Here is a 72,089-nt window from a genome sequence, read left to right as displayed (position 1 = left end):
CAAAAGCCTATTTAGCGGGGAATTTGGCACTGTGAAAAAATATAACAGACTGGGGAACATAGGACCCTTTCTGTGACAAGCGGGGAATATCTGACTTCTTTTTTTAAAAAAGGTCCTATGTTCCCCGGTCACATACAAAGCAGGGAACATAGGACCCGGGGGAACATAGGTACACTCCCGTAGTAAGTACAGCGGATGCTGATGGGAAAGTCATTAGCTTTCTAGGTATTTGGACATAAACCAAAATAATGGACAAAATTAAAATCATATTAAACATTATCTCCAAAGATTGCGTTGTCTTCTGTGACCAGTAAATTGGCTTTGACACAATCAGTGGAGAGCCTCTTTAACTAGTGTACTCCATTATAATCACACACACACAAAACCTCAATAAAGCTATACATGCTGAACACCTGCGATGTACCTAAGAACATAATTGCAGTAGTCACCCTCACACATATGGGTAAATACAAGAGGTTAAAATGCCTGGTGTTGTAAAGAGTTAATGTGTTATCACCTTAATTGAGACAGATGCATTTTTAATGATCAGTCCTTGCTCAAAGCTAGAGAGGCATCAAATTATGCTAAGTAAGTGAAAAATGCTAATGGATATGGCTGTTGGATCACCGCTGAAAGACAAACTTTGCAGTTTCTTAATGTCCTTTGCCCTCGGCAAAATCTTTTAACCTGCATTCCTGAAAAGTGGAATGGGTTCATCGTTAATTTAGAGGATCCTGGTGTCATTTAACATTCGATTCACTCCTATACAAAAATTCAATACTAGAATATTTAATTATTCTCAAAAGATCTGTTGAATGCTGTTTGATAAAGATTGTCCATGACTTCACAATCCATAATAATATTCACAAACACCAAACAAAACATCTGTTTTCCTCCACAGTTCAGTGGTGTTTATCTCCAAGCTTCAGCTCTGACTGCCCTCCTGGGGTGGCACTTTAACTCTGTTAGCACTTGGACAGGATCAGGCAGATATCAAAGCGGAGACATTTCAGCAACTTGTCAAATGCACAACACAGGGATGCAAACACAAGTGCACAATGTGTTAGCACTTATGCATAAAAAAATGTGCATGTACACCTACGGGCACATAAATAGACACACGCACACGCACACGCACACGCACACGCACACACACACACACACACACACACACACACACACACACACACACACACACACACACACACAAATAGACTTTCTTTGCTGGCATCTGGCAGTTGTAAAAGCCTCAGGGGGATTACAGTAGGCTGCAGACTGTGCCACAGTTGGGTGTTCAAATGAACAGCACAGCAGATGCTTGGGTTGCTTTTTAGTATACGTTCCTATGCCAACCTTCAAGAGAGGACTGCCAGTTTTACTCCACAGGAGGATGCTTAATGTGCGCCTGTCGTTCAATAATGTCACTTATTTAATGAGACCCCTGCAAACTTGTTGTAGAAACATCTATGGTCTGTTTAGGCTACTTTAACTCATGTTTAGCAGGAGTGTCTGCACTGATAAAATGTTTTTCTTACACTCACAAACACTTTTTTTTTTGCCATAACATACACATCTAGAATGATCCCACTGATTAGACTTGGGCTATTCAACATATGTATTCTTACATTTTAATAAAACAACTATTCACAGTATAAAAAAAAACAACTTATTCAATGCAAAAAAAAAAAAAATCAATAAAAATGTGACAGTCATTGACAGTCACAGTCAGTCTGCGCAGTGGTGATCGGGTGGTGAAGTCATGGAATTGAAGTCCTGCCCATCATTCTGCCCAATCAATTGGGGTCAATCACTTCTGTCAATCAGGACGTTACAGCACGCTTTTATAGCAGCAAAAAACTAATTAAAACCACACATATCAGAAAAAATACAAACTTCAACATACATAAGCATGGTAAGGACTACCTAATTATTTTATTTGATGTGTACTTTGATTTATCAAAGAAAGCTGCTAACATGGATCAAAGTGTGTTGGCTTCACTTTTGTGGAGCTATCAAGCCATCCTTATATACAGTCTATGGACTCCACCAACTCCTGTGGAAATGATCTGGCTCTAAATGCTCCCCTATGTTCATCATCTAGCTGCTAACTTTGTCTGTTTGGTGCTTGACAAGCAGAGTAAAGGGGGTTGCATCTGGAAACGAGGTTGATGAGATCAGTGAGAGTGTACCAAAACAGTAAAGTTGCAGACAGTACAGGGTAACTGCATAGTTGGTCGACAGATCTACAAGCTACCCTTTTCCCATAATACAGTACATACTATAGTTGTTAAACCCACTTTGGATGTAGAAATATTAACTAGAGCAGCTTTAACTTTTCTAAATAAATTTAAAATGCACAAATTCTACCTAGAACCTGTTAGTTGTCCAGTTCTCCATTACTAAAAAAGGAGGATGGGAGATAAGGATGCAGGGAGGAAAAGGTTTGACGTTTATGCACCCAGTATGACATCACCACATCATTGTAAAGAACGCCCCTCAGACAATGGGAACCATGTCCTATCAATTCCCAGGAGAAACGATTCCACAGCGTTGCATTAGTCATTGACGATGACACAGTGAAGCTCTCTTTCCATTGTTCCTTAACATTACCCAAATTAGCTAAGCCAGGCTCACTCCCTGCTGATGCCACCAGAGCTCCTCTGTGAGCAGATTAGTTGCTAATATCATCTGTTTGAAGGTGTAAGCCTTTAAATACGCTTGGTGGTCTCTTTTCTTTTTAGATCTGGAATTTAGCTGTCACCCTGATTTTGACTGAAGAAGTGGGAGCAAGTGAGGATTTAATGTCTTACTCAAGGACATTTCACAAGAACACATTTTTAGCGTTATTTTACCCTGGAAAAAAATTGAAAATGAAGAGTTTGAGGTAATGCAGGTGTAAGTTTGTCAATGATGATTGGCGTTAACAGTCGTAGTTATAGATATAGATGTCAGATCAATATTCAGAGTATGCATTTTGCACATGTTCTATTTTTGTCAAACAAGAGCATCATGGTACATGTCCACAGAATCTGTCATTCCAATGCTTCCCATTCTATGGAAGGAGCTGTGCAATGCATTCTGGTATTGCCGCAATGTGTATTGAGAGATGGGGCATCATGTTGGCCCCTCCTACTTTTTGCAAATCAGGGGCGCAACTCCCCACATCTGGAAACTCCTGGAAAACCTTTAAACTCACCATTATTGTTCTACAGATTCAAAAACTGAATGGTCTATTCTCATCTCAAATTTTTGCTCATTTTGATGTCCAATGATGGGAAGTGGTGTGACCCCTCCTGTCCAAAACACCCCTGTGAACACATTCTACAAGTTCACCCGACCATCATTTAACCATAAGTTGTCTCAGTTACTTTTGTGAGGAGTAGTTCTACTAAAATATCTTGTTTTGGAACAAATCTCTTAAAAAAAAATAGACCACTCATGGGTCATCTCACAAAGGCACATGCTGTGTGATGTCCTTCAAACTTTTGATTGGGTTCGTGACACCATGTTTTTGCCTCACCACTCATGATTCTCCCGCTCCAACAAAGTAAATCCTAAAAAGCTGACACAATCCTTTCTCCCCAAACCATTAACAGTGAGGCCTCACTCATCGATTCCAGACTACCTTTTGTCAGGTTTGATTTCTGAACCCATTTCTCACACTCCTTCAAAATGTACTGGGTGTGCTTTGTGGATCAGCTGACAAGGGCGCCTCACTGTGCAGTTGAAGTCATGGGTGGATGACCACATAAAGAAAAGAAAAATAATGAGATAAAAACACTCAGTCGCTCATAATAACTTTAAACCCTAACAAGACAAGCTAAAAAAAATGAAGGCTAACAAGTGGGGATTGTCAACCTCTTGTGACCAAAAGGTAAGAGAAGTGCCAATTGTGGACAGAGGGCATGACCCCCAATGTGTGTAGGAACAGGATGAGGTTAAAGGTCAGAGGGCAGGGGCTTTGGGGTAATAGGGTCAGGCAGTGATACATTACTGTAGCCGTAATGCGACCGGCTCTTCAAGAACGGATAGAAAACAAAGATGAGCAGAGGGGACAAATATTATTGTAAGAGATAAAGGTCAATAATACATCATCAAAACATGTGATCTTCTTGGGTTTTTTTCTCACGTATGACTGATAATCATTTACTTCACAGATACACTTTGGATCCCCATTACAGTAGCTTCCACTCCTGTGATTTGGGGTTTTTACTATTACCAAAAATATTGTCATTGTTGCTCAATCAGTCAAACTTCTATTTGAATACATGAAAGTCAATGAGTATATAAACATATGACAGATGTTTCATGCAGTCATGCGATCACGCTTCAGAGGAGTTATTTAAAGTTGCATTCTTCACTCATGGTTTCTCCCTGACTAAAGATACGTTTCTGGTGTGAAAAGGATGCAGAAATACCAGCGGAGCATGGAGATTATTTAGTGACCTCTCAACCTTTCGAATGACCCCAATCACATCTGAGTCTGAGGAACAATAATGGGTAATTATGGTTATTTTGGCTATTAGTGACAAGAGAGAGAGAGAGACCTGGACACTGATCTATCTTACCTTAACATATTTGAAAGTTTAAAAAGCTTTAAAGCATGGTAAAATCCACAAATTCATTATTTATTACCAAATTTCAGAATAGCAAACACAATGTGACACACTTCACAGATTGCTTTATCTTGTTGCTTATGCCTAACACACTGTCACACATAATTTTGAGATTTTTGTTTGCAGATAATGAGGTAATCTGCCAAACTCTGCATGTAGAGCTTGTCACTGAAAATCTAACATGGCACATGGCTGATCAAATTTTGGCTGCTGATAGGTACAAAGCTGTTGCAGGGCGTCTGGGGCTTTTTGAAACAGTTCTTAATTAGCGGTAGCATCTGGACTAACCAGCCCGGAAAAAATGAAACGTCAGGAAGCTATGACATTTTCTAAAAAAGGCTTTACTTACAAGACAGGGTTTAGACGGATGATTTGTTTTGGGTGCACTGATGTTGAACAAGAACTTTCTGTCAAGTCGAGTCAATTTCATTTATGTGATCGATTGTCAGAAATGACAATTGCCTCACATTTGCCTTTACAATCTACACAACACATGACACCCCCTATCTTCTGGCTGTGGCTGGAAATCTGTCTTGATGGAAGAGGGTCAGATCTACATGCTAGTGCATGTAAACATGTTCTGGTAGAAACCCAACCTGAAAACGAGCACAAAGGATAAGCAATTAATTGAAAGGCCCTGCATCCAGGGAGCCTTGTATTCTGAGAGTGGAGAGCGCTGGATAGTAAGTATGAGGTTTAAGGAGATCTGACAGGTATAAAGAGGCACGCCCATTCAGAATTTTGCATCATCAACACATAGCGAGGCTGCGTTAGAGCTGTCGGTGACAACAGGCAAAAGCCAGTAGACTAGGCTCAAAGCTAAGCTAACAGAATGCCAAAAAAAATGTTGGTAGGGGTTGTCAATAACAGAGTTAAAGCAGCCTGCAGACAGTCAGTTTTTATGAGAAACACTGTCTAACCTTTCATTCTATAATGACTGTTATTTTTGAAAGCCTTGCCTCAACTAAAGATAGAACATATTATTCAGAGGAGTATATTTGCATGTGCAGTGAAGAATAAAACTGTGACCTGAAGACCCTGAGAAGGATGAAAGTACTCGGCTCTGGCGTGGGCAGCCAGACGGACAAGCCTACGTATGAGAACCAGTTCCTCAGACAACACTGGCAATTATCTTTACCGCAGGCCAATCAGACACACTGTGCTGAAGCAAGAAGACCGCAATCAATCTCCAATGCTTGTAATGAGAAACATATTTTTTTCTCTGCCAGTGAAAAGATAATCAGCAGCTGAATGGAAGGGTCAACAGGTCCTCTCTGCAAGGATGTGGCGAAACAAATAACACAAATCTCTATCAGCTTCCACAGCTACAAAGCTGAAACAAGGTTACCTTCAAACCTGCAGAGCCTTAACACAGCTGCCTGCTGTGGTATCGATCAGTGAGTGTGGGTGTGTGTGCACCAGCAGTTTTTCCTTTTTGGCCTATGTAAAGCATCGATTTGAATATGCAATGTAAGACTGTATACAAAAACACATTCCAGGGCCAGAGGAACATTTGTTTCTGTTGTGCCTCTACATTGTATTCTAATGTCCATCCAACCCTCCATCTTCAACCACTTGTCCCTATCGGGGGGCTAGAGCTGATCTCAGTTAACATCGGCTGTGAGGCGGGATACACCCTGGACAGGACACCCTGTTTGTTTATTTATATGTAAATTCTACCCTTCGTTCCTTTTCAAGAAAATGATCTGTGACCTTGTCATACCAACTAGGTGTCTTTTCCAGGGACTTGACCAGTGTCCTCTCAATGGCCAGCAGAGCTAGGCTGCTTAAACGGCCTTGGCCCAGCTGGAGCTGCTGCGCCAGGCTACTGTGAAGTGTGATCGTCTGTGAGTGTGAGTGACGGGGGTAGAAGCTCTGCAGCTGCTGCTGTTCATTAGGGAAAGAAACCACAGAGTGACAGAACATAGTCGCCAAACACAATGCTAGTCGTTTTTAAAAAAGACAAAGTCGCTGGGGATCGGTAAAGTCTCCAGATCAGTTCACAACAATGGAAGAAAAATATTCCGCTGTCCCATAGACCCCAAGAGACGCTGAGTGTCCGATGGGCGGAAAAAAGCCCAGCATTTATCCAATGACCGTCTAGTGTCGCTGCAGTGGAACAACCCGCTCTACAATTCCCCGTTGAAGTCAGTAGAAGCTGAACGACCGACTGTGTAAAGCGCTGCAGATGAATGAAAAGGAAGTTGTGGGGGTTACCTGTGAAAAGTAGCTGATTCTGAACAAAAGATGAAGGCTTTCTAGCGCGTATTTAGTCAATGAAATGTACATACAGCAGTACATATTTCACCACTTTCTTTTTTTTTTGGTGACATTTTAGGGCAGCTTCCCTTGCAGTCTAAAACAGACAACCATCCACACTCACATCCACGGGCAATTGAGAGTAATCAATTACCGTAACGTGCATGTCTTTGGACTGTGGGAGGAAGCCGGAGAACCTGAAGAGACATGCAAACTCCACACAGAAGGAACCCTCTTGCTGAGGCGACAGTGCTAACCACCACACCATGGAAGAAAATAATGAAGGTTACTAAGTGCTGTCTTGGGGGCAGTAACACATTTTCCAGTAATTACTATACAACTATAAATTGACTGAATTTCAAACAAAATCTTTTGGTGCAAAAAGCTTTTAAGTTCAACCTGAGAGAAAAATATTGAAAAATTATTCAAGAGAATACATTAGGGCAACATTTTGTTAAAAAGCATTGCTTTAGTTCACTCATTATTAATTTCAGTGCTCTTTGAAGTATGTGTGTGCACTGTACTTGGCTACATAATTTAATACTTTGGGTCATTATTCAGAGGGAATGTATATCCAATACAATCAGAAATGCTTGCATCTTTCAGTGGGGCCTTAAATTTGAGTCAAGTGAAGCCAGCTTTATTGTCAATTTCTGCAATATGTGCCAGACATACAGGGGAATAGAAATATACGTTTCTCTCTGACTAACGGTGCAATAAGTCCAAAGTATTAGATACAATAAATACATTCTAAATAGTGCAAAAGAAATGGAAAACAAAAGAGATTGAAAATGAGCAACGTAAAGCCCACTGTACAATACAGGCGGGTTCAAAGTCCAGAGTTCTTGGGGGCAGAGGGGAGGGGAGGGAGAGAGGGAAGGGTGTTGAGCTTCCTGTCAGCCTGGTGGAACAGGTTCAGAGGCTCTGGTGCCTTCTTCTAGAGCAGGGGTGTCAAACTGATCCAGTAAAGGGCCGTGTGGCTGCAGGTTTTCATTCTAACCAAGCAAGAACACACCTGACTTGACTTACTCAATCACCTGAACTGTCTTCACACAGTTGATTTGTTTGACCAGGTGTGTTTTTGATTGGTTGGAATGAAAACCTGCAGCCACACGGCCCTTTACTGGATCACTTTGACACCCATGTTCTAGAGGCTTTGTGAGGGGTGGCTGGGCTAACCCATCTTGCTCTCTTCGGCTTGCGGAGGAAGTAACGGCATCGCTGGGACTTTTTGGCCAGTGATGCAGTGTTTGTTGCCCAGGAGAGGTCCTCACTGATGTGCAACCCAAGGAATTTGGTACTGCTCACTCTCTCTACAGCAGCACCATTGATGGTAAGTTTAGGGGTGTGGCCTCTCTGAAAAATCAATAACAACCTCTTCCTGAACATCAACAAGATGAGGAGGCCACACCCCTAAACTTCCACTGACCATCAATATCCCACCACCACATGGCCAGTTGGCTGACCTCCTTCCTGTAGTTTAGAGGTGCTGGTCTAGGAATTTTGTTACCTTTGGAAAGGGACACGCTACTGTTTCCTCGTTCATAGCCTTTGTACCAAAATAATCAAAAGGACTTCTCATCCATGATTGGCAAGAAAACAAATGATTGTATTTACCAGAATGTCAAGCTATTTATTAAATTTTTTAAAATTTATTTTACTCCCCAGTTATCAGAAAAGTGAGTGAAATGAGCTGACGCATCTCCGCTAACATCCATTATACAAAAGTGAAGCCAAAATTTTCAAGATACTGGCAGTGAGCGCCTGACCAGTCATGAGTTGATCACGGCTCTAAGTCATGACATCATCAAATAACTAAGTAAAACCAAATGTATCAGAAAAATGAACTCTTGAACAAAAAGCAGTGTGATCATAACTACTACTGAAATAACAGAAACCATCGTTGGTTTTTTAGTTTGGCCCATCCCCCATCCACTAACACAGAGGGGCTGGGATTTATGATCTAAACTGCAGCCACCAGGGGGGAGAGCCAGATATTTTGGATTCACATTTGCCAAGCTGTGAAGCTTTTGTGATAAACTAAGCTAACCAGCTACAGGCTATAATCACCAAATTAGAATGCTATCTTCTCAACTAACTTCACAAGAAAGTGAATAAGAAAATTTCCCAAAATGTTGAACTATTTCTTCAGCACATTTATCCATTAAGTCCTCTAATGCAATCTAAATGGCAGCTTTTCAGTTGTGTTTGTGTAGGTTTCCTTCTCCTCAGACCCTCTAACTCCAACTGTGTTGCTTAATTGACAAAAGCATCTCATGATTGCACACAAATTGCTTTGTATTATTTAATATTTGTAATAATTACATTATTTTAATAAGATTATATCAATTGTGTGGCTTGTCTGTGCATGCAAGTGCGTGTATATGCAATGTGTACGTCTGTGTGTGTTTGCCAAATGAAATGGAGCTTGTTTAATTTTGTCATTGTTTGTGAGATGGAGGGGAAACCAATTTCAGATAATTGGAATCAGTAATTTAAATTTATGTTGGCACTTAAATCACCCTCTCAAACTTTTATTTGGCCATCAAGAGGAATATATGGGTGGTGTAAGTTTGAAAGTGAAAAACAGTAAATCCTATAATGTGAAACAGAAAAACATGTTAAATATCGCAACAAATCCATTATTAATGCTTTTCGGTTTGCTTGTTTTTTGGTGGGGGAAATTCACTATATCATATCTTGCCGTGTGGCCTAAAAAGCTTTTGTAATTGTAGAAACAGTCTCATTCTTTCACTGCTCTGAAGCCTTTTGAACTCAGCTACAGTATCAGAGAGAATCTCTGCAATTGTTTATTCAAAGAAGAAAACATTCACTTTTCATTAGTGATAACTAAGTTTGTATTTTTCTGTAATATTCCCAAATATATGTCTATTTTTTATATAAATATATATTTTCTTTTCACTTTTTGTGGGGTAACACATTAGTATCGCACAAACATGCATACAAAGATAATAACAAATACAAAGAGTGGACAGGATGTGTTTCCAGGTGACCTCAGTGTTCATCTGACCTCTTGTGACTCCCGATTTATGACCTGTGAAAGGATACAAAGGCTTCTGACCAAAGCCATTAATCCATATTAGGCACTGTGAAGAGGATAATTGGAGCAACCCCATTATTTATTATTGAAGTTTTTTTTTAAGAAGCTACATTTTATATTTGACAGTTGCTACATGTGCAGGACAAATTGCTTTTGCATCAAGATGTGTGAGCGGCGTCGGGGCATAAAGCTAACTATTAAAGCTAAACTATTTTCTTTATGACCTTTCACTATGAGCAACGTGTACATGATCCAAATGTGGTATGGTTTTGGCAATTTTACATGAAAGATTCCTGTGTTTGTTTTGTCACTGGTTTGAAGTGGTCTCAGCTCAGCAACATTTCAACATTTCATGACAATGTGGGGTTGTTTGCTTATAATAGCAGTTCTTTCAATCACATATGACTGAACCACACCCACACAGTTGTGATAAAGTGATGAGTTTCTGACTGTTAAACTCTTAAAAAAAACTAATTTCAGTAAGGATGTTTGTTTCCCCAAACTTTTCCTCTTATTGTTGCTTATTCAGTCATGAATATTTACTTTTTTTGAGAACTTGAATTGAGACATTGTACAAACGGAGAAACTTGTATTACAACCCACATAGAAGTATTTCATTCTCTACTCAGGTCGCCATTACCCCACTATAATTTTACATAGAAAATAGTTGTTTGCCGCTATATTAATGTTCTGAATATCAGTGTCTTTAAACCTGGTGCATTATGTTGCAAAATAGTTCCCTTAACCACAACTGCCATATAGTTTTGACTGATGCTAGAGATGAAAAGATAATAGGTGTGTTTCCACTACGATACCCTGAATGATGTGGGTCTATCTCGCCAAAAACGGCCCTAATTTTGCACGTGAGTCGCTCAGGAGGCCAATTAGAAAGAGGCCCTATCGGAGATACCCGGTTACTGATTGGATGTAGCTCTCAGCGGGATGTGACGTGTGGTAGTACAGACGCCACAATAACACAGCAAAGTGGTGTAGACACTCTTATCCAGTGGTGTAGAACACAGCGCTGAAAATGATATGTGAACGGATTCTGGATTCTGATTTCCGACCTGTGGTCCTTTGCTCACACTGCTGCTGCGAACACACACACACACACACACACACACACACACACACACACACACACACACACACACCGTACTGCAGCCGGGTGACAGCCAGTCTGTCAACAAACACTTTTACAGGGCCCCGAAAATTTAAGGTGGAGTGTTTTTTTTCATGTTACTTGTACATAAGTTGACGTTGTGAATTATCCGGGCCACCTCTGTATTTCTCTGGAGGAAGAACCCGCCACTGTATCACTGCTCAGCCTATCACCATTCAGAGTGATACGTCACCTCCGGAGTCTCGTAAATCCCTCTCGGGCCTTTTTTTTTGTAATGGAAACACGGTGAGTGAAAGGCTATTTGAGAGGGCGTGGACTAAAACTTTACGGGAGGCCAATTTACAGGGCTAATGGAAACATGCCTAATGTGCGCAAGCCAGCTGGATGACCATTACAGTCATTCCAGCACCAAATAATAAAGAAACCAAGAACTTGTTGACTGCTGAAGTTTTGTGCTACAACACTGGCAGGATGTCGTTTCATGTAGCATTGTTTTTCTTTTTTTTTTATTGTCCACACAGTCTGGGGAGGGATAATTGTCATGCATTGGAAGCTGGGGAGCATGACGGGCACAGATACACACACACCATCTATAAACTGTACTTGATACTGACAGAGCTGCTACTATTTGTTTCACCCAGAACGATCTTTAGATAAATGGAGTTTTCATCTTTCCCTCTTTCTTGCCCTTTTATCCTTTTCATAAACTTTTTTTTATATGTCTCCTCTTTTAATTTCTTTCTGTTTTTGCAGTTTATACCGATATAAACTGATTTATTCTGATATATTGTTATTTTTTACTGTTCAGAATTTGATAGAATATGCACTGTGTCTACACCACTGCTGTCCTAGCATGTTTTAAAAAAATACTCAAGCCACTTGAACAAAAACCTTTATTTTATGAAAAAAGCAGTGAGCAAAATTTGAAAACAGTAACCATTTTGTCAGAAGAGAAGATTTAAACAATGTTTTCTTAGGGCTCTAGGATTAAAAAATGAACAGGAAGTGCAGAGGCCCTTGCTTTGAATGAGTTCAGCACATCTGCACCCACAGGACATCACTAGTTTCTCACACTGCTCTGGTTTGATCTTGGTCCATTCTTCTTCAGTCTCTTCCACAGTTCAGTAATTGTAGTGGCTTTCTTAGACATTACTTTGTTGCCAAGGATTTTACAGAGATTCTCTATGGGGTTTAGATCTGGACTCTGGGCTGGTCATTTCATTGTTTCAATATTCTTAGCTTCAAGTAACTGCTTCACCCGTTCTGCAGTGTGAGGGCATTGTCTTGTATGAAAATTGGGAGATGGATTAAATATGGCTGCTCCGAGATTTGTGCCGCAACTTGCATTATGTGAGTTTGTTCTATCTAAGGCAAAGCCACAGTGGCTTAATTACACCGTGATTAAATAACTGCATATTCAAATTATTTTGATCTGGTTAAAGCTCTTTGCTCAGGTCACAATGACATCATATTTGAAACAAGTGCAATACTATTTCAGGTATTTTATCATTTCTGCTGGCATTGTTTGACATCTGATCTCTGTACATGTCACATATTACCATTCTTCATTCTGGTTTGCATTTGTAGCCTTTCTTTCTCCCTTGTTTCATATGTGTTAAAACTGTAAGAGTTTCCTGTGGAAGAAATGGATGGACTGACAAATGGTGCTCTGTAAATTAGAGGTGGTGATGAAAAGGTAATGACTGTGGAAGCAAAGAGACCTGACCATAGAAGTGGCCTGCTAAATGCATTCTGCCATTAAGACCATCATCATGCTATGGCTGTTTGGCATGATTGGATGCTGGGACCTTTTATAGAGCTCTTTATATGTTTATCCCTCATGCTCTAAAAGCTTCGAGTGGTCTTGGTTGCCACCGCAGTACTCCAAGACACTCATGGATGCTGGGAGCCCAGACCGAGCTGAAATTATCATAAAACCCAAACATGGCCTCTTAGATCAAGTAACCACACAAATAACATAAATGCTCAGCAATATGATTGGACCGTGTTTACAATTTATTATCTGGGTGCTTCAAAACAATTTATTAATGACTTGAATCATATTGCTCACAAGGGTATTGCTACAGTTTCCCTCCCCACAGCATCAGTATCAAAATCTATCAAAAAGCAATTTCTCCCTGCAGTAATATGTGGTATTATTTGGAGTGAAAGGGCTGATTTCAGTCAGAGCTAGTTCAAATATTCCTTAAAACACACATACTGTGTTACAGCTGCACTGCGAAAAGGCAATGTCAAATATGTCTGCTTGTGTTCAGCACACTTCTAGAGTACTTGTACTGAGCTGAACTGTAGGATAGACAACATGGAGAGAAAAAAACTTACTGCATTGCACCACTGTTGCTCCAACACAGTTGTATGAGATGGAAAAACGCAGTAATAAATCCAAGAGTGATGGCTGATGAGTGGTTTGAGTCCGCAGAGAGCTGTGGAATCAGACCTGTGACCAGGAGCTATTTACCATTGTGGTAGTTTTAACCAAGATACTACAGGACAAGCTCAGGGCTAAATGTGAACATTTGAAATTTTTAAAGCAACAGAACTCTATTTCTTCTAAATCACTTCACCCGGTGAGATTGTTTTCACAGAACTTAGTATAAAGCTTAAAAGAAAAATGAACGGTTAAGTGTTGCCTTTTGAACTCTGACATGTGACTGACCTTCTGGCACCGTGGATCAACTAAACAAGCTTCCCTCTCATGAGATTAAGCCAGTTAACCATTTTTGATCTTTTTGACCGAAGAGGACCCCCGCTGGGACACAGGGTGACCCTAACATGCCCATATGCTCTGTCCTGATCAATTGAAGGTCAATAAAGTAGAAAGTGATTCTACATGGCAAGAGAGGTGCAAATATACGTAAGAAATCTGGAAACATTTACTGAACACATCCGATCGCCCGAAGTTAGACTTAACATTTAGATAAGAATTGGCATTGTAAAAAAAAACAAAAAACAAGTTTGAATTAATTTAAACATTCATGTAATTTGTTGGAAGAAAATTTTCCAAGTTCAAGTTATTTTATATGGTTTGGTGCCCAGATAAGCTGTTCAGTATGGTTTGCTGTTTTTGCACTATTTTCCTTGAGGGAAGAGAACAAAAGCGTAGTTGCCTGACAAGTCAACAGGGCATGTAGAGGCAGATGGATGGTGCATTTTAGGAGCTCTGCTGGAATAAAAGACAATGCCTTTTGTGATTGTACACTGCATTTTTAAAGCCAACATACTTGTGGATTGAGTATTTAATTTTTTCCTGCTTTTTAAGAATAGTTCAAGTTCAGTTTCAAATAAAAAGTGACTGCCCTAAACCACAGGGATTTTGGTTCATCATTCCAAGACATCATTCCAATGCAGAGATTTACAGACTCCATTGAAGAAATGCCTTATCTCTTATGTTTGTGTATGTGACTCTCTGCTAAGGTGATAAAATAAGTTATGGTATTTCTCCAACACTGTCTGTCAGATGTGTTTTATTGTTGTAAGAAGTCTTTGTGCAGGTTACTTTTACTGTTGCGACCCTGACTTTCAGTCAAGTACAACCACATAGAGAACCCTTATTCGCTTTTGTCTTCCATCAATATATGACACACTGTCCAAACACACTTGACATTGCCTCTTTGTCATGTTTGTGGTCAGAGGAGAACTCCCAGGTCAAATCAAACCAATATGATTGGGCTTTTTTTGTGGATGCAGCACAAGACGAAGTGCGTTGATTCGTTCTGTGCACCCCTCCCACACACAGGTACACACATCATTATAGCATGGCTCCACCATATGAGGCTATTTCAGTGACAGATCTTCGCTTAGTGCTCCTCTGTCATCCGCCCTGTCATATTGCATGGTTGCTATGACAACCACTGCATGCTGTCAAGTCAAGTGAGGGTGGTAACAAATAAGGTCCTAGTGCCAGGCACCCTACTATTTTTAAATGAGATTTATTTTATCAAAACATATGGCACACTGTGCATACAGATGGGTTAATTCATGAATATAATACTTGAAAGTCCAAACTGACAGCAGATATGTCTTTAACAAGCAGTTAAAGTGCTGTGAAATGCTTTGGACAGAATTATGACTTTCACCATTGGTATGTAGGCAGCCAATAAAAACCTACACTCTGACCTTCTGTGCTCCCCCCGTCCGGGGTGGCTGTAAAAAGAATGGCTTGATATTGGATCATAAACAACTGACAAGGCTGCTGTTGTATTAGAAAGACAAGATATTTTATAAGGTGAAAAGAGAGCCGTAAACATCAGTGTGTGAATGTTGTAGCTCTATCCTTGTGAGTGTGGGGCGAATTTAAATCAGCAAAACATTTCGGCTCTGAATTTTCCGAACTTTGACCTGCAGATTTTCACTGCTGACCAATAGCAAGCTGTTTTGAAAGTGCTGATGATCTTCAAAGGAATCAGACAGCCTGAGTCCAAAATGGGTGAAGCCACCATAGTAAGCTGTTTTTTTTCCCTCCTCTGTTTGAATAAAAGGTGTTCCATAAAAATGATGGTTTGCAGACAGTTATGAGACAGAAGTGGAAAGCACAAATCCATCTCTTAATAAATTGTGTTCCCAAGTTTCAAGAGCGTACCTATGTCCCCCGGGTCCTATGTCCCCGGGTCCTATGTTCCCTGCTTTGCATGTTAACAGGGATCATCGGACCCCTTTTTTAAAAAACAAAGTCTGATGTTCCCCGCTTTTCCCTCAAATGGTCCTATGTTTCCCGATCTGGTATTTTTTCCACAAATAGTGTCAAATTCCCCGGCAAATATGCTTAATGTAGACCCTAATCCTACCCCCTAACCCTGACCCTAACCATAATCTCTAACCCTAGCAAAATGCCATATTAAATCAGCGAAGACATAGAAATATGTGACCGGGGAACATAGGACCCAGGGAACATAGGGATGTCCCCTATCTTGCTATACCCAGTAATTGTTAAAAGGGGGTCCCACGCAATTCTCATTAGCATCGTAAAGACTGAGGCCATCTGATCCTTGCATCCCTTTGACCTCTAGGGTCATAACAGAGCTGGTGTCAGAGCTTTAAACCGTCTGTGTTCAGGCCGCTTTGAACCATGTAGCATGAAGTCTATAATCTATGAAATAACCTAAATGTCAATGATTAACAGATGGTAACTGTTAAGCATTTTATTTGTTACTTACAAAACCCAAACCTTTTTTCTTGCATCAGAATTTTACTTACTGTGTTACGTCATATGAAATCTGGGAGGTTCATCTTAAAAGAAACCATTTAAGAAACATATCAACCCTGACAAAATGATTAGAGGAATTTAGCTAAACTCTTCCTGTGGCTGTATGCTGGTAATTTGGGGCTTTTAAGATCTAAATGTTTTCTTGTTATATACATAAACTCTGTATATCGTAGAATGAAATGAAATCATCCCATTGGACTGCGATGGGTCATCTTCTCCTCGTAAAGCCATTTTTCCCCTCTCTTGAATGGCCATCGCAGGGACAGTAAATTTTTTATTGGTCACTTGGCGAAGATTGAGACCAGCAGGGTGCTAAAGGCACACCCAGTCAATCAAGCAATCAATCACATTTATTTGTGCGTGGATCATTTTGGAGGCATTCTGCCTCAAAATATCTGGCAATATTGTGAACATTAAAAATAAAGCAAGAGCAATGGGGAACATTCGTCAACCCAGACGCCCTGTGGCTCTCCAGCAGATGCAACACATAAAATAATTTGCACTTTGGGATGGATTGGGTAACAGATCAGTGTGATATGGGACCACTTAAATTTGTTTTTCTGGTGATGTATGGTCATGATGCAGCAATAACTGCCTGAACTATTATGCATGTTATGTATATTATGTATAGCTATATCTAAAAGGCTTAATTTATCTGAAAATATAATTTATTTTACCTTAAAGAGTAACTGTATGAGATACATTACTTATGAAGTGATTCAAAACATACATAAATAAATTAATAAATTACTAAACTAAATGTTTATTTTCTATATTCTTTTTGCCCTTCACTATAGAAATAACATCTATTTCATATGTGTAGAGACATTTGTCTTGTCTCTTCTTGGCTACGATGACTTGATCACCCCATCTTATAAAAAGTTAGATTTACATGTCCTTTTTTTAAAATTTAAAAATAAATAGTGAAAGTATCCAAACGCTCAATCCACAGAGAAATGCACACAGCCCATATTCAGAAACTGTGCCTTTAAAGAAGCCGTCAGGACTTCCGTATAGTTGAGATGTAACAACTATAAAGTGCATCCCCGGATGCAATGACGTTGCAGAGACACCAAAAGCGCAGAAGGAGAAGACCTGGAAACGCTGACCTATCAGAGCAGACTGTGCTTTTTCAGACAGAGGATGAACACAGGTGTATTCAGAGAGACAATATGAGGGAAATAATGCGTTAGTATGAGTGTGTTCTAGTAGAACCCCATAATACAAATATGAACCTACCTTTTAAACATTGCTTTTATGGTACTTTAAGTATTTAGATGAAAGCCTTATAGTCTTAATAAGCATGTGAAGTTAAACACGCAAATCATGTTTATGAGGAGGTGAGTCCTGGGTGAGCTTTAACTTGAACACATTCAATGGCATTGTAACAGAAAGGAAAGCATTAAACATAATGAACATTTTTTAATATATGTAGCATTTTCAATAGCAAGTATGAGTATATCAAGCTCCACTGTGATTAAAGAACCAAACAAATGATTTGTTAAAATAGACAATTAAGTCTGCATAACAGAAATTCCCTGCTGAACTGCCGTATAGATTTACCCAATATAGATCTGTGTACCTGAGGATTTGCCAAATTACTGTATGTTCTACAATCTGTACTTTATTGAACATATTGACTACCAGGCCAAATGCTGCCAGTTAGCCAGCCACACCCTTAGACACAGAGGGTCCCAAATCAATACTGTGTGCTAATTCTCTACATGGGCTCGGGACCCCTAGTGTTTTGAACTCAATGTTGCACACACAGGGTATTTAAATGTAAACTCGGTGAAGGCTTCTCCTGCCATGTAAAGGAATTGATGTCAACAAAACATTTGTGTGTGTGAATAGAAGGTTGACAGTTTATTTTATTTTCCTATTACCGGAGCAGAGGTTCTGCCCGACTGTTCATGGTTCACATTTCACTGGCACCCAGAGAGAAAAGGATGAAAGTCTTAAGTTATTTCCTCTGTGTACAAAAACATCTCAACATGTGTTTTCTGCTTTTTTTTTGGTCCCGTGTGGAGATTTTGTTCCCAGTGCTTTTCTGCTCTGACCACACCTCAGGTTAGCACATTGACATAAGAAGCACCGTAATATACTGACATAAGGAGGATCAGGGAGACAATAGACACTTCCTTATCTTCCTGGCAGGCAGTAGCTTGTCTTCAGTTAGGATTAGACAGGAAAAGGGGGCACCAGCAGCTGGAACCAGGAAGTGAGACGGCATGCGACACTGTGGGCCTCACTTCGAGCTCAGTGGCGTATGACTAATCTTGTGTCCTCTGACCGAACACGTTCTGTGTCTTGCACCGCTTTACCACCATGTGTATGGGGGGCCAGATTAAGGCCACATTAATTCACAACAGGGAAGCCCTTTTAAACCCAGCCGGTGCACTGATAAAAATCGAAAGGACCATGCTCCGCCATGGGAGGATGTGCATCTAAAACACTGAAAAGCAGAGGAGTGAAGGCAACTAGAGAATTCTAGTGCTCGCGTTTTAAAGTTAGTTTTGCATAACACAATTAATCATGACCATTTTCAAAACATGTAGACCTTTATACCTTAATCTGATTTGTGTTCTATCCAAGTATGACTTGAAAATACCTGTACCTTGATAAAAAATAATCCCAATACTCAAGACTTCTTCACATGTTCCCAATGTAAACTTGAATTTCTGCAGGGGTACGGCAACACCACTTTGACAAACCACATGTAGAATTGCAATACACCGAGAAACCTAATGATAAATATACAAATTAATTTACAATTAAATTTGCCAAGGATTACTTTGTACGGTGATGGATGGCTGCCTGTTGCAGCCTTGCATTTGTTTAATAAACATTAGAGAAAAAATTATTAATACTTGATTTAGACTGAAATATTGTTATTTTTTTATTGTTCATAATTTGAAAGAATATCAGATGTGGCTATACCACTGCTGTACTAGCATGTTTTTTTAAATTAAATAATCAAGGCACAGCTGATATTCTATCAAATTCTGGACAATAAAAAAAAACAATATGTCCAAATAAATCAAATATTATTAATGTGTTCTCTAAATGTGATCTCCAGTGTATATATTTATGTTTTCCATCAATATATATGCTTATATATTATAATATATTGCACTGAAATCATAACTATGTTTCTTCAAATGTTATATTTGTGGTACATTTTAGTGAAGAAAGAGGTGAGATATTTACTTTCTCAGCAAAAAAAAAATGTTTTTTATTAATATAAAGTGCATAAACGATCAAACTGAGTGAGTCATGCAAATCAAAAGTGCTCCAGGCAGCCAAGACTCCCAGGATAACAGAGAACAGAAAAAGTGGGGAACCACTACAGATCATATTGTAGATTAATCTCACTCAGATTACAGTTGTGAATTAATGAGGTAGACCTACTACTAACTATATACTGTAATTATACATCTTAAAGCCGCTGAACACCCACACAAATGTTTCAGTTATTCTGGCTGGTTAGACCTCTGCTTGGGTTGAAGGTGGGCGGGGCTTTGATGAGAATTTGATGTGAATTTATGAGGTCATAAATTTACCACTAAGAATGATAAAGGTGCATTTTGTCCCTCCTTAACAGGTGAAACAAAGCTAACGATACTTGGGAAGATGTCAATCAATCACAGTATACACAGCCACACAGTCCTGAGAAGAGGTCTAATCAAGCGGATTAACTAAAAACACCTGCGTGGGTGTTCAGTGACTTTAACAAGTTCTTCGTGGGTTATTTTGTCCTGGCGTCTTGTGGGTCTGCCACTTTGGTCCAGACTGAAATATCTCAACAACTACTGGATAGCTTGCCATGAAACTTCCCTCTAGCACTGCCATAAGGTTGAGAGTTGTGTTGTTTAGTGAAATGTCTTGAAAACTACTGTATGGATCGCCGTGAAATTTTGTACAGACACTCATATCCCCTTCAGGATGAACTCTAATAACTTTGGGGAACCTCTGATCTTTCATCTAGTTCCATCATCTGGTCAAAATTTAAATGTGTCCAATTAGTTTGGTTTATGATCAAATACCTGCTAAATTAAATCAGCCTTGGCTGAACTTTGTGTTCATTGGTAATACAAATAAGCAAATATTGGAATGCTAACACATTAAACTAAGATAGTGAACATGGTAAACATGACACATGTTAATGCATGAGAGCATTGTCTTTTCCTTTGAAGTACTTTATAACCCACATTATAGAATAAAATATCAAGGCAAGTGACAAGACATTTAGCAACTGCCAGGTTTTCTTTCACTTGTTCAAGAATATTGTGTAGATAGAATACTGAACCCAGGGTTGAATGACTGAATATAGTATGTTTTTTGAAACGAGGTATATTTTTATTAATTTTTTACAATATTTTTGTTATACTGAGCACCCCAGTAACCCAATGCTTGGCCAAGCATGGCTCTATCACATATCTGGGAAGCGGAGTTATGATGTGTCCTTGTGCTTCTCAGTCTGCCTTTGAAGTTTTATAAGTCTGCTTATGGTAGTGAGAGTGTGTGTGTATGTGTCTGTGTGTGTGTGTGTGTGTGTGTGTGTGTGTGTGTGTGCGTGTGTGTGCGAGAGACTGGCCTTGTGCCCCCCTGTAATCCTGTTAAGCACCTGGACAATGGAGGAACAGCTGGCTTGCCCTTCTTGCACTCTACATCAAGTGGAGGAGAGGATGATGTGCACAGCATTCAGATGTATAACCGAAACTAGTAAAAGATGAACAATTCTAGGTGTCTATTGGTCTATATCGTGTGTATCTACCTGTCTATCTGTTTCATCTATCTTACTCCCTCCCTCGGGTTGCTAGTGGTGCTCTCTCAGCTCCATCCATTCTTATGGTTCAATACTGGCACAGATGTTGTGGAAAGATTAAGAGGCCCACTTGTGCCATTAGTCCAGCAGCAGGACCCGGGAGCAGCAGGGGAAGACTTCTCTAATCAGTTTTATTGGAGCTATGCTATTGGGTTGACACAACAGGGTCAGGCCCACAGCCCAGCAAGACTCCTGTGTAAATGTGTGTGTGTGTGTGTGTGTGTGTGTGTGTGTGTGTGTGTGTGTGTGTGTGTGTGTGCGTGTGTGTGTGTGCAGGCCGGGGGTATCTGTGTAGAGGCCTACTCACACCCTAAGGCGATAGCACAGATAGTAAAGTCTATCTACCTCTATCTCTTTTATGCACACATACACACACATTGGTTGTGGGTGGAACCTTAGACTCAGCTGTTTGGCAGATGAGCTCCAGTTGTTTTAGATGAAAAAAAAAGAAATTGTTGGAACGGATGATAACCATAGTAAGAATGTGTGAAAGGTATACTGGCTACACTGCTTTTCATTTCTGGGATAGGAGGAAAAAACACCCGTTTGTTTTTGATTTGTTTAAGGAAATGCAATCATCTTGGGCTAAGACAAGCAAGATCGCTGAAGGGGAGAAGAATGGATGTCCGGCTTTATCCCAACACTGTACATCCAGAAAGCCAGACTATGATTGAGGAAAAAGTCAGATCACCAAAGTCAGGAGGATTCATCCTCTGGGGGCCATGAATTTAGACAGAACTTTGTTGCACTCCATCAAGTAGCAGTAGTAGATTTCACGTGATAACCAAAACAATGACCTGCTGGGTTGTGCTGAAATGAAAAGTCAAATGATCCTAAAAGTCATTAGGATTCATCTTCCGATCACTTGTCTGTACCAAATTCCATCGTAATCCATCTGATAGTTGTTTGGATATTTGAGTCTGGATCATAGTGGTGCACATCCATTGCCAGCCCTTTAGCCATGCCCCCCCCCCAAAAAAAAACCAGGACAGGTTAACTGACTAACTGCCACTTCTTTCAAGATGTAAATGTCTTTTCGTCGAACAAAAGGCTTCCAATGCTGCTCAGCCTAATTTTGAGTGCATTTAAGCTGCTCAATAGTCAAAGAAAAGCTGCGGAGGGAAATCTGAACCTGTGTTCCAGTGCCTGAGGACATCTCTACCTTTATGTGCTATCTGACCCTGCCCAGCCAACGTAGTGTGAGGTCAGCTGGTCAGACGCCAGTTTGGCTGCTAGCTTATTGAGTAAAGAGACTGTCAGGGTCTCATATTGCCGCTGGTCATGCTGCACTGTGGTGGTTAAGTTGCTGTATATTGAATAGTGAGCAAGGAAGAGGGAAACACAGCCTCCGGGTGAGTGGCCACAGCGGTTTAAGAAAGGCTGCCATTTGCTTTTCTAAATAGCATTGTTCAGTGGAGCAACGACAAAGAAAGTGTTAGCGACTGATTCAACAGTGATTTGACTTGTTTAAATGGTTGCCACGGTCCGTCTGATGCCAAGCTCATTATCGCACACTTTGTCTGTTCGTGAATATTTGAATGTGTGTGCATGTTTGTGCATGTGTGTGCCTCGCTTTGCCTGACTGCTCAAAGGGGACATAACTAAGATTGAACATTAAAAGATACTGTTTCTACAACAACTCACTAATGAATGATTTTTGCCAAATTGGCAGTCTGCAAATGATGTACAAAAGGTCCCTCTGTGTTTTGTTGAATGGATCCCAGTTTTGTCTTTCTCTTTACTTTTGTGGGCTTGACCGCCTTTTGTTTCTCTTCTAACTCTGCTCATAATTTGATAATTAAATGTCTGGCTCTTTTTTTAAAATATTTTTACAGAGTCAATCATTTTGCTTCAACAATCGGGATCACGAGACAATGAGTGGAGGAGAGACAGTCATTATGAGGATTGGATCTGAACGCTGGCCTCCTGTAAAGTAATTAGACAGTAATGAATAGTTACAATGTAATTACTAGAACAAAAAGCAGAAAAGGACGCCGCTTTTCAATTACCATCACGTACCATCATTTCCCTTTGGCCTTTTGCTGCGTGCTGTAAGTAGCACTCTAATCGTGTTTTTACCTAGATGAATGGTTCAGAGTGTTAAATAATGTATGGGTTATGGCTATTGAGAGCTGTGTGTGGGTCGCCCTCAGGCTTTTCTCACGCCATTGGCTTTGAGATGCCCAGCTGTCTACACGAGCAGAAATGCTGCTGTTTGTTATTGATCTTTCCATACATGACTCGACATCTAAAAGTCACATTAAATGCAAAGAAAACTTAATCACCGCAGGTGGTTGAGAATTAATTGAATCTTTTGACAAAAGAAAGTCATATAAGCAAGGGAAAAAAAGCAAATTGTAAATGACAATGCTGTCAATCATTAGCCGGTATCTGCTAATTGGAGATTAACATCAGAACCAATTGGCATGTTTCCTACCGGTCATAAAACTTGTGCTTCAAGCTTTGTTTCCGATTTCTCTGGAAACAGAATCTGGAGATGGTTACACCACTGGTTTTTACTAAACCTGGTCCTTCACTATCCTTAGAATAGACTTTATGTCAGTAGCACCAACAAAACCTAACCCTAGTCTTAAGCACCTCTGGTGACTATGGTGATACGCTGTTTACAATCTTCCAAAGTCTTGCTATTGTGCAGCTAATCATTTATCATTTGCAACAACATTATTATGGAGGATCAGAGAAAAAGAATGGGAAATTTCACAGACATTGAGAAACGAAAATTAAAACGGCTGCACAGGATCGGCTTGTCAATGTTTGATTGACAGCAGCTGGCAGGTAATATGAAAGGAGAGAAAAAAGTAATCTAGCTTGGCTGTAGCTTACAACTCACAGACAGACAATGTGTTGTTAGCAGTGGAAACGTTATTAAAGAGTACCACACCAACATCTGAACTGACTGAAGTGACATTTGGAGGTACGTTTATACGCTGCTGCAGCTGACTAGCTATCTAGCTTGATAACTGACATTAACAGTCCATTTTTGCCGGTGAACGTTTGTTTGGCCACCCATTCAGATGCATATTTATGTAAGCTAGATAAGGAGGCTTTAGCAGGAACGCTAATGTGGATTGGTGAAAGTTTGTGTAACATTGTCAGACATAAAACAGCTGAGATTGGGACTTTACGCCTTTTCCTGACTAGGTGTAATATTTACACCCAGTCTTAGTGAGAACCAGGCCTATGCATTGATGTTGCAACGTGCATAACAATAAGGTCGGACAGCAAGTTACGTCCGACTTAGCTAAAGATCAGATGTAAGCCCTGTAGGTGCAACTGGCCCCTGGTTCTGTTTTCAATGTCAACGACTGAGACCGAAATACTCATTAAAGACGTTGCATAAAGAAAAGTCTAAGATCATTGTGAAACCAAGAGTTCTGGAGGTGTTTTCGGTTTTCATGCACAAACATTGTCTTCGTGTCTCTAATATGTCTATGCCGATGTGCTTCAAGGCAACTTTGTGAGAGAAAAGTTTTCACTGCTAACTTATTCAACAGCAGTTTGTTGGTATTCTGCAGGGCAGGCCTTTGAGCACAGAATGAATGCGTGATCATCGTTCCTGATTAGATCCACTCTCTACCCATGAAGCACTGCTCCATCTGTTGTCAAGGATACAGTGGCCTTTGAACATCTTGGCGAGGGATTCACACAGCTGTAATTACCTGCTATACCCAAAACTCTGACTGCTTTTTCTTTTTAAAAGTTTACACTCATATATACCGTAGACTCAACACTGAACTGATTCAGAGCCTGCCTATAAGTTTCTTTTTTCAGGGAGGAATGTGTGGAGTGGCCAATTTTCTTTCAATCACAGCCATATAGGACATTATGCTAATGTGATGTTTCAGGCTTCCTTTGAAGTGCAACACTTTCCCCTACAGCAAGCTATTTTTGGTTAACCTTTGACTGACTGGCAGATCACACTGACAGACTTTAACATAAAATATGAAATGACCAGTGCAGCTGTTTGAAGCCACCTAAGCCCTCCTCGCCCTAAAGTTAACTACCTGTCAAAGAATTTATTGAACATGCAACCTTACTGGTATGACACCACTCTGCTGCTGCATTGCAAGTTCGGTTGTCAGACATCAAAGACGATGAAGCACATTTTGTTTGTGCAATATTCCTCACGTAATTTCTGATCTGTAGGGCTCAAATCCCACGTCTCTTAAAGTTATACGAGTCTCTTCAATTTAATATGAGAACATGAGCCAGACATCTGTCCAGTGTCTCATGTACACAGAATAGATGATGAAATGGAGGAGAGAAATGATATAGATGATGGAAAGTGGGCGATATGAACAATAAAACGGATGGTGATAGGCCATAAATGACCACAATGATAATGTCACCTTCTGTAGAAAGGTCGTGTATCAGATTTACTTTCCTTTCAGTGAAAAGCGGAGGAATACGATGGAAAATTTCACATTTTTGATGTGTATGTGTGTGTGACTGTGTTTTTTCGTGTGTTCTGGACACACATTTGACTCTCTGTGTCTGTCAGCAAATCTGAATTTATGGACGATTACAGTGGCAGTTAAACAAAAGTCTGGTAATATTGTTAATCCCGTACTCAGACTGCAAACATCAGCGCTGAGAGACTGACAGAAGGGAATAAAAAGAACAAAAGAAAAATTGAAGAACCCCAAAGTTCATTCTGGCGGTGATGTCACCCCTGAGAAGTCATCTTCAGAGGTCGGCGGGGAATGCGGTGACCTCATCAGAAGGAGACAAGAGTGGTCGGAGAGAAAGGGTTAAGTGTTATCTGGGGGGCTGTATCTGGATTTGCTCTGACGCCCTTGACTGAACCACTATGGTCCTTGTACCTGCATGACTGGTGATAAGGAGGGTGACGCATCTGCACTCTCTGTTCATAGCAGTGACGGCTATTCGTCATGTAAACTGAGTGCAACTTTCAATGCCAGATTGTATATATTTTGGCCAGTGTGATTTATGTATTTGCATGCATTGTAAAATTATTGATGCTACAGCGTGAAATGTACTGACCTATTGTAAAGAAAAAATGATTTATAAACGTATACAAAGCACAATACACAGTAGAACATATTCCCTATTCTCATCAACAGATTTGTAGGATATCTTACGAAAGGTTACGCAAAACAATTCGTGTGATACCTTAAGAAGATAACATAAGAAATGGCGACTGGAAGTGGACCACGACAGTTACGTTCAGGCAACAAAAAGAGAGGTCAGGCATCAAAACGACTTAGGATGAGAAAAAAAAAAGTATAGTATGGCTTAGTTCTTCTGGGACATGACCACTGCTTTGTTTTGGACCTATTCACCACCCATCCCCACCTTCCTATGTGGAGTTTAGCATCCAGGAGACATAATGCCAACAACATTTGTTTTTGGCACCTTCGGGACAACAAATTAAATACTATTTAGCGCCTTTCACACATTCACTGTTGGATTGGACATCAAACTGACTTCACCCTGCCAGCTTCCCATTACAAATTCTCTTCAATTTCTGATTGAGCCCATGTGTGAGAATTCACGGTGAACGAGTAAGCGTGGTGATATATGTCTTTAACTTCTGTTGGTAAGGGTGTTTGTTAAAATCATCAGACAAATGCAGGGAATGGCAAGCGATCGAATTACGAACGAGCTACGTGGCCGTGGTTTAATCCACGTCATGTCATGCCTCCTGCACCTTCTACCCAGGCACCACCCCTCACCTGAACCACACAGAGTATCCCCAGTAAGTAAGAACGCAGCTGACATGGACAACTCTCTGTAATACGGACCCAATCATAAACAATCTGTTCTTTGCACATTTTTACGGTACTTTGCATGTCATTACAGTACTTTTGATCCGTATATCATACCATTGTTAAATATGTTGTTTGTATAGCTGGGGTTTGATACAAAAACAATTTCCCCCTTCTTTCTGATTCTGATTTCCTGTTGTGTGCTATGTGTGAAAGAGTGGCCTCGGACAATGTTGGGGTCTGATTTGTTGGACATTAACTTATGTGTGTAAAATTGAAGTAAACACATTGTGTCCTATTCTTCATGTCAGATTTCCATTACAAGAACGAGACCAAACCTTAACCAAGTGCTGCGAGTGGCTAAACTTAACCAGAAATGTATTCATTGGTAACTAAGCTTCATTATGGCGATTACAAATGTAATCTGGGCAGCCGTACGTTTTGTTAAAGCACATTTGCTACAGCACATCGGCATGATTTCTAGTGTGACAGGGTTTTAATGACATCACTCATTTTTCAATTTATCTTAATGGCATTGCAGTCTTCTATCATCTTCTCCCCCCCCCTTTTCCTTCACTCCCCCTTTGTCACCTCACCCCCACGGCGAGGGGCTAGTTGGACTGGAAGCTAATTTGAAGCCAATCAATAGTGGTCTGTGTTTCTTCCTGTGTGTGTCAGCCCAGTCCGGTGCCCTTGTCCAACTGCCAGCAGAGAGAGAGAGAGAGAGAGAGAGAGGGAGCATCTGTTTGGTGACTATCACTCTTTGACTGTAAATCTATGGAGGCCACTAAACACCACCTCTCCAACCATCGTACTGAGTGCAAAGGGCTATCTGATTGAATCCAAATGAGATTGATTTATATGCCAAATCCAGTTGTCAGATGTGCACGCTGACAAATAGCACTCTCAGTAACTTGATTAACTTTCAAAATGGCATTTTAACTCCCGTTTGAGTTTTTTCTCTATTAACTTTTCCACAATGAAATATAGGGATTTTGTATGTTGGTGGAATGTGTACACAGATAACAAACAGATGCGCTCTTGAGCATATAAATAAAGATCCACACACACATGCAGCATGTCCTTCACTTTGCCTACAAGCAACAACACTGATGTTCAGATACTGAACCTGCCTGAGATAAGACCAGTCCCCTCCCTCTTCTACCAGCCCCTTTTCCTAAAACAGCCAATGAGGACGCTGCCTATTCATGAGCCAGAGTAGGAGCAGGCTTGTGGAGGCAGCCTGGAGGAGAGGAGGTGTGTCTCTGTGAGCCAAAAGTGTGTGTGAATATGAGTGTGTTCTCAAACTGAGAGAGGAGGTGGTGGAGAAGAGAGACTACATGTAGGCATGCAAGTGAGAATCAAGAGAAGGAGTGACAGGCAAGAGGGAAAGAGGAGCCAGGTGCTTTTACTCATCTTACCACTGATACACTCCTCCTCACCCACACACACACACACTGAAGGAACCACATCCACAACCTCTACTAAAGCAGTGAGCTGATACACGTGTGTGAGTGTGTGTGCGTGTGTTGGTGTGTGTGCGTGTTCCATGCGCTCGGAGCGGCAGAGGGGATCTCTGAGGATACACGGATGAGAAAGAGGAGCGGGGGAGCCAAGGAAGAGGAGCCCGAGTGTGTTTTGCCCCAGGGGGGAGCTCACACACACCGCAGACAGCACACACACGCCAGCGGGCACTCTGCACTGTTTCCCTGACAACTAGAATGGGCTGCAATTTGTGCACCTTGCAGAAACGGGAGGAACACTACAAACTGCTGTATGAGATTGCACAGGTAAGTGGGACTTAAAGGGGAGAGGGAGGAGGTTTAGCGTTGTCGACGGTGGGAATCAGCACCGAGATAAACTTAAAGACAGCAGAGATAATGATGATAAAGACGGCAGGAGTGATTCACAAGATTGTATTTGCCTCCAATGAGCAAGAAAGGTATAAGTGAGAGAGAATAAGAAGTGAGAGGAGGAAGACAGGTGGAGTGGGAAACCAGGAGAAAAAAAAATAAAGAGAGGAAAATAATTTACAAAAAATGAGTTACTTCAAAGCAGCTAGGCGGAGAGCCCAGTGTGTGTATGCCTCTCCATCAAAGTGTGAGGAGCTAGTTATTTCTCCTCAGCAGCAGGAGATGTGAAAACAAGTTCAGCTCTTTTTCCCGCGCTGGCTCCAGGGGAATTCATCACGTCTCCTCTTGCCTGTGACCGTCTAGAAGCAATAACAGTTCAAAGAACAACCAGCAAATGCTTTCTACTGTTTCCTCTCTGTTGTCTTTCAGAGCTGGACTTGTTCTTTTTTTTTTAACTTCTTCCAACTTCTTCTAACTACTGTCACGTAGTATTGAAAGGATCTTTAAATTATATCTTGAATGAGTGTATCGACCTTTGGCTTTTATTATTCATAGAATTTCCCCGATATAGAGGCAGAAATGAAACATGAGAAATGCATCTTTCCGCCGATGCTCTGTTATTACCTCACAAATGATCAGGTTGTCATAATGAGCAGTAAAACCCTGTGAATGTATAACTTGTCATCTTGCACTGGGCTTGGCTGGAATGTGTTGATTAGATAGGAAGTGTCAGCAAGTGTGAATCCACTGAAAAAAAACACACATCTTTAACGTGCCATGATGTCTTTGTTCTCTCTGATTACTTTTCAAAAACTCTCACTGATACCTGATCGGGTTTCATCGGTTAATGTCTGTTTAAATTCAAATAGTAGGGTAACCATGTCAATTGTTGGTAGGCTACATGTTTTTTTTTTGTGTGTGTGTGTGGAGCTGATTTGGGGGAAACACGTGTTCTGGGTTTTCTCTGTTGTTGAAGTACAGTGGGGAGAATAAAGGGCCGGCATCAAGGATTCATTCATCATTTAGTATCTTACACTGTTACAGACGGCAGAGAAACTGGATCCAGTATAATGAGAATGAGCGGTTCTGCACATCATATACTACCATCTAAAGTGTGCAATACATTTATGGCTCTGGTGGAAAAATAAACTCCTACCGTGCCCGATAATAATGACTGTTGTCAGTGTTTTGATGTTGATGATCTTGTTATGGGGTCTGTAAAATGTAAGGAATACATTAACACAACCCCGACCCTCCATCGCTGCTACACACTGCTTTCATGAACGTTACTCACAGCACTGCAATCTCAAGCTCATTACGCTCTCTGACTAAATGCCCCCATGCTTTTAATGGGATGGTGGATGTCTGTTTCGGCTCCCTGGGTGGAGTGTAAGAAAATTAGCCATGTCAGTTAAAGGAACCCTTAGGAGGTCTCAGTCTCCTTTGTTATCATGGAGGTGAATGGAATAAACTGTTAGAACAAAAGGGATACTGTTAGTATGATGATGCTGTATCGTGAAGTACGGTGTGAATATAAAAAAAAATGACCCTTATGGTTTCCTCCTATTTCCGCATCACACTGTAGGTGTCCTGGCACTGTGGCAGACGTCCAAGAATATTGTCTGTGTGTGTGTGTGTGTGTGTGTGTGTGTGTGTGAGAGAGAGAGGAAGCACACCCGCTTACTGTTAAACGCTCTGCAGTGTGCATGTGACGGCACACTGTGAACACCTACAGTTCTCATTACCAGTGCAAAAAAAAAAAGGAAGAAAGAGTGAAAGAGAGAAAAAGCTCACTAGGCAGTAAGTGTGTCAGTGTGACTTTGTCCCAAAACTTGAGGCTGAGGGGATTCTGCAAATCCAGAGAGACTCCTGAACCATCCCTCCGTCTCTTCTCTCTTTTATTGTTTCCAGACTCATTTCTTCCCTCCATTTTCAAACTTTCTCCTCCTCCTTAACCTTCATTAGTCTCTCCCCCTCTGTCATTCTCCCTCGCGGTAATCTGTTTCTCTCGTCTCTCATTTTCACTTTATAGCGCACACACACACACACACACACACACACACACACACACACACACACACACACACACACACACACACACACAATACAGATTCTTAAAAGTGCCTTTCTTTTTCTCTTGTACTTCCAACAGTGCTACACAATTGGTCACCACCTGCTCATTAAACCAGTGGAAAACCCAAGGACAGCTATAGCGTACAATAGCTACAGCAAGGATACAGAACAGATGTGCAGTGGCACTGGACTTCAGACACACTCTCTTATTTGTCCAAGATGCTTCGGTGGTGTATTGCTGGTGTGTGTGTGTGTGTGCACCTCCCTCCCTAGTTTAGTTGTGCTGACCAATGTGATTTCTTGCTGAAGCATTGAGACATTTGAGAATAACAGTTTGATGTGGTGGAGTTGATTCTCTCACGCGTGGATAACGTAGGCTAAATCAGTGCAAATTTTTAGACTCTGACTCACAAATTTGAGCCACTGACCAATAGCAATCTTCACAGTGCTGATCTTTAGGGAACGGAGAGCCAGAGACTCCAAAACGGAGGAATCTATTGTAGCTCATTGCTTTTGTTGCACCATCCAATTTTCCCCTCCTTTGTTAAAGTATAGCTCCACAGAAGAGAATAGTTGTCAGAGAGTTATGAGACAGGAGTTGATGTCACAAAAAGCTTTTTTTGAAGAAAAAAATGTGTGAAAATTTTTACCTGTTAAGCCCAACCAAAGATTTGCGAGGAGATGCGTTGAAACTTGCAACTTACTTGCAACTACTTGCAACATGCAGGTATGCAACTTTCTTTAACCTGCCAGTTCACACCAGTGAGACGAGGAGAGACGATGAATCATCTCCATAGCAACGCCTCTCTGTACTACCTTTCCAACCTCCAACTTTCTTAGGCTTTTTTTCATAGCTGGATATAATTTGTAGCATTGTAAAATCTAAATGAGGACGGAGGTAGTGAGATACTTGCTATATCGACATTTATAGTAGTGATGAAACAGCGTTCTCGATTTATATGGCGCTCCCTCTCCTTATTCATTGTATTGCTCGCTAGACCCCTCTCTCTCCGCCTCTTTCTCTCTCTATTTTTCTCTATCTCTCTCTCTCTTGCTGGTTGAGCCTCTGTCCATTTAACTACCATTTCAACCAGCTGACAGTTTGTAAGTGACTTGACCTGCGGACTTTGCTAAGACTTAATTGGGTGTTGAAACAGATGACATATCTTATGTTCTATAACCAGCTGCTGGTGACTTTGACAAGTCAGGTGGCAGGCGACAACATCCGGTGGTTTGAATCCAGACGAGGCGGGTCAGTTCACACCGCTGCAACTTTTACCTGCAACGTTCTAAAACAGTATTGTGTCGTTGCAAATCTTTGGTCTGAACTGGGCTTCAGAGGACTGTGCTATAAAAGCCTGCTAACCTCGCAACAAACAAGCAGTTAGCTTGTTGAAATAATGTACACAAATGTAGTCGTTAAATGGCACAAATAATATAGAAAAAGCTCTGGAGCCACCATGACTTACTTGTGCTGGCCTGGAGGATAGTTTGGCAGCTACAGTAGTTCACCAACTAGCCCTATCAGAAGTCTACATCACAAAGCTTCTAGAACCTAATATAGAACAAAGACACATTCTGGCGTAACCAGGTCTTTAGCATCAATGTGTCTTTTGTGGATGAAACAATGACACTTCTAATGGTTTCTAAATGGATTGCAGCTGTTTTTCACTTATGCTAATGATTCCCTGTCCCCGCCAAATTGATATAGTTTGGGGAAAGAACATGAACTTATTTTGAAAAAGTAACCGAGCATTTTCAGAGGCCAATTCCAGTTTACAGCCCGCAGGCCTGCCTCTGTCTCCTACACAACAGTGGCTATCTCTGTTCGCACAGCTGCAATATTCTGACAGGACTGCTGGCTGCCCGACCCCTGCTGCCCAGCGGCCACTGAGAGATTTATGGCTCTAGTCAGACCATTTACATTCGACGTATCATTTGTGATTTTCGTGTGTATCTCTGCACACTCACACCGCGGGGGCTCCATTCTGGCTGAAGCAATTGTCATTCGATGTATTTTGCTTGGGGCTGTGTTAAATTGTCCCACAGCCTCTGGCCTTCAGAGACTCACTGGACACATGTTATTTTTTTCCTTGTAGCTATACCAAAGTCAGCACTAAATATCACACAGCAATACAAAAGCCAGTGGCTACTCTCTATTGAATCTTCCCCAGCATTCTTGTTAAGTAATAAGGTTTGTAATAAAGTGTTTTTTTATGGAAGAATTCCTGATTAATTAAAATGTAAGCCAAACAAAAGCCTTTTTGAGTGCAGTCAAGTCTGGTTAATTTTTTACTGTGTAGCTTGTTAAATGTCTCATATTGTAAACGTATTTTTGGATTAGGTGCTATATAAATACGATGGAAGTATGATCAATCCACAGAGAACCTCTTTGTATATACATGGGTTTGTGACCCAGGCCAGAATTTGGTGAGAGCCTGTCCTCCGGAGGCAGATGCTGTGCCACATGTCCAGCCTGCAAGACAGCATGGAGGGGGCTAGACAGTCACCCCTTTATCCTGCCTCCCGTCACCATCTATGGTGTCCAGAGAGCGCCACACAGAGCAGGGGGAAGCTGTGGTCAGACACGCGCAGCCGTCACCTCCATATGGTCACCTCAGACCTGGACTGTGACTTCTTCCAGATTGGGATGTGGAATATGTCGTAAAGCAGATAATGGAGAAAAAAAAGTACCTAACTGCAGTTACCGTGCACCTACAGCAAAAATAATAGTGATGAATAATCTCGTCCCTGAAAGATGTTTTTGGGTCATAAAATGGGCTATGACCAGCGGGGGATGAAGGGAGGCGGTATCACCTGATTTATCGGCTGGCCACTGGTCAGCTGGTTCAGAACTGCCTGTCTCTGTTTCTGTGGGATTTTTAGCTTTTTCAGAAAGTGCAGAATGAAGTGACCTTTCCATTTTTTCCTGCATTACTCGGCCCAACAACTTGTCTTCCTGTCTGTGCGGGTCAGTGAGTTTGACCTTTTCACCTGAAAAGTGAGTGAGTGTAATTCCACTTGACAAGTCTTTCTCGCTGTCATACACAGGCACTTGCTGTGTGGTTTTGAATGGAAGTTTTGTATTGCATGTCAAAAAACAGAATAAATCCACAAAACATATCTTTACTTCACTAAATCTGTCTTATTTTATCTCATTCTGCTGCAAGAAAAAAAGTTTAACGATCACACTTTCAAAGCTTAGAGGTGCTAAATAAAAAAACTTAGGGTTATGGGTTTTCTCCCGTAAAAATGTTAATGTAGCATTATGGAAATTAACTCTGCTGTTGAACACAGATCATCTGGTGTCTTCCATCATGGTTATAGTTGCTCGTTGGAGCACAGCGTGGCGGTAATGCTGCGTGATTTAGAGGTGCATATGGCCTCGTCACCGACACCGTGGGTAGCACATCTTCTGGTAGCGGGCCAAATCTGTAAGGAAGAAATGGGTGATTATTCAGCGTCGGGTTAATGCCAGGTAAACAGCAAACCAGTGCTGTTGTGTGTGTTTGCTGGCTTTTAAAAATATGGAAACGGTTGGAAATGATTCATGAGGTATTTCTGATTTTCAATGTAAACTAATTAGTGCGTATGTGTGTGTTTCCTTGCGGTGAGTGAGTGCCAGGGATGATGACAGACAGTTTGTCATTCTGTACATTGATGTCCATGTCTGGCAGGTGTTTTTCTTTGTGTATATGTCTTCTTGGCTGTAAGCAAACATACATACACACCACTTTCTTGCTGAGTGAATGTGTGTGGGGGTGGGGAATCACAAAGTCAGGGGAAGACGGGTCCGACGTGTGTGTGTGTGGGGCAGCAACAGTCACCGTTTCGCTCCACCAGCCAACAATCTCCCCCTGTGTTGGCTCTGATAAGCCCAGGATGAAAGCCCTTTCTGTGGGCAGTGACACTCCTCGGCCGCCCAAACCCCCAACCCCCCTTCCTGTCTCCCTTCCACACAAGGCACACATGATGCATGTACACACAACTACACAGCATTGTTAAGAGGTAGATATGCCTATATGCGCACACTGTGTACATTCATGTACCACACAGACGGAAAATCACACAGGGTCCATTCATCAGCTTTAACGGCGTGTTTTCAGTTTTTACGAGTGTGTAAAAATGTCATTCAAGCTCTCAACGCCAATAAGAAGACTTATCAGTTGTTATCAGCCTCAAGCTGATTACCATACTCACCAATCGGCCAAGTGGCCTGGCCAAGACGATAGGAAGTATGGGAAGAGAAGGGGTGGGGTTAGTGAAAAATGGATAGGGGGGGGGGGTGTGTAAAGGTGTGGGAAGGAAAATAAAGGGAAGATTGTGCGGCGGTAAAGCACGAACTGAGGGAACCAGAGCGAGGAAAAGACGAGCCGTCAATAAGTCCTTTTAAATCCTCTCATTCTCCTTCTTAACCTCGCCCTTTCCAAAATACAAAGTCTCGCTCTCCTCCTCCTCCTCCCATCACTTATCAGTCACCAAACACAGTTTCAAGTCCGTTCCACTCCACCGCCCCTGTCTGTCTTCCTGCTTGTTTGTCACTGTCTGTCTATCCGGCTCATTAATACACTTTGGCGTGACCCCGCCCCTCTGAGGTGCCACACAATTTCCCTGCGTGTTTTGAAAAAAACCCTGCGAAGAAAAATATAGTGATGGAGTACACAGAGACAGTCTGTCATGATACTTTTTCTAGTCTCAATGTGCGTGCTGTTGGCTGGTGTCTGTTATACGGTTTGAAGCCATCCTTGTGCCAGAATAACCCAATAATGCACCTTATGGCCATATGCTGCAGGCTACGTTTTTTTAGGTTAGACAGATGTTATGACGAACCATCTGGAGCAGTTATGTATATGTTGCAGGCACAAAAATATAAACATATGCACAAAAATTTCCCCTAGAGATTTAGTTGTTTTTTTTTTTTTTTTGGGGGGGGGGGGTCAAATGCTAAAACACTACTGCTGAGACACAAAAAGCCTCTAACATCCTCCATATTACCATAAAATGTATCTCAGTCAAGTCTTTGGATGAGCTTTTTGGCAGCGAAGGTGCAATTCTCATTTGAGACCAAATGTCATGTTAAACCATAAAAAGAAAAACTCAGCTTCTCTTTTTTCTCTTTGCCAAGAATTTGGGGAGAAAGGGATATCTATTACAGCTTTTTTCAAAGAACAGTGGCTCCAAGTCGTGAACGATTACAGCTTGTAATGACGGTCGTGATGTTTTCCCTAAAAGCTACCGTGACATCTGCTCTACAGCATGTTGTCAAAGCTAAATAATCCTGCTTACAGTATGTGTCTTGATAAGGCTGTTTGGTAAATGCTTGAAAAATGCAAATGCACTGCTACATTGCCACTGCCAAGTATGTTCTAAACACACAGGGTGGATCCAGGTGGCCTAAAGGGAGATAAGGTTACAGCAGGGAGCTGGTGTTGAATTCCCACTTAACCAACTTGGGTCTAGGAGTCATTAGGCCCACTCAAAGCCTGGCAACGAGTCCAGTTACAGATAGAATAACACTAAACCATCTGCATAGAAGGGGGGGATGATTACATTTAGTGCAGCGTGTAACTATAAGCCTTGTGTTGATATGGGAAATGTCCTCAGGATGGAGAGTGGCCAAAGCATTGTGGATGAGTCTTTGTTGTTGTCATATTTGAGGTAATGTATTCGATTTTCCCTTCTGCGGTGCATTTTTGTTAAACCTTGTTAGGTGTGGGAAATGTATTATGGCTGTAAATATGAATCTGTTGTACCAGACCATTGTGGTGAAGAGGGAGCCGAGCCGGGAGGCAAGGCTCTCAATTTAACAGTCCGTCTACGTTCTGACTCTCGCCTGTGGTAATGAGCTTTGGGTAAAGACCGAAAACAATGAGATCGCGGACTTTGTAAGAAACGGGTTTTCTCTGTAGGATGGCTAGGCTCAGCCTTACAGATAGGGTAAAGAGCTTAGACATCCAGTGGGAGCTATGAGTAGAGCCGCTGCTCCTGTGCAACAAAAAAAGGGCCAGTTGGGGTGGTTTGGGCATCTGATCAGGAGGTCTCCTGGGCGCTTCCCATTAGAGTTTTTCTGGGCACATCCAGTTGGTCAGTGGGCCGGGTTAGACTCAGAACCCATTGGAGAGATTATACATCTTGTTTGGCCTGGGAACGTTTCGGGGTTGCCCAGGAAGAGATGAAAAACATCACTGGGAGAGGGAAGTCTGGAATACTTTGCTTAGCCTGCTGTCCCAGCGACCTGGCACCAGATAAACGGATGGATGGATGGATGGATACTCTGCCTCATTTCCTCTTACCAAAAAAGAGCACTGATGTGACTTATGGGGGCGGGAGATACGTCCATCTGGCTGATGTATACCTGACATATACTGAATTAGCAACATTAGCACTGGATCTAGGCTAACATAACCCCTTACTAGATAAACAGGAGTGGGAGTCAAAGTTGGGATTTTTTCCGGGGCCGGGAGGGAACGGGATTAAATTTTTTAAATTTCCTGTGTCTCTAGCAGAGATTACACCGGCTCCGCAAGTCAAGTGCAGGCAGCATTTATGATATATGATTTAAACTGATATTCAACATAGCACCATGCCCATAGACTGTAAATCACCGACCTTCACGTCCTGAATGCTCCAGATTTGCACCTAGTGTATGTCAGTAGGCTACATTGCAAGTCATTGTGCAAGTGCCGCTATTTAATTAACATAACGGAGCTAAAACATTGTGTTCCTAAACCATCTGTTGGTACAGTCGATCGAAGAGCAAACCATCTTGTCACTTATGTTTACACTACCACACGAATGACCACAGTCCAGGTCGAGATGTCGGAGTTAGCATGCCAATCCTGACAACTAGCCTCCGAGGAGAAGTGAGGGCTAGCGGCTAGATTTCACTTGAGTCTGCGCCCCTAATTATTCATAAACTTTCACCTCCAATAAAATAAAAACTAGCCTGGTACAAAAAAAGATCACCTCCCTCAGTGTTGTCATGGGGATAAGACCTAAACATACAGACTACAATGTTTTTTGTACCAGGCCTTAAAAAGGTTTAATTATGTCGTGAAAAAGGCCTGTTTAACATGGGGGTCAATGAGAAATTGCTCTATTTTGCAAACTACTCCTACTGGCCACTCTGAGAATTGCAGTTTTGGGCACTATTGGAGCGACCAGGAAGTCACTGTGGTGGGGACTTGGTATGTATAGATGTATCAAAGAGGAAAGTAAAGATGTGGAGATCAGGATGGTGGATGGGCATGTCTGACTTTTATGCATGACTGGAGATGGAATACTATCACACATTAATAATAATGATACACACCTTTTTATTAACCATAACGGTAACTCTAACCTTAACCTAACTCTAACCTTATGGTGTGTGCAATTGCATATAAAGGCAATGCAAAGATGGGGGAATTCGAATTAGCAGAATGTTGGCATTGGATGTAAAAAAGATTCTGCCATTGAACGCAATCCAGGAATTTGGAGAACAGTACACATTCTTGTTTGGGTATAAGTTGATTTTTTTTCCTTCATATCTTCTGCAATCCATATGTTCTTCTATTTAGTCATCATCATTACAACATGCTTTATAGCCTTGTTATGTGGAGACTCACAAATGACTGTGAGCCGTTTTGAGAAACAGCGCTGATTTAGTCAATCTGTGTTTCAGTCTGAAAATTAACCAAACACAGTCACTAATCATCACCCGACTGATGATACGTTGATGGTGGATGTGATTAGTCATTCACTCAGTCATATTGTAGATATTCACCCTGAGAATACAGCCTAAGTCTTGATGGAGGCAGGTTGAATGAGGCGTAAATGGCACTGCGGTGTGTCTTTCACTTAACTAATCAACCATGCATTTAGATGAAGGTATTTTTCATTGCAGGAAAAGCTCTTCCCGCCCGCTCACAGTCAGTGGAGTGTGAGGTAGTTTTTCTTCTCCACCAAAGGGGCAGACTGGGGAAGCTTCATGTTATGAATAATGCTAATGGGTTAGGTGCTTCCAGTGAGCATAAACATGCATCACTTTAAAATGAAAAAGGCAAAGGTTTGGTGGAAGAAGGGGGGGAAATGGAAAGTTCACACTCAAGGCTTTTTTTTTTTACAACTTAATTTTATGCAAAAAGCAGCACATAAATCTTTTATTTTCCTGCTCCCCACTAAAATGTTTTCACTTTCCAAGCTTTAGCATGTTTTGCTAATTATACCCCTGCATCCAGAGCTGGCTCTTTTTCTTTTTTTTGCCTTGAACCAATCTGTTCTCATGTGAATAACAAACTTTCATAGCAAGACTAGTTCAATAAGGATGCCTCCTTTTCTGAATTTTAAATTCAAGATTAATGTCATCCCACTGATTTATGGTCTAGATTAACTCAATTATTTCAAATCCAGTACAATAGCATTTACTCTAGATTAATGCCTTAATAAAGATTATTTTTTAAATGATTATTCAACTTTTTTATATGTTTTTATTTTGCACAGTTATGAGTCTACAAAATGCTTCAAGCCATACAGATTTATGCCAGTGATGATGCCAGTGTATTCAATCAGCAGTCATTCAGTCCCAGTTATAACTCCATCTGTCTCTTCACTGGTGTTTGCATGTGGTGTGACTTTCATGACATTGTTAAACACCAGCTAGTGTGTTTGTACGGTTTACCCACTGCACTGCCGTTGCTTAGACTCGGAACAATGAAAACAATGGCAGCAGAAACTGAATGGGGTGTTTTAGGAGCTATTGCCCCATCTAAAAGTCAGTATTAACTTCTGTGCTAAATCACATAAATGAACAAACACTTTTTTCTTTGCCCCAAACAACTTTTGTGCCAATTTCCGAAACGCTACATAAATCACTATTCTAATAAATGCTATTACCATTACTGCCAGTCAGTCTGAGAATAAAAACCATAAACCATAGGTTGTTTAAAGGGGCATTCGGAACATTAATATAGCAGTAAACATGTAACTGTGCAAAGATAGTTGAGTCAGTCTCCCTCTGTGTGTGTTACAAACTTCTTTCTTCTTTGTTTTGGTAGCCGGTTTGGGTGCGCATGCTTGTTTGTGCATATGACGGCGTCAGTATCAGACGCACAGGCCATGCCATGCCAAGGCAATAGTGATGGCAATTTTTAAAAATTCACTCGACTCGATAAAAAGGAGGCCCGCAAAACTACGCAGAACAATACATGAACACTACACTGTGAAATTGACAAGGTGCAGACGTTTCTCTGTTTGGTTCCCAATGAAAGGATTCAGTGAGTGTCAGGTTGATGATGATGATGATGTCTATGGAATTCATACATGTGTTTTTAACGCTTATTTTTTGACAACAATGGAGGTCTATGGCACAGAGGATTAGGCTCCAATATATCAGGTCTATTACACTTGTTAGTAAGATCATTCCATTATTGGTTTAGTTGACAATAAGAATGCCACCACTTTTGTTCCTTAAGCTAAATACAGTAGAATGATAGATGACATGCTTGGATGGTGAATGAATGTTCAGCTTTCCCATATTGAGGAGCAATACATAACCTCTCGGTGAACTCAGCCGTCTGAATGAATTATGAGGGTCTAATCGGTGACCCCCAAGAGCCTAATTCAAACTCATTGCTAGTATGTGTGGAGGGGCTGGAGGAAGGGCCACTGTATTGTTCAGCCGAGCTCACTGGCTGTTGTTTTAATGGCAGATGAGAGATTAATGGCGATCTAATGACTGTGGGGAGGACACAGCGCAACAATAGAGTCCCGGTACAACGCAGGCCAAGGTCATTAGTCAGTCAAGACAACTATCTTGCATGGATGCACATACACACGCGTAGACAAGCATACGTGCGTAAAGTGCGTGCACAAAAACATCCCCAGATGCATAAACACATTCATATGTACAGATGCACACACAATGAAAATGAAAGTGGCAGGGAAGAAGTTTCGCAGTCATCTGCCATCAGCGCGCCCCGTCTCATCACAAGCAAAACAAACCGAGTTAATTCTCCTACCCGCCAACCCCCCCAATGTGACAAAAGAAGGCTAATTTATGCATTGCCGACATGGTGCGCGAGAAATAAGAGCGTGGCTGGATGCTCATTCCTGGATCAGGGTAATTGTGATTTGGTTGCTAGGACGTTGAGGGTAATGAATGTCTTGTTGATGCAGTTTGTCATAACCCGTGCCATTCCTGGCTGCTTGAGGACACAGATCCTATTAGTTAAACACAGACACATTGTCCCTGCCATGATGTATGCGCCCACCAGGCAGAAGGAATTTGTTATTTTATGAGAGAAAACAAAGAAAACTGCCAGTCTACAGTAGATGTTAAATAAGATTGTGGATATAACTCCGCAGTGTATATAAAACCCTCTTCACTTTTGCCATTGGGTTTTTAGTCATATAAAGAACGTTTTAATTGGACTTCGTATGCTTTCAATAACCTCAGTAAGGACACAGTATGGAGGTTGTTTTGCCAAAAGAATCATCATATACGTGGTTGTGGTTTTCTGATATATAAAAGAAAATACTGACATTGTAATTCCAACTCATGTTTCATTCCAAGGGTTTTTTGGTTTGTTTGTTTTTTACCAGTGGGAAGTATCTGTATTCATGAAGCCTAATTGAAAGGAAGCCTGCCTTGCATGTGGAAGTGGTACAAAGAGCAGGAAATGAGATGGTTCTTAATGTGTTCACTGACAGATGATAACCTTTGATTTCCCCCCGCTTACATCAGAAATGTCTGCTTGGAATGACAGTCACAAGTCAACAGTCTCTGATGTATGCGTGTGTTTCTACCGCTGGTGTTGTCATGTCGGGGTGGAGAAAGATAGACATGTGAAGAGCTAGCGAGGAGAAAACCCTTGAGACGCATAAAGACACATAGGTAGAAACAGAAAGTGATGTACTGTCTGTTTTTAGTGCGCTTTGGCAATACAGTTTTCCCACTGAATCTCAATGAAATGGGCTGACTTACAGTGACAATGACAGACAAAAGGGGAAATAATCCCTTGACAGCAAGACAAAGAAAAATCACTCCACGGAAAGGATAATGAGAGAAATAAAAGTACTGATAAGATTATAATCTTAAAATCATAATAATAGAGACACATGCTGCCATAAAAGATCAACAGGAAATATAATTTTTGTAGCATCCTTTAGGCAAAAGTGTCTTAACTCAACTTATTGTGTCAACATTCAACAAGAAACGAGAAAATTATGTGGAGAAATTTCTGCACCAACAGCATATTTGAGCCAGGATTGACTGTGAGGGGGTCAGAACACCATCCCAGGGTTACAATACACAATAGTTTTGAAACCGCACCTGGTGAGTTCTATAAAATGTTAGAATAATACAGAAAATTATATATTTTTTTTTTAACAAATTAAAGAGTTCTCCCTGGATAATCGCTATAGGCAGTCTGCATATGAATGAGTCTGTAGGCAACAGAACATGATTTTGGTACTAGAAGCGTTCTGGTTTCCGTTTGGAGTCCGAGGAGTATTGACCAATCTCGTTTGAGAGAGCTTTGGTTGCATGCAGGTAAACAGTCCTTCTGAAGAGCAAAAAAGGTGGAACACATTGGCTAAAATGTAATCTTGGAACTCAAGGGGAGGGGGGGTTTGACCCATCGCAAGATTTATTTTGCTGCATTCATATGCAGATAACGGTTAAAAAAGACATTGTTTTTCAATTCCAACTCCATTCGTAGGAAGTCTTGGTCCAGATATCCACTGTCTACACTGTAAACTTTGAAATATTGGCTGGTGGCCCCCAAAATTAGAATGGATTGCTTGTTTTATTTCACTATACAGCAAATACTTAATTTTGTAGTTTTGCTACCTCACAAAATTCATGTTGACACAGCTTATAAAATGAATGAGGAGCCAGTCAGCAGCATTGATTGTAATTTTAGGGAGGAAAATTGAGTGTAGAGACAAGACATTTCATGTTTGAAAGTGGGTTATTGGTGCAAAATCGAGTTCTGGCCATAATGAAGATTGTCTGAAGGAAATAATCTTTTTATGCCCTCTTTGAAAGCAGTGGTGTGATGAACTACAGAGCAGGAAAGTCGATCTTGTTGAAGGACCCTTCAGCAGTATGGTGCCAATGCTTCATGATGAGGGACTTCAATGCAGGATAACCAGTTGAAGGACAGTTCACCAGCCTGTTGGATTTAACAGATGTTATTGAGACATGTGGGAAGCTCTGCTGTTAATGCGAGACTGAGAGGAAAAATTTGAAGGATGTCACTCTCTGGCTAAAAGTTCATGCATTTTTAACTTTTAATGCTCCCTCTGAAGCTATGATCTAACAGCTGAAACACGCCAGTGCTGTGAAGAGCGATTCCAAGAGAAAACACTGTAATCTACCCCACACAGATACTGTGTGTTGTAGAAGGGATTGACCTGAGCGGGCTACTTAACATCCATGCTGACAGAAGCTATTTAATCCAAATTTCATGTTGTCTTCCTCCATGCAGAACTAATTGGTTGTTTTTGCCTGTTGTGCACTGAAAACTGTGAAGGACACTCGTTAAAACTTGTACACACATTCGCAGGCATGGACATAGATGCACTCATGGGTGCAGACAAGCACATAAACACAGGAAGAGCTGAATCCTGTTCGGTGAACAAGGATCCTAATAAGAGCACTGAGCTAAATCTCCTTGAACCCTTTGCCAAAGCTTATAACACACACACACACACACACACACACACACACACACACGCACACACACACACACTCACACACACACACACGCACACACTCACACACGCACACACGCACACACACACACACACACACACGCACAAACTCACACACACACACCCCAAGCCACCACTTTTACTACCAAACTACCAGCACAGACACACTTCTCTCGCACTCTCTCATTCATCTGATTTGCATTTTGGTTAACACTCTAATTGCCTCTCATTAAATACCTTGTCACTTTGATTAATTGGTGTGATACAGAAATGTAAAACAGCAGAGCGGTACAATGCATAGTGAACAGTTTCTGATTGGGAAAGACAAACAAGCCAGGCTCAAAATGCAAAACAGAGGTGAGAAACACTAACTCCTCATGAACTTTTAAGTTGAGTCAGGGTTTTTCTATTCCTGAATCTGTCAAATTCTGAAGAAAGCAGCACAGTGACGGGAGTTACCTGAGGTTAAAATTTAGCATTTTTAGGTACGCAATGAGCTCCCGATCAGCTCCCCCTTGTGTGTAGTCACGATTTGTCTCTCCTGGCCGTCACATCACATATCATACACAAGCTCTGTCTCCTTCGAAATGGCAGGGGCAGTAATTGTACAGTAAGTGCGAGGTAATATCAGAAGTTGTTTTTTTTTCTCTTCCGAGCACAATTTAAAAGTCATAAGGAAACTGAACTTCACTGATGTCTAACATTCAAATAAATAGCATGGAATCTTTCAAAACATTGACAAACAAAAGTTTCAGAAATTCCAGATTATTTCAACGTGGGAGAAGTTGGCATCTAGCTAACTATAGGAGATGCAAACATTGCACGCACCAAGTTGGCTGAGGAGAGTCATGCAAACTCCAAGCAAAACAAACATTTCAGAACAAGCAGTGCAAATATCCCGAAGCTTCTACTTGGAAACTTGCTAACCAAACTAGCTGCCTCAAGACTCAGGGCGCACTCACACTGTCGGCCGTACCGCGCCGCAGGCTTTAGGGTACTTGTCCCCCCCTCCCTTTACCCCCGCTGGCCAGCCCGTTTGTACTCACACTGCCTGGGCCTCGCACAAATGCTTCTTGCCTGTCCGTACGTCATCACGCCGTAACGCGTCACGCATTGATTGACGTCATCGTGATGCGCCGCTTTGTTTACAAATCTTACCATAGACCTCTGAGTTTTTGTGTGTCTTGTCCGACTGTTTTTGAATATTTTCATCCAAATCTGCAGTAAACACTCCACCTCCGCATCACACCAACGTGAACCTTTTGCCGCCATTGTTGTTGTTGTTAAATGTCCGCGCGTGGTCCGTCTTTTTTTTTTTTTCTATGTCCGAACAGGCGCACATAAAATGACGTGAGAGCCGCCGTAGGCGTCATGCTCGTGCTCGTACACATGCGCAAGCTCGTGCTTGTACAGGTGCAAACACGCTCTACAAAAGCCCACCTCTCTCAAACGGGCCGTGGACGGCCAGCTGGCCGCGGCTAGGCGCAGAGCGGTTCCACTCACACTGGTCAAATGAGCTAGGCTTTACCCGTAAAACCTGTTTTGGCCCGGTGCGGAAGGACAGTGTGAGTCCGCCCTTAGACATACTTTCTGCGTTTGTCATGCGCACGCTGTTGTCTGGCATTTCACCCATGCGTATTTCCCCATCTACCCCATTCTAGTCATTGTCATCTCTACCTATTTTTCACCAGGAGTTCAACGTATTCCTTTAAAGACATATATAAATGTGGGTAATGGTGGATTTCCTCACACCTCCACATCTCTTCAAAACTAGCCTTTGCTATCTTCTTCTTCTTCTTAAAACCAGTTAAAGGTGCTTACGCCACTAACTGGACTGAAGTGTTGAAGATGGCGCATGTATGTTTGCAATGTGTCGTTCGCACAGCCACAAATTTTGGGCTGCTAGCAGACGTCCACATAAGCGTCCTCGCGGACCTAGACAGCTGATGGCATTTACTTCAGGCAGACCCTCACAGACAAACAGAAAGTTTGAAACACGCTTTATTTTGCCTTTAAAGCCTGACTTGACCATTTAGACATACAAAAGTGAGAGTTATTATATATTGTTGAACTTTAGCTGACAGGACATTTGATATTGTATATTTGGAAACACACAGTATGAAAACAATGGGAAAAAAAGATTTATTTCAACCTCATCCATTCTGTTTTGCTAGCTTGTCCTGCTTGCTTGTCACGCTTGCATTAATAGCATCGCGCAGTATTCTCATCCCGCACAAGGCAAGGGTCAACGGGATTCAGTTGACCGAGCATGGCCCACCAGTTGCACAGCCTGCCAATCAGAATTTATGAAACCATCATCTTCTTTGCCTCCACTGCACGAGGTGATATTGCATGTCAGAGACTTTTATTATTGAAATGAGACATTTATGACAGTGGGCCCTCGCCACATGAGAGCAGCCTACTGAATCATTGCAATGCAGCTAAAGGAGGAAGAGAAATGAGATTTGACAGATTATTGGAGCACACCACCTGCGCTTCCTCACTCATCACAATATGCCAATTTCAATGTTAAAACAATATGACTCGTATTGAGCTGAAGTTCACATAAAAATCATGATCTGGGAGATTTATGGAAGTTTGAGGTACTGCCATTATTCAGTCAAACATGGCAAATGCAAACAGTTGTATTGTAGAGCTGCTTTAAGTCTGTGGGGAGCTAATGTAATGTTTATACTGTGTGTGTGTCATTTTCTCACAATGACACTATATCTGTCAGATTTGGCTGTGAGGTTGAGTGGTTTCCATCACGCTCTTATCTCTGGACAGCAGCACAATACACACAAATACGCTTTTATCTCTGGGCTTCCCTTATCACTTTAGTTTGTATACAAAAAAACATTTAGCTGTCTTAGTGGCCAACAGATTCAACTGTGTGACACATTTAAAGGTTGACATGAGCCCTCTGTTGAGCATATTGAAAGCCTCAGGCCCCGGCACTGATTGGCTTTTGCTGCGCAACTTTCGGCCCTGTCTCAACACATGTAGCAGCTATTTCCACACCACGGTCCACTAGTAACTCTGTATAGTCAATGATGTGTGTAATTGGTGGACCACAGGTAACAAAATGTGACATAGCTTGTAGGTGAGGCTCACCGTTTGCTATCTGCATGACCTTAACAGTTTTAGTAGAGTTATGTCAAGAAGTGAAAAATCAAAGAATATGCACTGAGAAAACAAGAGGTACAATCAGTTAATTAGTGTGTGTCATTTTGTGACTCTAGTGTTTTAAAGGGTAGCAACTCCTGTGTTCTATGAGGTAAAATTACCTTTTTTTGTCAATGGAGCCTGGTGGCTTTGACAAGAGAGTACGTTTTCATATAGCGTACATTTGAACTGACCTTTTTTAGGTGGCTAATGTGTTAAGCTGCTGCCCCCATCCACAGAAGTACATTGCTTAGCTTCCATGCCTGTCCTCCTGGCTGCTTCTGAAAGGGACTGTCCATTAATTAGGTCTTAAAATTTGTGAAATGTTTTATATTAAATATTTCTGTAATATTCGGTTCAAAAAGAAGGTATTTGGCTTTCTAGCCAAACGTTTTTAGCCTTCAAACCCCTTTTTTCAGTGTCTCAAGGAATACTCAAACATGTACAAAGCAGGCAGATAAAAAGCGAATTACATTTTCAGTTAAGGCTGATCGATGATCACACACACACACACACACACACACACACACACACACACACACACACACATAAGCTGCAGTATACCCTGCCCTCCCAAACTGTAGCACACCACTTTGAACCTTGACCTTTTGAAGGAAGAGTGTTTGGACAGACAGGACGCTTTGGTTTAGGGCTACTGGGAACCATTCTTTATTGGCAATGGTAACCTTTAACTTGAAAGGTATATGAAGGCTGCACTAGATTGTTGGTTCATTACAGCCGTCCCTACGGACTGCTGTGAACTCTACTATTTTTAGTGTTCTCGTGGAGCTTTCATGGGTTATATCAGATGATGTAAAGAGCTGAAATTGTCTCTCTGTCAGCTTTGTCACGGGAGCGCAGTTGAGTAATGAGAAAGGGAACATGTAATCAAAATGGAATAACTGTTTCATGCTGATGGAATCTGCCGACACAAGCCCCGGTACCAACATGGAACTTGCGTGCCCATATATGTCCGCCCATTCACACACATACACACGCACACACACACACACACACACACACACACACACACACACACACACACACACACACACACACACACACACACACACACACACACACACACACACACACACACACATAAAAATAGAGAGGAGGATCCTATACCATTCAAAAGTCCCTATGGGGAAACTGGGAAACAGAATAAACAATAATAATAATAATAATAGCAAACGGCAAATGTTTGAAATAAAAATGGAAAATAGAATGGCTAATAAAACTAAGAAATATACAGTGAGTGTATAATTATTTAAAGTGTACTTTACATGGACATTAAGAAAAACATCATGATTAATTCTGATTCTGAACCATTTTGCCTAATCCGTATCTCATTTGTGTCAAAGCTTTAAAGCCCTCCTCTAACTTGTCTACTCCTCTTTATCCTCTCGTTTGTGCTTTAATTATCCCTAATGCTTAGTGAATTCCGTGTATAGGATGCGCAAAATGTGTGTTGCGCACCGGCACACATAAAACCTGCACGTTCTGAGCCATTATCCCCAGTCTTTGTTACATCTGCTGGCTATTAATCAGCCTCCAGTTAGCTCATCAACAGGCAGATTAAACAGAAGAACAACAGCAGGTAAACACATGGGCAGGTGTACCCGCACAATCACTTCCTGATTTCCAGAGCATTCCCTCTGATTGGAGATTAATGTGTCCATCTGGATCTCATTACCATTAAAAAAATCTTCCTCTAGACCTTTTTTTTTTTTCCTGAGATGGACATAGGTTCAAACAGGCTGATAAAATAAAATACAGTTAACGTGTGTGGAGGAGAATTTTGGTAAGACACAATAACGCTCACAAGTTGTATGCAGTCATGCTGTATGTTGATTGCCATCATAGCTGCATATGGTGGTAGGACTGATAGGCACCCAAAGCCATTGAAACGTTAAAAAAAAAGAAAAGCATAATGCCATCACTGCTATTAAACCATTTTACAAGGCTAAAATATATAATAGACATTGCAGAATGTTGCTATTCATACGTCTAATTGTGTTCTCCAAATAATGAGGGTGACATTAAGCATATGCTTCCACATTTTAGGCCCTTGACAAACTCTCAGACATCCGAAATCAATACAAACAATCAATTACAGGATGTGACAGGCTGAAAATGAACTTCACATCCTTGGTTTAGAGAGGTTAAACTAATTAGGTTACGCTTAAATGCATAGGTGTGTGTGGTTTCACACCTGACAGCTGTCGGCATGGCATCTCTTCTTCACTGATTGTCTTGTGACTCAACCTTTTCTGATCTTGCAAATTAAGTAGGCGCTGCTTGCCTCAAACTCATGTTCCCAATGGAGCATGGGCTACCCCCACCACTCCTCCCCACTATGCTTCTTAAGTCAGTGTTAATATTATTTATTCCTGTGTAAATAATGCATTTGTGACTGATTTGAAGAAGAATGTTGGTGCAAAACACAATGAAATTAGCAAATACTGCATTCGGCACATTATACAGTCTCTGTAAATTTGGCAGCAGCAAAAAGGTTGAGGAAGCTCATTTGTGAGTACCTGGTCGGAAGATAAATTGTCTGAGCCTGCTGGGAAAGTGTACTGTGTAAGTAAAAACATGGGAGAATATACAATGTGCTCCCATCATCAAGAATTACTGCCAAAGTGCCCTTTATAGAAGCACTTAACTTCTAGTTGTTTTACTGGAAGCTGTTCAGAGCAGAATTGTGGAGACGTGTAAAGGTACTGTGAGGCGCCCAGGTGTGAATATGAAACAGGATGTAGCTGAAAAGAGCGTGCATGTCAGTCAGATCGTCCTTCAATAAATGAGGGTTTAAAAAAACAAGACACTGTGACCTTTAAAAGGTTTGCAAGGTCTCCTTCACTGTGACTAGTCTCCTCTTTTTAGAGACCGATATATATTGTAATTATTGTGACCGACCAGGGAATTGAGGCATTGCAGCTGAATACTATTTGCATCTTTTTACCATGAAACGCAACAGGAGGAGGACAGGGTGTCCTAATGATTTGCTCTCCTCGTCATGCAGGTGAATGGACGCAACTTTTCCAAGGTTGATCATGAGGAGGCAGTGGTGGAGGCCATCAGACGAGATCCCATCGTTGTCCAAGTTCTCCGGCGAACCCCCACCAGAGCCATGGCTGCTGTTGCACATAACCACGGCGGCGATCCACAGGAGGTGTGTGTGGTGGATGTTTGCACGCAAACGGACATCACCTTCGAGCACATTATGGCACTGGCGAAGCTTCGGCCCACAACTCCACCCGTTCCTGACATCTGTCCCTTCCTTTTGTCTGACAGGTGAGGGGAAAATACTTGGGTCACATGGATAGGTCAACAATTAAAACCACATATTTTCACTGAAACCAGTGAAAAGAAATATATCCCAAGTTAACCTGAAGCTTCCCTGAGGCTTCTCCGTTGTTCTCTTTCATTTCATGGCAGTAATTAAGCAGTTGTATCATAGTGCAGAAACCTCCAGCATAGCTAAGTACTTTGTCCCTGTGATATCATTATGCAGAGCCAAACCCACATGCAATAATTGCTTCTGTGTGCTACATCCATTTTCTTTAATGGGAGCTTTTGCTGGGCGATTAAAAGCCAATGGGCTGATAGAGCGGGCATTCTGGCGCTACGTCCATTCTGTGGCTATTTATAGGGCTTTGCTTGGCAGTAGATGAAATCAATTTGTCCTATAAAACTACAAATCTGCCAGTCTGGGTCAATGATTATGGTGACACAGTTATCATGGTGACAATTTACAGAGGTCATGGCTTTATTGGGTGGTTGGTTGATGTTTACATTGCCTATTCAGAGTTTTGTTTCAAAATCAGATAACTACTTCCACGCAAGGGGTGTACTATGTTAGATGGTAAAGATCAGGATGGTTTTTGTGCACTCTCAGTTTAGTTTTCTCAAAGAAGCAGTTGAAAACATACACCTACTTTAACTGGAGTGCAAACATCATTCTCACACTGCCTCAATTCCTTTAAGAAATCAACCGAATCAACCCAGTACCAAGTAGTATTGATACTCAATACCTGCATTAGATCATCTTTCTAGCCAGATCTGGAAAGAATTTACTACAGTGTTTGTAGGGTTCTGCTTACAGCCAATCACTGCAAACATTCTTCGATTTAAAGTCCCAGTCGGCAACATTCGTTTGATCATATTCACTGAAGCCGACACTATGCTCTGATAGATCAACATAATCCGGTTTTAGAAAAAAACACGCCTCTACGTGCACATAGAGCCTGGAGTTTGTTTTGCAGAAATCCACAGTTCCTGTGTCATCCTGTCCACTCATTGCAGGGCCGTGTGAGAGCTGACTCTCAGGCACGGTTTGTGCACACGCCACAGACCCCCCCCCCTCCACGCATGTTACACGCATGTTACAATATCACAGACACACGCCTCAAGCTAGGCATAGGTCGTTAGCAGTTGCTATCTATGAGTAAATTAGCCAGCCTACCTCGGTGTTGCATGTACTCCATACAGTTTAACGATGAGAGAAGAGACGGCCGCGTTCACAGGAATCTGGTGCACACGCACTGACGAGCCCTGGATTGCAGAGCGTGGAGGAGCTTGTTGGTAATTTGAAATCTGACACAGTGCCCTCGTTCCGCTAGACTTGCCGACTGCAACTATAATATGATGTGCGATTGGCCCAACCAATACAGTCTGTGGTGTGATGAAGTCAAGCCCAGCGCATTTGGCAGAGTTGGCATTTCAGCGTGCTGAGATACGTCCATTCACATGACGGGTATTGAACGAAGTAGAAAAAAAGGTTTGAAATCTATTAGAATCTGTGTCATTAATCAGCATTTTTGTAAATTATACCAAGCCCTACAGCTAAAACCATTCAATACATTATCAGCTTATTTCAAATTTGTGATAACAACCATGAATAAACATGTGGGGTCATATATAATAATAATGTTTAACTATCTCTTCTTCCTTTTTCTCTCTAGTTGTCATTCCATCCACACAATGGAACATGAATTTTATGAATGTCCTGAGTACCTGTCCAATATCCCAGCAGAGGTGGAGAGGACTGAAGAGTATGAGTATGAGGTACAGTTTTGCATCTTTAAGCTGTATGAATGTACTTTAAAGTATTCAGACAGTACATGTTTTTGCCTATCTGAACAAGATAACTTGATTGGTATAAATTGTCATGGTCCACAGAGAATGAATCTACCCTCTCTTCCTATAATCTATCTACTGCTGTATGTTCAATGAAGGCATAAAATGGCCAAAAGGATATATAGAAAAAACAGTATCAAATCATAATGAGCAAATTGTCATTGGAATTTACCAACCACATGAATGCTCCCCGTAGGATGAACCCTTTCTTTTTTTAGACTATTCATTATTCTTTCTCTGGTGCTTTTATTGGATCATCTTTTGATGGTTGCTGGAAAAAATGTTTTCAACAGACTGATAGCGTGAAATTCAGTTTTCCAATGAAGAATCAAATGGTGATAATTAGCCTAATATGAGGCCCAGGATGTGCACAACAGCACAATACTTGCAATAATGCAAAATAAATACTTGTTGGGTTATTTGTGGCTTCAGATTCCCAAGCTATTCCTACTAGATTGAATGCAGCTGGAAAAGAGGCCACTGTTCAGTAATACACAATCTCAAGAGATAATTCAAGGATAGCCCTGATATATGGTGCTCATAAGTCCCACAACAATACAAGAAGAATTGTGCAAGACAATAATACAAAAATATTGCCTGGCCCTTGTGAGTGCTGCATCCATGCTTTAGATTGTTCTGCGTGGCACAGCAAAGACCCTGGGTTAAAGATGGAAGGCCATTCTTCATATAATCGTACAAAAAGAAAATCCCTCTATGAAAAGCCTTTCTATTCATACACTGTCTTTCAGAAATATTTGTATCCCCTTTTCAGACAGCCACTTCAAGCTGAACAAAAATGTTGAATGTAGTGTGGTAAAAGATAAGCACTCGCTGTTCCTTTCGGTGAGCAATATTACCACATTTTAAGACCTTGCACCAATTAATTCATTTGATTATGTACAGTTGTGGCCAGTGGATTATCTGCCTTCTATGGTATGAATCTATTTTCCCCTATTTTTTATTTTTATTACACATTGAATATGAGGCTGGATGAAGGATGAAGGATGAAAATGCAAACATGCGGATGATTAAGAGGAAACATTAAGCCGGTTCATCATCTTACTTTAGCATGTTAGCCATACAATCTGTAACCGCATGTCTCCGTTGTAACAGATGCATCATGCCACTCAGATAGTGGACCTCGAGGTCGTGCTAGGTGACAGTGATGGGTGACGTTTGCTACTGTCAACGGTCCTCCCTGGTTTAATAGGTGCTTCCTGGTTCAGTGAACTGCATTGTGGGTCATTAGGATTCCCCTGCTGCCAGCTGTGTCCTTACCTTATAGCGTCATCTGGATGAAAGGGTCTCTGGTGTATGTCAGGGGTGGGATGGGAGGGTGGGGGGCTAGTGTACAGTAATAGCAGTAGTTTCAGAACAAGGACGGCGTAAAACCACACAAGCACACATACAAACACACAGACACAAACACACACACACACACACACACACACACACACACCCCACCAGCCAGACACACACAGCAAATCAACCATCCATACGCACCTCTGTCCATCCATGTGTATCTAACTGAAACATGAATGGCTTTCCTCTGGGACAGAACAGAATAGGGCTGCCATTCCTAGGAACATTACTTCTGACAGGTTTAGCTTTACTTCCAACTGATTGTCCACATGGGTACTCCAATATCCCTACTGCTCCTTCTGCTAAATCTACCAAGCTATTATATTGCCAAGTAGCAGACGATAGGTGAAACTGAGTTTCAGACACAGTTTCATTTTTTTGATTGTTAATTCACAGTGGAATAGTTAGCAATTCCGATATCCAGAGTTACTGAGTTAATCAATTGCAACTCATTTTGGATATTTAGATCTACTTCCCAGTGGACAAGTCATGTCCAATAATGATAGATTGGAATGAATGCTCTGTTTGGTCACCAGGTTACACAGTGCTGTTAATGAGGCAGCAGCAGTCCGCCAGAAAGAAGCCAGATAGCTGTTTGACAAATTAGTCAAAATAAGCCTTAATTATGGATCGTCAATGGGTGCCAAACATCAAAGACTGTTTTTTTTAATCCACAAAAACAAAAAAAACATTAGTATGCAAGGGGTGCTCTGATAGAATCATTTTGAGCTTTTGCAGTGCAAGGATAAAAAAAGGGATTAAATAAAGTACAAAGACATAGTACCACTTTTAAGAATTCATCAATGAAGAGTAGGCAACACCAGTGCAGCACAAGCCAAGATATCCAGGCTTCTCCTCTCTGGTATGGATTGACACCCAAAAACAAATACTTCTTACAAATCTTACAAATACCATGATGCAGCTAGATACCATCTTTATCCCTGTCTGAGAAATGACTTTCAAAATCCACACAGAAGTTTGTAACAGGTTTACGTTTAAAAAATCAATAGTCTTTAAATGAATCCAAGATAACCCTGAGGACATCATTGGGGTTACTTTGTCCCACTTTAAAGAGCTATACAGTGTTTCCCACAGACCAGGTAGCAATGTGGGGTGCAGGGCCATACGGAGACCTCTTGAGTGGCAGGGGCTCTGACCTCTTCCCTGTACAGACTGACAACAGACGATGATAGATGGCACGGTGACATTCAGCCAAAACGTTCTGGAATTCACACTTCTGCAGGAAAGGGAGACTGGTGTTGTTTATAATTATTCAGCTCAATCTTGCCGTAGGGCAAGTACAGGTCTTATTCTGTTTGCCGGAATGTCATGTTCACTTGCCTTTATAAAATCAAATGCCTGTTAAACAATAATGAGTATATCCCCAAAGCAATTTCAGTCAAAAGCAACTGGACTTGGTTGTTTGTCTAGGAATACGTTTCACCTCTCATCCAAGAGGCTTCGTCCAACTAACTGGTGTGGAGATCCAGGTATTTAACCTCCAAGTATTTAACCTCTCACAAGGCCAATGATGTCACTGGAGGTCTGAGACATCACTTATCTCCAATTTACAATGCAGCCCTTTCATCCCTTCCAAGGAGACTTAACAATCTAACCTCAAAGTACAACTGTTCACAAATGGCCTCCTGTGACTCCAACGACTGTCATTAAGACTCAATAGAGCACTAACAAAGTCGAAACCAACTTCACTCTTACGACGGTTGTTGGCACTTGGAGCACAAAGGGTTCCAGTGACATCATCGGCCTTGTGAGATGTTAAATACCTGGATCTCCACACCAGTTATTTGGACCAGTCCCAGCCTGGTCAGATGCGTACATCAAATGATGAGGCCTCTTGGATGAGAGGTGAAACGTCTTCCTAGTCCAGTTTCTTTTGACTGAAATTGAAATTTGACTGAAAGAAAAAACAAAGAAAGTCAAATGTAGATGGCACGATGCAATTAATTTTTCATCTCAACCAATTTGACACATTTTAATCGATTTTTAACTGTCTCAAGATGTATCGTTACATCCCTAGCTCAGATTTAAGCACCAACCAGAAGAACTGTGCGCACATTCAGCGCAGACTGTCGACACACACACCCTCTCTCTCTCTCTCTCTCTCTCTCTCTCTCTCTCTCTCTCTCTCTCTCTCTCTCTCTCTCTCTCTCTCTCTCTCTCTCTTTCTCTCTCTCTCTCTCTCTCTCTCTGTACGAGAATGACAGGGAGAAAAAGTGCTATGCGAAGATGAATAAACAGAACAATATTCATATTTCAATATTGCGTTGAAAAAAAAGAGGAATCAATTAAGGGCGCTCGGTGTTGATTCTTTGGCGCAGCCCCACACAAAATGAACATTAGGCAGGGCAGTCAATTGTTTTGAATGAAAGAGGAAATAATTGTTAAGTGAATATAGGACTGAGCTGGTACAAACAGATGTTTAATGTGGCTCTAAAAGACAACACACCACCTATCACATGTCTCCAAATACACAAGTAACACGGCCATTGTGATCTCTGCCATTTAAAATCAGTAAACCACATTATGTAATTTAAGAAAATAAATTCCATTAATTATTGTACTGCATGTTAAGCCACATGAAATTAGTTTTGACATTACCGCTGTGCCATAATTGCACAGTTTAGGATCATGACCATCACTAATAGAGCTTCTCTACAGTTTCAGCGCCCATGGCTCAACGCATTCTCACTCGTGGGCTTCGCACCACGATAATTGACTCCAGTAATCCAGCGTACCATCCAATATGCACTGACATAAAGGCGTTGATCGCACTGTATGCAGCAGTTATTTCACTGTCAGGGTTTGTACAAATCTGCCAGTGCACTAAAGTGGTGAGGAGTGTGGGTAGTCAAGACCGCCGCATGCTGTAACAATGAACTCTAACACAGCCCACCTTTGAAGGTCAGGATTGTTTGCACAGGGGGTTAAATGCCACAGAAATTAATTACTTTCCCTGTCAATCTCTGCTATCGTGGTTTCCCATGACAGAAAAGGGGGCTGGGGCTTAATTCTTACCCCAACCCCTCAGCCCCCTTTTTGCCCCACTCCCCCCCCTGCTTTCACAACTTCACAGCGCTCAAATGAATTTGGCAGCATGGGGTTAATAAAGATTACCCCTTCAGTTATCTTTATGTGATTACCTCTATACACAGCAGAGATCAAAAGGAGCCAGTAGCAAGTCGGGCTAAATTTAGAGACATTTCCTGTGGGACGGGACCAGCCAGTGAAATACCATCACTATAGCCATCAAAGACCTGCCCGTATGTTACCCCATGCTGGGCTAAGTTTGATACTGACAGGCTTTCGTTTTTATTGATGTACAGAAAATATGCTGATTCTATGTTTATGTGTGTGCTGTTTTGTCCTGTATGTGTGCACATGTTCGTTGTAGGCTACTGGGCGGAGTTCCAGTGTTACTACGGCGATTTTTAGTTCAACCTTAAAAGCTTCACTATTTCATATTTTCATACTAATGAAAAAGATGACAATGTGTAAAGGGAAAGGTGTTGTTTACAGCAGTTCCCCTCGGCTCTAAGCTTCTTTTAAAACATTTTTTACCATTATGGTTTACTCTCGCTGCTCTATTCAACCCAATTTCAAGCTACATCAGGCAGCTGTTTTCAACGCAAATAGCTCAAATAAACCCTTAATACTCTGCTTAGGACCAAACAGCAGACAAAGTTAGTAACTAGCTAGTGAACACAGTGGAGAGTCAATCAAAGCTAATTTCCCCCAGCAGTCAGTGGAGGGCAAATAAGAGCTAAAAGGAGAGTCTAGCACCTGAATCCAAAGTAATGGTAATTTTGCTTTGTGTCCACTAGATGTGTAAATGGGCAACTATTTGCTAACATGTTAGCCATGCTAATATGTCAGCAGTGTGTTTACATCTTGTTGCACTGCCCCCAAGAGGCCAAAAAATAATTTCATGTAGGTTAAAATATATCTCTATTACAGGTCCTATATTGTGCAAAGTGATCCTGTCTTTTCTGATTATAAAGCAGGAAGAGATGCCATTTAACTACTGTGAAAGTTTCTAAAAGGCTTAATCTATAGAGAAATGCACAAAGCCCATATTCAAAAACGATGCCTCTAAACCTCAGGACTTCCATATGGTTGTGATATCACAACTAAATTGGTGCAGGAATGTAACGAGAACAGAACCGGAAATGACCAATCAGAGCAGACTGTGCTATTTTGGCCGACAGACACTAAAACTGAGCTTTTTTTTGATGGAAAGTTGATACAAGTATATTCAGACAGACAGTATTTGAAAAAAAATTTTAAAAGCATGTAAACATGTTTTAGTAGAAACCCCAAACGCAAGTAGGAACCTAAAAATGTGCAGGATAGGGGACCTTTAATGCTCTTATGGTTGTGGCTTGGCATGTACAGTAGTTTTTATGGTTCAGCCTAAGGGCTTGGGGATGCAACAGTCCTCATAAGAGAATATGACTACGAACGAGTGAGTGTAGAAAAGAGAAAGAGGTAGGAATCCGAGGTTGCCTGGATATGGTACAGCAGTAGAAAATTTACAGATTCTCTTTGCCTAAAGCCATCTCACTACTTATGACTAAAACAACAGCACACTCCCAAAGTGATTAGTGACGGTTATGTAGAGCATAAAAAATCAAGTTGGACCCCATCTCCCGTGGGTGGTATCATTTCAGCTGCTCTGTGGAACAGATGAGCAAACTCTGTGTTTATAATTATATGGTTTTGGAATCCACCAGATCCACTGGGAAAAAAAATGTGCAGCATAGGAAAACATTTCTGGTTTAAAATATTATTAGTTTGTTTGTGTGTAACAGGAGGTGGAGCTGTGTAGACAGAACAGCCAGGAGAAGCTTGGCTTGACGCTGTGCTACAGGACCGACGATGAGGAGGACACAGGCATCTATGTCAGCCAGGTAGGGACAGACGCACCTGTTGTTTGGTCCTCCCACACTGGCACTGACTGTCTTTCTTTTTAGGATTGAATTGCTTTTTCCAGTCACACAATTAACCTACCTCCCCAATCAGGTCTGATAGAGACAGGGCTGCAGGTTCGTTGAGTCAAACTCAGAGTCCCATGATGGCATGAAATATCATTTGAATTCCCATCTTTACATCCTTAAGCAGGGGAGCAATTCAAGCTGAATGAGGGAGGAAGGAGATAAAAAGTGTTGTGCCAGTTAAATACCATCCCCAGATGAGCCGAGCATGACCAAAGAGGAAGTCAGGTTTGAAATGCGATCCCGTCCTGCCATTTTTATTCCTCCTCCTTTGACATGTTTAAATTTAGGGGTTTTAATTAACTCTGAGCGACAGCCTTCTCCCCCCCCCCACACACACACACACACAGTATGTAAAATTCCCTATACCCACTCTGACTAGCAAACACACAAAACAAAGAGGGGACATATTACAGAGATTCTTTTCAAAATCCACATGCTAAAAGAACTTCCTCTTGTACAATTGTTGATAAGACAAAATTGAAAACAAATTATAGCGATTTACGAGACTGAATGAATGATGGAATTAAGAGGGTTTTAAGCGCCACAAACTGAATTAGAGAAATGTTTAAGCTGACTGCAGGTGCAGTTCCAATCCGTTATGAACAAAAAAAAGGCAAGGGTGTAAAAAGTAAGTGCTGCTATGGGGATTAGAATACGTAATAAGGGTATAAATAACAGAATTACAGTTTATTTAGCTCCTTTCAGTCTTTTCAATGTGTGAAGTCTGTCAGCTATTTCTTTTGTTTTCAGCTGTTCTCATTCAACCTGTTAATACGTTCATGTTAATACGAAACCTGCTGAACCTCAAAAAGATTGTGGAAGCAATCCCCCACTGACAGAACACATCTATTTTTGTATGTTTGATAAAGGATAAAAAATGCTAATTTCCCTCATTAAAATGTATGTATGGGTAGCATCGGTGCGACTTCGGGAAGTGCATGATTCTTTTCTTTATGCCACACACAGCTGTCTCTCTTGATCTTCAATGGAAAAACAACAAAGTTTATGAAATGGTTACTGAGGGATTGTAGTGCATTTTGAAAAAGATACGTTTATTCATTCAACTAACATTGACTCCTGTCTGTGCCATAAACACGTGCAATCTTTATTGTTTTAAGTTGTTTTTTTTTCCATTTATAACTCACATGCTCTTTTGTTTAATGTCAAGAACTTACGTGTATCTCAGTCAGTGTCACTCACAAGCTACTAAACTTAGATAAAGCATAAATACATGTCAGTGCCAAGAACCTGTGAAAACCAATCTGTATCATATGAAATATATGAGGTTGTCACCAAGAAAATAAGCATCTTGTGTTTGTGGGAAAAAAAACAGAGAACAGAGATACACAATGACCAGCTGTCAACACTGATTTTCCCGTTCTGTTGTGCAGGTGGAGCCAAATAGCATAGCAGCAAGAGATGGACGCATCAAGGAAGGCGATCGTATTCTACAGGTGCTTATTTTCATCGCAGTGACCAAAGTATAGCCACACTGGGTTGTATTGTTAACTCACTATCTTTGATATTCATATTTACTAAAAAACAAAACAAAAAAACACCTTATTTCTGTGTTGAGCAAACAAGGTTGTAGATCCTGCAAGGCAGTCTTTTTTAGAGGATAGCTGTGTCTCCAGTCCGGGCAGGCATATGTATATTTAATCACCTTGTTTTACCAGGGAAATTAAAGCCCTTGGTCGCAGTTATACAAGGCACTACATCATCTCTAGCACTCCTCTCTGTCTTAGTCTTATCCTGTCTGATTATGCGATAAACACGTAGTAGTTCTCTCTAAATGCAAACAGGCAAAATGTTGCAACCTTATATACACACAGTTTTTCCACTTTGCCTCTTGTTTTCCCACTGGAATATAGATTAACAAAGTATAAAGTGTTGCACTCTTGGCTCCAGGCTTACCAATTAGTGGCACCTGGTGTGTGTAGCCAAGGTAAAGAGTACCCCATTAAGACTTAACAAGAAGTTGTCTGTGCCTTATAACCTTTGCACCAAAACTTATGTAAATACAACTCTCACCCTTATGGTCCTGTGTTTTTTTTCCCTTTCTCTATGTTGTATCCCTTGATATTTCTTCCTTACTAATTGTACATTTTTATTTAATTTCCTGTTAAGTGAGCCCTGTCTGTGATTCAGACCTTTTTGTACGTCTGTGCATATTTGTGTGTGCATATGCTGATACACACTCGTAGGCCGAACATCACCTAGCTAGTTAATTAGTTAACTGAAAACACATTCTGCCTCTGAACTTCCCTGAAAGCCTATTTGAGCCTCTTGTGTCATGCTTTCTGTAAGTTGTGCAGGATTCTTTGTTTCTTATGAGTCTCTCAGTTCTTTGTTGTGCACATGCATTGTTTTCTGCATGATAGGGTCCTGCATGATCGGGTCCTGCATGATAGGGTCCTGCATGATAGGGTTATTGTAATACAGAGCCTTGTGGTTTTGTTTGTAAGGGAGAGACAATATGCAGTGACAAATATGTTTAAATCTTAGTGTTGTCAAGGCACTTTGCTAAGTCTACACACTTCATGGAGTCCTCATTTTGGTCAAATTAGAACGCACACAATACCAGTTTTAAATGTATAATTTAGACAATCATATTTGTCACTATTTAAAATAATTACGCATGCTTCCTTAAAGCTATGGTCTACATTCTGAAAATCAGGTGAGCCTCTGAGACAGATTTGAAACCCAAACCCCTCCCCTTGCTTCCGAACGACAGGCAGAGCAAGAAGCCGTCCAGCTAAAAACACATGGCTAACTTATGCTAACATGTGTTGACATAACCATTTATCAGACAGTATTGGCACAGACTAATGGAGGCTATTTATGTAACATCTACCACAAAGAAACGCAAAAATTATCTGTTCAGCAAAAAGTCTGCTGTCTGAGCATCTGTTTTCAGTCCCCTCTCCACCAGACAAAGAAATCCCCGATGTTGACTCATGTTTGGTCACATTTCCTCGGTCGACCTAGGTTTTCTTCCAACCTTTGCCATTAGGGCAAGCAGAGCCTTCCGGGACGGATGGCTCCCATTGGTCTAAAGCCTAGGTCTGATAGACTGAATGGATTTTTTTTGGTTCTTTTCTCTATTCATATTGTGTAGATCAGACTACAGGACCACAATCGCCTCAATTATTAACAAAGGATGTTAATAATAATTACCAATATTCCAAACGTAGACCATAGCAAAAGCACAAACTAAGACAAAGTGAATCGAAAGAAATGAATGAACTTGATAGCAGTAAAGCAAAAGCTAAAAAAGTAGTGCCTGCTACTTACTAAGAATCTGGGTCATTGGAGCACCACAGAGTACAGCAATGTAGTGGAACTATGAGTAATGACACTCACACAAAAAGGAATCAGTTCATATTTATCCTATTAGAGCTATTGATTATAATTAAAAGGTAAGCATGTTGAATGAAAAACCATTTCATGATTTCATTTTATTTCAAGTATGTACAATTATTATATGTCATCTCAGTAAGCAACGTATCAATTCGCTTTCAGTCTGAACAACAGTGTACCAACTTTACCTCTACTCCATATTTATTGTACGCAGCACCCTCTGATTACCTCCATTCTCTCAGTAGTGTTTCTGTGTCCTTGTATTGTGAATGATTGTGGGGACCAGGGCCTGCTGTACTGCTGGCCCTATTATCTTGTTTTGACAGCCCCATTACTCTAGTGAGGAAAAGATGAACGCCACCTGTCAGAGAACAGTTAATTGCGTGTCTAGATGTGCGGTGAGAGTGGACTCTCATGAGGTCGGACTACATACTGGCAAATGACTCCCCTTTTACCGAACACAGCCTGCCCGTGCCTTTCCTAGGGATTGCGTGTAGTTGAAGGAAGTGATGGGAGGAAAGACAGATAGCGAGATCTGAAAGAGAAAGTTGTGAAAAGAGACTAATGGAGGGCCAGAAATGGGCAGAAAGGAGAGAGAGAAAAATATGTCAGTATGTGATTACTCAAGGTGTGTCTTGAAAGAATGGAAACAGTATTACACTCATATTTCCATTCATGTCAGTTAAATGGGTGATGATAGTAAAATAGCAGATCCTTTATTGGGTGTGTAGTTGGGACTTTCAACAAGTTTACACCTCTAAATGTGACAATACTTGTCTTTGATGTACAGATAAATGGCTGTGAAGTGCAAGACAGAGAGAAAGCTGTAGCCTTGTTGTCAAGTGAAGAAGCAAGGAGCATCATACTACTGGTGACAAGGCCAGAAATCCAGGTATACACTCACACACCTACAAGGCCCCCACACACCTCTTGAAAGCCAATGTCATGTCAAATAGCTTGCACGCTAAGTGCCTTTTTCTTTCCTTCAAACTGTCAGTGTTATTATCTGGAGTTCCTACACACACACACACACACACACACACACACACACAGGATTCTGACAAGTTGTTGTGATTTCAGCTGGAGGAGGATGTATGGCTGGATGATGAGCAACAGGAGCTCGTGGATGAGCTGAAGATGGAGATCCTGGAGGATAGGAGGAAGCAGAAGGCACGTAACTTTGACAGGGGAGATGAGGTGAGAATGTTAGTTGAGAAAATGCGTCAAAGCTGGAAACTGGAGAATTGTCCATTATACGGGGCAGATGGGTGTCAGTGAAAGCTGAAGGAAAAGTTACAGGGTAGGAGGGAAGGAGAGACAAAATAAAAGAAGAGGTGGCAGAGGAAGCACAGAATTGGATGGATGTAACTTTACCATCATTCCAACCCATTTTCTAGAACGAGAACATTGATATTGATATACAAAACTCTAGATTACATTCAATCATTGTGTTTTTAAAAATCCAATGACGATGTTTCAAAAAAAGTGTGCTTTCTTCAAATATCTGGCAACTTCATTATGGTTAGGTAAAAGATTGTGGCTATGGCAAATAAAGTATGGTTACGGCAGGTCAACCAAAGCACCTGGTTATGGTGATATAAAGATTATAATGATGGTAAATGAAAGGGCATGCATTAACTGCAGGTCTATGACCCAAACTTTTGTCTTCAGCATGAAAATCAGACAAGCCAATTAACCGCCCTCAACACCGTCATACTATGACTTATTTTAGCCTCTTTACATACAGCATAGGGTACACTACTTTCTGGATTGGCACCTAAATCGTATGGTGCAGCATTATCCAATATGGAACTTCATTGTGCACTATGTAACATAATCAGGCTAACACAATCTTGCAAGTAAATTGCCCTTGATGACTAACTCTTTTGTATCCTTCTTCATACACTAGCATTTAGCTGAAGAAGAGATAACAACAGACACAGCTACCTGTTCCTCCAACAATCAAGACAAAGACAGTGGGTTTGGTCGCAGTACAGAAAGTCCAGAACACCAACCGCTCCTGGGTAGAGTCCACAGGAGGACCCCCGCCCATTGCCTGAGGGAGCGATGGTGGGCAGAGCATCCACACACAAGACCGGGGACTGTATTGCCACAAGACACCCAGGGCCCAAGGACATTCTCCAAAGGCAAGGGCCAGGAAGGGGTAGTCAGTATTCGTAATGGTGGAGGTGGGATCCTAGGTTTAGAGAATCGCTTTCAACAACTCCTTGAGCTCAAGTGTCAAATCCGGAATGGAGGCGAGTGTGGGGTTTACTCCATTCGACACAGTATAGAGTGTAGCGTCACTGAGCAAGGAGGGGATGGAGATGGCCTGGATGGTGTTGGAAGAGGGAATGGAATGGAGCAGGAGTTGAGAATGTTAAATGAAGAACTGCGCAGCATTGAACTTGAGTGCCAGAGTATCATGCAGGCGCATCAGCTCCGCCAGGCCCACCAGCTGGACCCCTCACAACCTGCTCCCTCAACAGGACGGAGCCCCAAAGACGGACACAATCGACACGGCAGGTTGGCCGACATCCATGAGTACCCGGAGCGGTCGGACAGCGACAGGGTCCGAGAGAAGGACAGCTCTAGTGCCTACAACACGGCGGAGAGTGCACGTTCAACACCGTTGGGTATGGAGAGATCTCCTGATCATTCTCTGCAGAGACACATCAGCATCACCAACCAGAAAAACCTCAGACTGGCTTCCTCCACACATTCCAGCCCCATACCTATCCCCAAGCCACAAGGTTCACCTAGTCGTAGCAGACCAACAGACCCTGGCCCTGTTATCTCCAGCAGTCCAGACCAAAGCAACCCTTCCCGGTCTGAATCAGACCCCGCCCTGCCTGCAGATGATGAGAGGTGTGAAAAGAAAGGTAGGACCAGAGACTCCAGGAAGGGGCTTCCCTATGGTTCTTATCAGACAACCCCCTATCAAGGCCAGGGAGGATCCAGGCAACTGCAGGTAGGTGTCATCAAAAAGAGATGTGTCAACCTAATGCTTGTATGCCTTTGAATAAGGCACCGCTGAAGACAGTTCTGTGCTAACAATGTTCTCTGTGTTGCAGAGCTACATGCAGCTGCTACAACAGCACTCATCCCTGGAGTATTCCCAGAGCCAGCTGAGTCTGCTCAGCGTCTGTCGAGATCCCGTGCATCGGAGTGGACGCCCTGGGGAACCCCGTCTAGAATGGAAGGTCAAAGTTCGGGCCGACGGCACGCGCTACGTGGCCCGGAGGCCTGCTCGTGACCGCATTCTGAGGGAGCGAGCGCTAAGGATCCGAGAGGAGAGGAGCGGAGGCATGACCACAGATGACGACGCTATGAGTGAGATGAAGATGGGCCGCTACTGGAGCAAAGAGGAGAGGAAGCAGCACTTGGCACGGGCAAGGGAACAAAGGAAGAGGAGGGAGTTCATGCAAAAGAGTCGCCTCGAGTGTCTAAAGGAGGGGCCGGCCAGTGGAGCTGAGGGCAGGAAGGAGATCAATATCTTGGAGCTCAGTCACAAAAAGATGATGAAGAAACGGAACAAAAAGATCCTGGATAACTGGATGACCATCCAGGAGCTGATGAGCCATGGGGCTCGAGTTCCAGAGGGCTCCAAAGTACATAATGCCTTCCTATCTGTCACAACTGTCTAGCAGGCACATACAGCTCTGCATACTTCTAAGTACAGAACACTTTAAGATCTGCCTGCATTTCAGGAACTACTGCTTTATGTAAAAAAAAAAAAAAAAAAAGTGCGTCAGTTTGTGAAATTTGATTAAAAATGCCACTGCTGAGGACTTCTGTAGCATTCCTAAGGCAACTTTGTAACTATCACTTTACGAATGTTTGAATAGTTCCTTAACTCTCATCACAAAACCTCAGCCATTCAAAACTTGTCAGTGTTTTCACACTGGCTTTTTGGTAATGCACTGGCTTCTGATTGGTATATGATTTTGGTAGCATTTTGGTTCCAACTGATTCACAGGAAAAAAAAGTGAGGAACCCACACAATGTCGTCATGTACACTATCTCTCCATACTCCATATTGTTGGGTTTCATTGCACATAAAGCGACTTCATATCGACTTTTATAATGGGGGAATTTACAATATTTTTCACACTTTGTAAACTCAGTAACTTTTTGTAAGGATTTTTTTACACTGAATGTCTATGTACTGTAAACATTTTATTGTAACTTCTTTGTATCACCGAACCTTCGAGGTCAGTTGACACTATTTGATTGTACTGTAGCCCGCATTGTGTGCCACAGCAACACAGAGAAAGAGGAGAGAAACTCTGTGAAATCCCTGAACTAATCTCATAAAACACTCCTTTCATTGTGTTGATCATGTCAGTTGAGTCTGACTCATCTGAAAAATTTAAAGCACTGAAAATATAATTTTACTGTCTTCAAAGCTCATATTATTGATGAGCTCGGAGAGCTTTTTGAAACAGTTTTACCTCACCTTACAGTCTAACTTTGATCGATCAAGTGGTTGAATACCTGGTTAATTCATGATTGACTTAAATAAACCTTGAGTCAACCCTGGACCCTTACTATAAACCATAAATGTGTGAATTATGTTTAAAATGTTAAATAGATTCATATTTATATTGTTTACTGTTATTTTTATTTATTGTAAATTAATTTTTATGGTCCATCTGATTTGTCACATTAAGTGGCTACTCCTTGAGAGGGAAGTCATGAAAATGTATCATATTGCAGCCTTTCAACTCAAACCTGTTGCTGTTCACTGTAAAGTTAACTGAAGAGGCCTTGAGTTCAGTATTTGTTGGTGATATTTGTAATAAAACAATAATGATAAAAATATTATGAAAATGTGTCTTTCTGAACAGCTTGTCTTGTCAATATAAACCTTTTTACTTTTATTTTTTATCTTTAGCATGGCTCAAGAGATGTTAAACGTTATCATGCTAACACGCTAAACTAAGTAAACTGGTAAACATTACACCTGCTAAGCATCAACTGTCATTGTCTTAGTGGAGGCCTCAGCACCACTGTGCCTAGGTACAGTACAGCCTGAGAGCCTGTTTAATATTATTTGTGGAGATACTTGTGGAAAACTTACCTGACAAAAATCCACATCAGCCATATCATGTTTCTGCTATCTTCTCCTCTGCTTAATGCGAAACACAGAGCTCCAAAGTTTTTGGTGATTCCCTTTGAATGTGGGTCCGTCAGCATGTTTTATGCAGTGTAAGCAGTTTACATGTTTAGATTTGGTTTAGAGGCACAAGACCAACACTTGTATCTCCCTGTTCTGTAATAAAAGGTGCTCTTTGTGAAGAAAATCTATTGTCTTCTGCAGAGCAACACCTTTGATCCTGTGTTTGTGGGTGATAGGGTGTTAGGCAAGGAATACATGAGAGGAGGCAGCCAGGCTATTTATCTAAGATACATAATGCAGAAACATCTACATAAGTACTGGCACTGATTAATACTGTGCAATTGACTCTGTAAACGCGGATTCTGTTTGTGAATGATTATAAAGAAAACGATTGCTAATTTAGCGCATGGGGGGAATAAAGTGCTAACTGCAATGATTACAGCACCTGGAAAAAAAACTACCCCACCTGCCTCCAGGCTGATCCAAACCTCATGATCTCCATATTCAGACTCACAGGAAGTCATAAAGCATTTTTGATGTTTTATGGCTAGATCGCACACATAGTAATTTACCCTGTCGCTACAGTTTACAGTATTCATGTATTCACAGTGGGATGACTGACTGGCAGTGTGCGTGGGGGATACGGAAGCAGAGAGGCTGTGTGCATGTGGGGGGTGCATGTCCATTTAGCAATAGCAGGCATCAAAGCTTAACTATACTCCCATTTCAAAGCATTAAGAAGATGCCGGTGAAGTCTCCCCATCCCCTGTCAATCTGCTGTCTCTGTCCACAGCCCACTGAACTGAAGAATTAATGAGCGACATCAGACTGACATCCCCTTCGCCAGGGCTTTTGTGCATGATATTAAATCAGGTGAGCACTGCGCCCACGTTTTTTCAAAGCTAACCATTTCCCTGTATAATATCCAACCAGTTATATCTGTGTGACAAAAGTGGAACAAAAACTGAGGGAAAATATGTTGCAGTCAACCTAGTTATTAGAAGTGATTAATCGCAGTGTGCAAAGCAAAGATAATTGAATGATGATTTGTTAGGGTGGTATGGTGTGGAGGCCTACGCTGAAATAGGCTTACATTTTCCAAATGAAGCACAATGGCATGACAAATACATAGCTTAATGCTAAGGTGTTAATGCTTAGGCTCAATGCATACGTTACACATCAAGACATGATAAAAAAAGAGAATACCACATAAACTCTGGTAAAAATGGAATCGCTTGTTCATTGTCTGTGCTTATTTCATAAATATGATGTTAGCACAGAAAACCTATTTTCTAGAAATAGAAAAAGTCTATTTTAAATGCTAAAGCGCGGCATTATATATGAAATGCTTTACTGACACCTGCTCAATGTATAGCTGTCAACGGGTGTGTATAATATCTTCCAAAATATGATGCGAATACATTTAAATTTACGAAATATGATGTTCTATTTAACTCTGTGAAATGGCAACCGGTATGTGACAGTGAGGGTTAGATCTAGGCAACCAAAAAGGGATGGTTAAGATTAGAAAAAAGGTTGTCATTTGGCTTAGTACTTCCAGGACATGAACACCAGACACCCTGTGTTTTGGATCCCTACCACCACCTCTACTCCCAGTGTGGATTTTAGCATTCTTGTTCTATGTCGCTGCATGTCCTTCTTTGCTCCGGATGTCAGTGCATTACTTTTCGTAGGTTTATGTAAGAACAGCGAATGAGGACAGCCTGACCTGCTGGATGGCTGCAGTCACTGCTGCATGGTTTGCCTGAGTAAAGGCACATCATAAGCAGATTCTCATAAGTTGAAGTTTTACTTTTAGTTCATTATTTTTAAAGAGGTATTTTTGTAGGATATTTGCTGTCGAGCCAAGAGTTAGATGAGAGATGAGGCATTGAATATCAAGCTACAGCCGGTTAGCTTAGCTTAGCTTAGTATACTCTGACGACACTGCCATACTTTCTCTTCTATCAGACAATAACTATCAGACTACCACAATACTGTTGCACATTTCTCCAGCTGGTGTTAACATAACTTCCTCCATCTCAATGAAGCCAAAACAAAGGAAACGACAATAGGTACCACATCACCCCAGCCCCCCACTCTCAACAACAAAGACACAGTTGAATCAGTTGACAGCTTCAAATACCTTGGACTCACACTGGACAATGAACTCACTTTTGACCAGCACACAACGCACATTCAAAAAAGGAGCCCCCATCTCCTCCTGCTGTTATTGTCCAGCCCATCCTGCTCTACTGTTCCACCTGCTTCTTCAACATGCTGACTGTCAAAAACCAGGTCAAACTCACAAGAGTCACAAACATAGCTGCCATAATAATTGGTCTCCCCACACCCACACTGTCAGAGCTCAACCTCAAGGCCATTTCACGCATCGCATCGACAACAGCACAGGACAACACTAACCCACTCAACCGCCACTTCACCATCATGCCCTCAGAGAGCAGGTTCAGGTCTCTGGTGTGCAGGAGGGCCCGCTATGGCAAAAGGCTGGTGCCTGCAGCCATAGCAGCCCTCAATAAAAAGACAAGATCAAAAAAAACTCTACAGCCTCACTCTGCCCTATATCTGTCTACATGTTTACCCTGTTGTGTTTGACCATATGTGTATCAATTGTCTGCATGCTGCCCGTAAACTGTATGGTGAAGAATTTCCCCTCGGAGACAATAAAGTCTAAAAATTGGACAGAGGGTAAAGTAGCTAGCCAATAGGTAACTAAATTTGCCGGCACGACATGACTTTTAAATGTCGCTGTTTAACACGATATTTCATTTTGATTCATACCAAAACTAAATTGTAAAGGCTGTTTTAGTCTAGTTAAATATTTTAGTAGTATATTTCCTTAAAAGTAAGGATTTTTTTAAGCATAATTTGAAGAAAAACTAACCAGCATCTTTACACTGTGCAAAACAAACTACCTTAGAGGGAAAACAGAGAAAAGAGGGAAAAAATAGTAGCCAACAAAACATATCATACAAAAAAGGGTTCAGTCCATGTAACATCCATTGATTTTCTTTATTAGAAGTAAATATAGGCTAGAGTGCTAAGGTGCTGCAACTCCATGACAGAAGACATCTGGGGGATTTGGAGATTATGCTCATTCAGTCTTTAGTGTTGGTGGAAGAGTTAGGTCTGTGTTTATTTTTGTACAGCCGTTTATTCTCTCAAATCTAGAGCTATCCTCACAGCAGGCTGTCGCCCCAAACACGCAAACACAAAAATTTAAATCTGTATCCTGACTCCTCTCCTTCTCATCTAGACCTGTCTCATTCAAATTCCAACAGCTGGGCGGCCTAGAGCCGCACAGTAGCACAGATGAAAAAGCGGTATTCTGGCTCCCTTTAATCTAATGACACCTTTGAAGCAGCTGCGAATGAGCGAGACTAGAACAAAGTCAGGTGTTCTTAACTGAAACGACGGTTTGGATGAACTGACGGGAATTGAGTGACATTTTGTGTGTGTGTGTTTGTGGGGGGGGGGGGGGGGGGTTGTGTTGTGTGTGTCACTGAGTGTGAATACAGTGGGCCATTATAAAAAGATAACAACTTGAAAGATCCTCAACACATGTCTATGACTTATTTGATGAAGCATTTTGACATGGCTAGGTAGACATTAACACTCAATCTAAGAACACATTTAAAACTTTCAAAATGATGACCATTAACAGTGTGTTTGTTCTAATGTAAGCTGCTAAACAAGCTTCCAACATCATCCAGTGAAAGCTCTGTTACCTCAAAGGTCGAACGGTGTCATTAGCAAATGAAATGTATGTGGCGTCACAGTTACATTAAACAGTCTGAATTTAAAACCAACACATCCACTGACCAATGGATGCTAGCCTGCTGTATTGAGTTTAGTTTTATTTTCAGTCTACACTCCAGAAAACCTGACAATGTTACCTGAGATAGCATTATAACATATCCTCAGTCCTCATCCTTAAAAGTGTTCAACATTTAAAATATTTGAAAAATATGAATAAAGCCAAAAATTGTCTTTTATTCATCAGGTGAAGACTGGAGGCTGTAAAATCTGCCAACAACCAGTAGTGTAAGGTAGTTGCAAGAGGCCCCAGTGCACACTAACACAGAGAAAGCCATCAGAACCATGGATAGTTCTCTCACAGTCAGAGTGCTGAAATGAGTAAACAGGGTTCAGACCAGAGGAGCTGTCCATTTCAATGTGGTGCTGAAATGACCATTGACTTTGACAAAAGGCATTTTTTTGGTGTAATAACCCCAAAAATGCATTTTGTTTACAAAAAAAAATGAAAACCATGACATAGTTGGGTTCATCTTTTCAAAGGGCATATAAAGTAAATGACACTAATTTTTATATATCGTGAGTATATTCTGGCAATACAGGAAAAACTTCTGTGTGAAATCCATATCCCAATGTTTTAAAATTAACCGCAAATTTAAAGTGGTTGATTTACCACTTTTGTCATCGTAAACTGCGTAATCGTGTAGATACACACGGATATCTGCACATTACTCTTCGTTGTTATATGTATGAAAACTACATGAGAACATCCTGAACATGCTGAGTATCTTTTGTACTAGTGCCAATGCACACCGCTTAACAACACCCTCACCATATTTAGCAAACGATTAAATTAAGTATTTAACTCATGCCTTTTTGCAGAAATATAAATGACACTTTTGTGATAAATAATATTCTAATTTTGCTTCAGGTAACTTCGAGATAGGGACGTGGGTGGGAAATTGCATATATTTCATGTACACATTCTTTATCAAATCAGCAGGTTGAATGTAGCCCACAGGTTGGTTAAGCATGCCTCTGTGTGGGAAAACCTCAGTGCTACGAAATGAGTGATGGTCCCTCCTACCTCAGCAGCTACCACATGGGCCCCTGAGCATGGCAATTAGCCCCCTATTTCTTTAGTGTGGTAAGTGGTAAACAGTGTAAGGCTGTGTCTTTCTTTGATGCACCCAGGTATGAATTTATATTACTGCAATGCAGAAGACACATTCATTCTCAGCATACAATAGGGGGAAAAAGGCACTGTGATGCAAACTCTTTCTCACTATGCGTACTGTTGGAGACACGCCCTGCAGATGTACATTAAATCAATCAGTGTTGTTTGTCATGTCAACATCAGCCGAGCCTGTCATATATTTTAATACGCGGCACAATCAAGAGTTGTGTCTTATTACGGAATAAATGACTGATTAGGGTGGGTTAATGACTGATAATTTTCCATTCATTAAACCTCTATTCACTGCCTCAATTATACGCTAATGGCTCATTCAGACTTCTAATTAACTGAATGGATATTTTTCACTGTCTTTTCCCCCTGAAGGACAACTAACCGTAGTCCTGTGGTACTACAGTCAGTTTAAAACACAGAAAATTTCACCACTATCTCTTTGTCTTTGCTGGCACAGCTGAATTACTCTCG

General features: G+C 41.3%; 1 protein-coding gene across 1 annotated transcript; it reads left to right on the top strand.

Moving 5' to 3' along the window:
* Positions 1-28,582: 28,582 nt before the first annotated feature.
* On the top strand, positions 28,583-65,177 carry pdzrn4 (PDZ domain containing ring finger 4; the record flags this gene model as incomplete). Its single annotated transcript, XM_083934948.1, has 9 exons — positions 28,583-28,651; positions 49,677-49,948; positions 51,619-51,721; positions 57,985-58,083; positions 59,562-59,624; positions 62,321-62,422; positions 62,611-62,727; positions 63,440-64,501; positions 64,605-65,177. The coding sequence occupies 9 exons, from the start codon at positions 28,583-28,585 to the stop codon at positions 65,175-65,177; spliced, it is 2,460 nt and encodes an 819-aa protein (XP_083791074.1).
* Between the last annotated feature and the right edge of the window lie 6,912 nt (positions 65,178-72,089).

This window comes from Echiichthys vipera (genome assembly GCF_963691815.1).
Source record: "Echiichthys vipera genome assembly, chromosome: 20".
In the NCBI taxonomy this organism is placed as follows: domain Eukaryota; kingdom Metazoa; phylum Chordata; class Actinopteri; order Perciformes; family Trachinidae; genus Echiichthys; species Echiichthys vipera.
The sequence above is the reverse complement of the archived record's forward strand: the minus strand, read 5'-3'. Positions and strand labels throughout refer to the sequence as shown.